We start from the raw sequence: 70,870 nt of genomic DNA, 5'->3' as shown, positions 1-70,870 counted from the left end.
GTAACATTTTAGGAAGGCTTTTAGGAAGGTAAACATCAGCATGGTCATGAAATCTTGTCCAAGGAAAAACAGTGTTAAACAGATCTAGCAGGTCGTTCAAGAAACAGTATTAAGAGCACAAGTGTAAAGTGTTCCTGTGCAAACAAAAGAAAGGAAGGATAGTAAGAAACCAGTTTAGCTAAATCACAAATTTTTCACTTCAAACAGTAGGAAGAGGAGGGAACAGTAGACTTAACATCAAAGATTTTTAAGCGTAGTGGGATACAGTTAGACAGACCAGTGCACAATATGCGATGCAGCTGGGATGTCAGTGGCCTGATGAATTTCCTTGTAGTTCCTGTGAGAAACTAGAGTAATCATAGGGCTTCTGGAAATGAAGATTGTGGCACAGGGCTATAGCATAGCAAATACCCTGTCTTTCTCCAGAGGAGAAAGACTGGACATACAGTGTTTTAGTAAGGCTTTTGAGATCATCCCACATGCTATTTGCATCCGAAATCTAGGAAATTGGTTGAAAAGCCATAGTTGCTAGCAAAAGGAAGGGGGGAGGGGTGGGGTTTAAAACTAGTGGGCTTTTGTAGGAGTCTGCTGCAGGCCCTGTACTTTTCAGTATTTTCATTAGCTGCGTGGATCATGTAGGCTGTAGTATTTCCAGCACCGGGGGTGTTTAAGAAGATGTCAGACAAGTATGTCAGGTGTGACACAGAACAGTTGATCCAGCCTTCAGGCAGAAGCATGAACTAGGTGACCTCCACGGTCCTTCCAGTCCTATCCTTCTGTGCCTCGCATCAAAATATTTTAGGCTAATATGCCAGAATTTAAACTGGAATAGCCAAGACAGAGGAAAATATTCCTTTCTGCCAATCCTATTATGTGGGCTGTAACCTCTAGCAGAAGGGTGGGGGGAGCAAGGGATGCAGTAACATCTTAAATCACCACTGTAAGGCTCAACAGAGCTCATCTGTCAGCAAGTCGTGACAGGAGAGTCCTAAAAAAACCCAAACAGGACTAGCAGGCCTGCAGGCTAGGTGGTTTTTTTCTTGTTCTTTTTTTTTTTTTCCCTTCTCCCTCCATTTACTCTCTCTTTCAGCCCTTATTTAAGGGAAGACAAACTCAGTTATGCTCGAGTTCAAATGAAACTTTCCAACTTACAGAGTTTCATTGAGTACCAAATGATGCCAAGCAAGCTTGCCTGTCCCTGGCTGACATAACATTGCATGACTCCTGTCCCTGGGACCTGCACAAATACCGGTTATCAATCTCACAGGCAAGGGAAAGTTAAATGAAAGATTAAGGGAAACGTGCGTGATGACAGACTAGCTTCGTACACCCCTGTTGGGTGTTGCGGGTTGCTCAGTCGTACTAAAAGTGTAGCTGTAACATGAGATGTAAATAGCTTTTACATTACCGGGGTCTGGGGTCAGTACCTGAGACTGTCCATAAAGAAAGACTTTTGCAGACATGGTGTGGGAACTGGGGGACTTGGTTTCCTAATCACCTTTCTGCTCTTTGGTTTCCCTAACTGGGGTGGTGAACATTCCACAGCCCTTGTGAGTACTCTGAGCTGAATAGATGGAAACAACTGTTTGAAAGCTAAGGATTTAATCATGCTACAAGTGTTAAAAAATGCTACTGGTAGTCTTATCCAAGGCTTGAAATACATGTTTATACAACATACAGTAAGGACCCAGAGTTACAAAAGAGCTAAACTATGCATCTAGTGCTATGCTGAGGGTGGCTTGTATAAATAAAAGCTCTAAATAGTTTTAATTCCTTATGTATGTTTTCAAAATACCTTTTCTTAATGCTCTTGAGTTTGGAATAACTTTTACGGGCAAGGGATCAACAGTGATGTGAAGCTGAATTTCACGCCCCTCTTAATCCATGCCATGAAGATATTCAAAAGTCAGTGAAAGATCAGTTCCAGTTCAACCCACACTGATGCCCTAATCTGTGTGCTGTCATCAGGCAATAGTGAGTTTGGAACATGCCATATGGGAGCCTGGCAGATGTTGCACAAACTGCCTTTTCCTTCCTGCTTCCCGGGCTTTCGTCAGTCATACGCTCTGTCATGGCAGCATGCAGGAGTGGCGTCATATCAACCTCTCAGTAACTGCTCTAAAATTGCTTCATTTTGCCTATTGCACACTCACGGGTCTCTGCAGTGTTTGATATTTTCCATAATCCAGCCACATATCAGAAATTATTTTGCACTATTATCCCTGTTGCTTCTGTTTGTAGGAGCAAGAGTTCGCTGGCAACAACTATTGCCAGTGGCTTTGGGGACAGGTAGTTTTCCAGAGACTACAAAATCCCAGCTAATGCCTCTTTGGGGAGTGGTTAAAACAAGATTCATCAAACCATACAGTATTTTGCCTTTTCTGTCTGCTTATTGATGGAGGAACATCTGGATGGTGTTTGCAGGAAGGCACTGGTTACACTAGCCCATGCACCAAGCCAGCCAGATGCCACCCAACATTGTGCAGAAAGCCACGGTCAGCATAAAATTGAGCCTGAGCTAATAAGGCCTGCTTAGATTATTTTGCATTAACGTGACTACACAGCATTTATATTAGATGTGGTGGCATGAGGATGAGCAGAACTAGATATACATCCACCTGGAGAGGAGCACACAGGCTTTACTAAAATCCCTCTCTTTGGCTCCTTGTTTCTATCATCATCAAGGATGTACTGTCTCCTAGAGGTGCAACACTTCTTTCCAAAGTCAGTTTCTTTTGCTCACTAAACTTACAGGTTTACTTCTGTGTTTCATCTTCTGAATGGGAATAGACATTCTATTTCACCATGCCTCTAAATTAGGATGACATCTTTGTTGTTGCTTTTTGTTTATATACAGATGTGCTCCAAATAGCCATGTTCATAAATGCAACTACTAAGCAAGGCTGCTTCCAAATGCATGCTACTGCACTGGTCTGTAACTGAGGTTCCCAAAATACAGCACATTGTGAGAACCAGCAAAGAGCTGGTAGATTATATAAAGGGACATATCACTTTCCATAATCACCACTTTCAATTTTGTAAATACATGAGATGTTAGTAGTTGCAAATCTGTACTGAAATCATAAATATCCTGGGCTGGACATCTTCTTTTTATAGTTAAAAAATAAAGAAATAAATAAAATAAATCTACGATTAAACAGAGCTTTTGATAAACCCTTTAAGTTTCTCACGCTCAAGTACTTTGAACTGGTTTGGTAGAAACCAACTGGTAGGAAACGGGTTCTGTTTTTTTGCAGAAATGCATCAATCTATCTTTGATGTGTGTGTAAGAAATGGAATAGTGTAGTACAGTGAGTTCATGTAAAATATATATCTCTCAAAATAGTGTCAATCAGATGAACAGGAGGTAATGTCACTTCTTTTTCAAGGGTGGAAGGACAGTGTGTCCTACAAGAAAACAGGCATTGCTGATTTGTGCCAAATCTCATACTGATGTAATGCACTGATTTATTTCATTTAGCTTGATCACTGAGGAGTTTACCTTTCAAATCACTAGAGCTGTAAGAAAAAGGAGAAAATACACATCATGCGTGTATAGGCAATTTGTGCCAAACTATTCAAAAGCAATATAGGTTGTCAGCAAACAGGGCTATTTGCTGTGTGCTGGTATCTGCTGTATGTCGCATATTATCTGTAACAACTCTGCAATTCGTTCTTTCACTCTTGTTCTCTCTCTTTCATCACATTAGATTATGTAGAGGCACTTCAAGGTAAATTTTTAAAACTGTGTGGGAGATGCATGTTGGAGAAAAACTAAGAAGCAAATATCTTGAATGTTTTTTAGCACAACTCCATCTGTCACCTATTTTGACAACCTACCTGTTCATGTCACCTCTGTCTCATGCTGCTGTGTTGAGTCATATTGAGTTATCTCAGAATAACATATTTTGGAGCCAGGGCTGCCTTAAAAATGCCACATGCTTAGTAATTATAAGATAGGCTTCTATGCGTAAAGAATATACGAGACAGATTATTTCTGTTCAGCCACCTCCATAGCCCTGCTGTGTGTAGTGTTATACTGTAATGAACCCACTCAGTGACACTGCACACTTAGGGAAGCTCAAGGTCAAGAGACTCATTTGCATCGTGAGTGCAGCACCTCTTGCTGAAGTACTATTCCACATTGCCCCAACTGATGTGTCTTATTGCCAAACTGCTCCTTCCAGATTATGCAAGATAACAAGTCAGCTAAGAACGCTGAGATGACAGTGATATAAAATATTAATATGGCCTTATAGAAAACAATCTATAAGCTCTTATGGCAGCTGTGATTTTCTTTTGCAGTTTACTGTATTAAAAGAGCACATTCAACTTGCAATCTAGCCAGTTTCAGAAGCGTGTTACCTGTAGGCTTCCTGATAATTTACAGTCACAAATTATTGTTTCTTTAAGCCTTTTCTGTCACTGTGTATAGGGGAGGAGCAGGAGGGAAGTGCTAGAACCAAAGTGAAGGCAAACTGAAAATACAGAATGAAGCTGCCAGCTACACAAAATAATCCAACAGGAAGAAATAAAGGGAACTCCTCCCTCCCCGCTCTCTTTTCTTTAATGGCTGCTACTTGGTGTTACCCTTTACACATGGAGGTGCATGTCTCTCATGAGAAATGGGAGGCAGAGTGTGGCCCTTTAGAAACTCAGAGGAGGAGGGATAGCCTGAGGGGCTGGCCTGATGCCTCCCGATCCCACCCACTAGGTACCTCCAGCTGGTTTGGGGTTTTTGGAGTGGGAGAGCATGGGGTGGAGTAATTCACTAGGATGAGATACACATTTAATGGCATTTTTTAGAATTGATAATTAGTCACCAGGCATACGTGGAAATGAATACTAACACAAGTGGGGGTGATCGTGGCAAAGATGGTATTAAGTCTTTTTGTGCAGCACAGGCTCCAATTCTACAACTGGTTGTAATGAACAGGAGTCTCTCTGACTCCATTCAGCTGTCGATCAGGCCATACCCATGTCCAAATGCCAGAGCTGTCTGGCCAACTTGCCTGCTCACATTCTTGAGGGAAGTGTGATACGTGAGACTCGTCATGGAATTTGGAGCCCGAATGCTTGTTAAGTACCAGAGCACTGGTCCCGCTGCACGCCTTCCTGGTGTTCAGGACGCTAAGGGCTCTGATGTTATGATGTTTTGAAGCTGTGCAGAGAGCAAGTGCAGATCCTGGTAAGTGGTAGAAAGGGAAAAGCTTTGGGATTCTGATTAGCAGTCATCCCTGTCATAAAATGCTTCAATCTCCTAAGGATTACTCCCAGAGATGATAAAACTGCTCTAACTAGGTCCGCAGTATAGATGGGCAAGGAGTAAGGAGTGCGCAAAGGCTGAGCTTTCTTTTGGGGCCTGTAACACAAGAGCTGAGGCATTCCTGGCATTTAGGGATTTCCTCTCCTCTGGAGGCCTGGCAGACCTTGGAACAGGTTGTACAATGTAAAGGAATTGCGTAACGTGTACTCCTTTTGCAGCTAGCAACCTCGGTGGGAGGTGTAGGCTGAGCCAGGATAGGGCTTAGCACCCTGGCACACATCGTGAGATTAGCCGGTGTCAGCACAGTCCTTTGGTAAAACAAAATACAAGCAACACATCACATTTATGTATCCAGCTTGTACCTGTCTTGCCAAGCTTGCATGAGCGACACCTGCTCCTAGTAGGTTTGGGGACACCAAGTGGCAATGGAAATGCATTGACTTGCTATCCATTGATAAGCTTTGCAGAGCCAAAACATGTTTGTTTTAAACCAGCTCTGTACTTCAGTAAGATCATTTTGGAAGTCAAATGTATACATATTTCTAGGGTGGTTTCTACTATGTTACTTTAGGTGTATTTTCCTGGCCTATGTCTTGCCTAAAGCTACGGGAGACAGCACATGGTATAAGAGGCAGCTCCTGAGCTGAAGGGCATCAGGCATGTGATACAGCATACAGGCCCTTGAGTAATGAGCTAAGGAGACAACTGCCTAGTGTGAACAGTACATCTGATTGCATGTAGAAGATTCCTCTGCTTCACAGTGAGAACTGAAGTCCCAATACAGGAGTCGCAAAAGCAATTGAACATGTGGCTTCCACCCAATTCCCCTAGCGTTTCCCCCTCTTTGCGTAGGACAGTAATGACAAGACACTGCGTGGTGGAACTGTAGCTGGTAATAAGAAAGTTCACCAGACTGAGGAGTTTGAACAGCACTTGTGTAGCTTAGTAGCAGATCATTGGCCTAGGAGGATGGAGAGCCAGCCTGAACTCTGCCAGAGGCTTGTCCATCTAAGATTTATTTATTATTGCAGATTTCTTGTTTGTACTTGGGCTTTGGATGGCACGGAGGGATAAAGGAGGCTGCAGGGCTACTGTCAATCTTTTTATCTCCAAATACCTGTCTAGCTCCAGTACTGCTGGGGGCAGGCACAGGGTGGTCTCCCAAGTTTTGGGTTCTCCCAGAGGCTCTCTAGTCTTTCCTACACACCTGAAGTTCTTGTTTCCATGTCTAAGCCTTGTGAACCATGTAAAATGGGGTCTTTAAGGTAGAGTCCCATGAAATATGACAGCTTCAGGCAAGAATGAAACACTATCATTTCTTTCCTGGGGTTTAGACTGCACCACATAAGATATGGCACAACTTGCAGCCAAGCCCCAGAAGAGGCAGCTCACTTGCAGCAGCCATAATAGATAGCACAGTCCCACCAGCCCCTGCTAGTGCATCCTGGCACCGGCCTGCTTAGCTGTTGAAGGCTTAGCACTGGGAGTATGGTGGGTGCAGGCTAGCCTTCCTCCTCCCTGAGTGCACCCAGACCAGCTGGCACCCCCACCTGAGAAAACCCTCCCATCTCTGCCTATCTTCTGCTGCCAGCACTTGGAGACTTGAGGGGCAGATGCTGCCAAAAGTTTATCTTGGGATCAAACACCAGGTGTTATAAAGGTCGTAAATATTTTCCATGTAACATTTTGTTTGCTTCTCAAAGCCTCTGCCGAGTTTCTCTGAGGTGTGTTCATAAAACGCTCTGGATGTCTCATGCAATAAAAAAGGTAGCAGGTTTCTAAACCAATTTGTGATACATCAGTAGCATTTCAGAAGAGTCTGTTCTTATTGCTTGGAGTTGTTCAGGTTGGCTTCCTCACCAACTGAAGTCTTACACTTTGAATTAAAAAAAAAAAATCCATATTGTTTATATTTTAGCAGTTTTGTAGATTTAGGAGTGTTATATTAACTGAAACATGCCCCAGCTGTTAATTTAGGTTTCACAGTCTATCCCCACCAAATGTTATTTTTATGATATAGTGATCTTGTGACATGTATCACTCTTGGCCGGTATTCCTCTGGTAATCAATTCAACCAATTTAGAAATTCAGAGGAAGACACAGGATTACTTCCAGAATGGATGCATCGAAAGACATTGTTCTACTAACAATTGATCATGTAACTAAAACAGGTCAGTTAGGGATGGCAAAGATACCCTCTTGTTTCATGTTAAGGTATGTACCCAGGCTTGATACATTTTCCAAATTACTCTACGTAAACAGTCTTATGTAGTGTTTGGTGACCCATATATTCACTCTTTTTCATTTCTGGTAGGCTAAGGTGAATGGGAGAAAATTGTTTACATACCCAAAGCCATGTATCTCTTTGCTTCTAATTAGAGTGTATGCACATATTGTCTTCAGCCACTGTCCTGTGCTTGCTCCCTCGCCCCCTCCCCCAAGTTCTTGTCGCCTCTAACTTTTTGTGTTCTGCCTCAACCTCTTTCAGTTGGAACCAGGCAGGTTACTTTAACAGGGCCAGTACTAGGTCCTTATTAATGTGGTTCCTTGTGGCTGAAGTGAGTTAAGGAGCAATTATATGAGCAGCCGAGCAAGCAGGTGAGAGGGGATAACAACTTGCAGCAGAGGGAAATGGTGAGCAGGAGGAGGATGGGGCGAGCACCTCTTCAGGTAGGATAGCTGTAACTGGACAGGCTTTATAAATACAGTCTTAATTGTTACCTATTTCATATCAAGCAAGAAAAGAGGAAGGTGAATTAGGTGTTCACGGCATGGCATGTTTTTTATCCACACAAAAGATCTTGGGAGTTCACTCTTCAATTTAGTTAATTTTGTTATTACTGCAATTGAATCTGCTTATGCTAAATATTTATTTATGTACATTCAGCCTGATTGCCTGCAGTATTATTTCTGAGATGCTTTAAAATTATTCCTGCCTTTCTTATGCTGAGATTTCAGAAGTGAATACTGCATCCTTTAGGAACATTGCTCCCAGTGAAGCATACAGGGAGGGTTTTGAGGTGCTTGGCCAGTAACACGGTGTTCTTCAAATAAAGCTCCAGGTTGTGTTAGGCTTCCATCATCCTAGATTTTGTTGCAAACTGTTCTAATTAATGAGTCACTATCATATTATCAGAAATATACTCTACCTACTGATTTTCAATTGCAAATTATCTCTTCCTGTGTATTTTGTAAAATAGGAGACGAGGGCCACGTTCTATAGCAGCAATCTTATGGACCTTATTTGTCCATGTCAATCAACTCTGCAAAATGTATTTTTCAATCAGAGGATCTGTCTTCAGAGAAAAAAAGCAAAACCAGTAGGACCCAAGCCTAAATAATTAAGGCCAGAGCCTTAGCTAGTGTGAAAAGGAATATTGAAATCATGGGATACATAGCAGATGTTACCAACTTTTTTTTATATTACAGCTATGATAGAAACACTGATCTTATGTTACAAGTAACAATTAGATTTCCCATATTGTAGTTGGCTTACTCTTTCTCTTTTCATTCTCTCTCTCTTTTTTTAAATTTTCTTCCCCTTTTCTCCCATTTCTTGCTCTGTTGAATTATTTTATTAGAGTTCAAGATCTGGACAAGTCAGGATTTCCTGATAAACCTGTGTTACCAGCACAGCATTTAGTCATAAAACTTCAGAACAAAGGGAATGAAAAGCGTATTTCACAATATTTATTTCCTGCAGGTCTTAGAATAGACCAATATCCTTCCTAAACTTCTTTGCAGGTGTTCAGGTATAATTTGGATGAGTTAAGTATAGAGACAAGAGGCCATATTTCAGCTACATGAAAGAGGTTTATATTGTCATTTCAGAATGGAAAATAAAGTATGCATAAAAATATGTCTTGCAAGTTAAAGAGCAACGTTAGAGACTGTGTATTGGCTAAACTGTTGCTGGACTGCTCAAAATACTGGCTGGCAGAGAGGACGAAGGAGGTGGCTTCAGCAAACGCAAAGTCTGTCCTACATGATATTTAAAAAGAAATATAATAGGTTCCTTTCAGTACATAATAAGTCTCTCAGATTAAATTCCTGCTCAGTTTCCACTTAACCTTTCAACCCAATCAAGGAAAAGTTAGGTTGAAATAGTAAAGAAGCATTGCTTTGAGTGAGAAGTTTTATCCTGAGACTGGAAGACTGAGTTTAGAGCAATACCAGAGAGATAAATTGAGAGCCAGTAGCACATTTATGGGGGTTTGGCTCCCAGGATATTGGCAAAAGGTATGCTTACTGTGTCCGCTTGCCCATAGCCACAAAAGGATGCTCATGGGAGGCTGCAGGATGACATACTGTGCTCGAGACACACCTGCTTTACAGTCAGACATGCCTGAAGAGCAAAGCCTCTGTGTCAGGATATTTTCTGTACGCAGAGAGAAACTGGAATGACAGACAAAACATGGGTCAAAGGGGGAACCAGACAGAGTAAATGAGAGATGAGATTGAAATGGAGCAGTCAAAGAAAAGAGCATCTTTTTCAGACATGGGAATGAATGGTTAGACTTTAAGATTGGAGTCCTTGCAATTGGCTTGAGCTCAGTAAGGAAAATAGATTTAGTAAGTTAGAGAGGAATAGAGCCACTGTACGCTCAAAAGAAATATATCAAGTTTTTGACACAAGGCCTATTTACCATTTAATTCTCATTGCACAGAGGTGAGCCCCACCCCGGTGCATGATGGAGCTGCTTGATCAGTTTAGCTGCTCTGCAGAGGAAAAGCTACGAGAGAAAACTGAGAATGGCCATCTAGTGCAAGGCACTGCTTTCAACTTTCTCTGGCTCTGAGAGTTACTCTAGAAATAAAGATCATGAGGTAAAGCTATGGTAGAATGCTGTGCATGCATTTTGAGCATGAAATTGGAGTTCTTTGTGCAGTCTTTCTATGACATGACTTGTGGGAATGCTATACCAGATATGAAGCGAGTAGATTCAGTGACTGTTTTGACAGTGTTGCACGATCATATTTGCAGTGACTGTGGACTGAACTGCGGTACTCTAACCTGTGTTATTCAGCTGAAAGCAATGCAGCTGCAAGACAGAGTGCCATCTGAGAGCTTGTGTTTTCTCTTATGAACCTAACAGGGTGCAGCTACAGCTGATGGTGAAACCTTTGCCCCATAGTCCCTGGCTGCTTTTGTTTGCTCTTGTGCAGACCTACCATTCTAGCATGCGCATGTGCATACGGTGTGTGTATGAGAGATTAAATTTTACTGTTAATTGTATCACACAAATTGTGTCTGTTTCCTATCTGATGCAGTTTGAGACTAGGATAAACCAGTTATGTAGGTTCTCTGAAATCCTGCACATTGCTACATGTGGGCTTGGGAAGTTAGACTATTACATTAAGGGTAATTTCCTTGATGCATTGTTAAAATCAGCCACTTTTACAGTCTGTCTTCATCTGTGTGAATCTGACTTGGCACAATTACTTGTAAGAGCCACAGAATAATTGTCTATGAGTGACAGATACTTTTTTTTCCTAACTCATCAGTTAAGAGATGCTTAGTTGTGGAGACTGTAGCAGGCCTCACGTTCCTGCTGCTCCTCGGGACTTGGTCTGCAGTTGCCAGTAAGCAGGAGTCCAAGTAGACTGCAACCAATTCATCAGCTTCATGAATGCTAGCAAATAAGTAAAAGCTGATAAAATAATAAATCTTCACTTGGCAAACAGCAAAGGAAAAGACTAATGAAATTCATTGGCTGGAATTGGAGTTTCACCTACTCTTACTGACCTAAAGGTGGCATCCATAGGGTGGAGGGAATATAAAGCTTTTGGGAAATGGAGCGTACTTGAAGCAGAACCGCTGTCTTCCAAGAGGACAGTGAAGTATTTCCATTTCAGAAAGGACTGAAGTTGGTTAAGCAACATTCCCAACCCAGACCATATGGTCTGCTCTTGGCTGTGCACTAGCATCTTCTCCAATGGGTAGACCTTTACAGAAGCTTAAAGGTGTCAGGGAAATGTCTCTGGTCCTTCAGCCACAGAACCAGCTGCTTTTCCTTCTGTGTGCACTGAGAGGTGTAGGCACCATTTGCTTCCTGCTCATGTCTCCCTGAGACATATAACTCTGCTCTGAGCTAGGGACAGCCGTGCTGTGCTGCACACCATGCCAGGGATAATGGGGCTTCCAGAGCCTCTGCTCTTCCTCCAGGCGCATAGGAGTCTCCCATTCATTCATTTGTTCATTCATTCCACCTAATAAAAATATGTTGATTTGGGAGGCTGGGATCACACCCAGCTTGGCAGAATTATCAGGTTCTGAAGGAGAAAAGAAGTTTACAAAGTGATACTGCATCATACCCACGTAACCCAGTAGTAATGATCCTGATATGTATTATTTTGCAGTAGCATCCTAGCAACCGTGTCAAATAGAAGAAGAAACATGAGAACAAAGAGCGCATGTTAGAGCTACCCTGAAGCATATCTGAATTAATTATGCCTCTTAATTTTTTGGATAAAAATCAGGTGCTTATTTCATTATTTATAGCACAAAATCAAAACATTACTCTTTTATTTATGATGATGCTGATTCTGCCCAGATTGTGTTGGTTTTCCTGCTATCAACAGCAGCTCTGAAAAACTTGACATCTTTCCATGCTTTTAGAGAACCGAGAATGAAGTGGCTTTTCCCTAAACTGAAACTGTAGTTTAGAAATCTAAAAGTTAAAAAAAGGAAATCAAAGTGTGTATTATTGGGGAAAAGAGTATTATAAACTTTTACCAAACATATGAAATAAGTCATAATAACTATGTGGAGTGTACACATCAAAGCAGTGCAAACTATTAACCAATTAATCTCAAAAACACTTCTGTGAGGCAAATAAGTTGGCTACTATGCTAACCAAGTTATGGGAAACTTAGATTTATAAAAATGAGTATTTACCCTGCAACCAAAAAAGGAGGTATATGCCATCATTTAAACTTCCTGAGATGATAAATACACATTTAAAAGACATGATTTGCCAAGCAAATATTATCTGCAGAATTAAATTTAGTATGGAAAGGTAGTATATTCTACAAGCATTTCAACAGGAGCCTGTGTTCATCGTTAACTACAAAATAGCTCATCTGTTTTCATAGTTCAGGTCCCTTTAGCCAATAAAATGCAGTTTGGCAAACTGTGTAACACAAAACATGTCTGTAATCTGCATGTAACATACAACCAACAAATTTTTAAAAATTGGAAGTCTGACCCACAGTTATGTCCCTCAGGCTTTTCTGTCAGCAGAAGTGTCCCACAATCAAAGCTGTGCTGCTTTAAAACTGAAATATTGTAGTGATGGATGATTCATGTCCCTAATTCAGTGATATGAGCCAACGAAAATTGCAAGGCATTGCTCCTTTCCAAAGTTGGTTTAGTGTTCTACAGCCTCCTCCTGTTTAATCAGAATGTTTGCATTTATTATTATTTTCACCTATCTCTCAGTCCTCCTTAATATTAATCCTTGCCTCCACACTAACATGAGCTGCAGGAACTGTAGCAGTGATGCTGCAGAGTAATTGTCTTTATAACTAGCTACAATTGATTGCCGTTTCACCGTATGAGCATGAACTTACACATATAGGATCTATTATATTGTGAAGAAATGTTTTAAGTGAATTCCAGTGTCAGCTAAATTGATAGTTAAACGTATGAAATTCAGCATTGATAAATGGAAATGCTTTTTTGCACAACACATGATTTAACCATGGGCCTGTCTGCCACAGCAAATTGTTCAGACTGAGATTTAGAAGGATTCAGATTTAGATGCCTATATGGAAATCAGAAATACCTAATGTTATAATTAATACAACAAATAGTGAAAAGGATATTGAACCTTGTGTTCTAGGATATAAATCAGTCTCTTAACTACTAGAGAGCAGGTTATGAAAGCAGGCTGTTTACATCTGCCCAATAATGTGCTTTTGCATTTCTCCTGATGTATTATTAGGTACTGATCAGCATCAGACAACAGCTACTTTGGTTCTGACACAGAACCGATCATTTCCAAAGGTGCTTTCTTACACTCTTCCTAGCAGGAAGATGTTGCTTACACTGTGATAGCACCCAAATTCTTTAGTTCAGGCTCAGAACAGCAAAGCAGAAAGGTCTGCAAACATACAGCATCATACCATTCTTCCCCCAAAGATGCCTTTTAACTCTGCTCACTGACAGGCTGGCTGTATTGAAGTTCAGTCTGATTACTTCTTTTGTAAATTTAAGATTTGAAACTGGTTTGCAAAGCATGTTTACATCCCCCTGTTCTACATAGGCATGGAGTTGCAGGGCCACATTTTTGAGGGACATGGTAAGTTGCATGAAAAAGCTTTTGTCCCAATACAGCGTCATGCCTATTGAGCACATATATATCCTGTGATAGGTATTACAGAAAGAGAGTGTAATTAGCACACAACTTTGGGTCAGAAGAGTACCACTGAAGAAAAATGCATGATTATTGCCAGTTGCTACTCTGTGGTTCATATCATAGAGTGGTCTGAGGGCACACAAGCTGTATTTATTCTTTTTGTTTAAACCACATGAGAAAATGCTCTCCAGGACTACACCTAATACACTCATTCGGTTCACAGGACCAGACTAGAGCTATTCTGAAGTAATCTCCCTGAGATAAACATAGTGTGGACATCAAGTGTCTGCAGATCTGCTACTGCCGGACTGCACTGTTCACTAATAAAGACCTGGCCTTCACAGGCTTGCTGTTGTACAAGGTGGTCGTTGCCACTCAGGTGTAATTCCCCGAGACAGCTTTCCTCTTCCTCCCATATCTTTTAGCATCTTTCTTTTTCAAACATTTTGCCTCACCCTGCAAAGCCATGAAGACATTTTATGAATCTCTGGTGTAATAACTAGCCTGATAAATATGCTTGAAATGGATTTGATAACTCACATGGACTATGAAGTCATAGCTTACAAGTGATGTTAGGTGGTAGAACCAGGAAGAAACTGGAATTTCTCTTCCTGAAAAGACACCCAATTTTGAAATAATGAGAAAGGTCATCATTGTGATGGTCTTCTATTTACCATTATCCAAATATTCTATATCATTAACTGGTGGCCCTTGATGGCCCCCAATGTGCTGGGGAGGTGTTACCTCTCTTTCTGTTTTGTGTAAGCCATGTAGCAAATAATTACAGCTGCTTTTCTTCTGCTACTAAGGAATAGCTGTAAGAGTGCCATGGGAGGAGGATCAGGGCCAGGTCTAAGTCAGTCCTAGAGGTTCTAGCAGGCTTTACGCATTTCCAGCTGAGAAGACAAGGATTTCTAAAGGGTGGCTGAGCATCCCTGTCCTACTGCAGTCCCTGTCAAAGGGGAGGGTGCTGTCTTTACCCAGCAGGCAATCGGTAGCAGTGCAGTTTAAAGCTTTACAGGCCCAGCACTGTCAAAGCCGCCATCGTTCCCACATCGTGGTGCCTTTAAGAGCACAGATGCTGAAAGTCTCAGGAGACAGGTATCCTGGGCTGCTGGTAAAGTTGGAAGAAGCTATGCAAAGCACAGATAGGACATTCCAAAACTGGAAAGGGATGAGGCAGTGATTTGCAAAGCATTAGCAGCACAGCACTATCCTGCAGTAGAGGGATAGAAGCTGAACACTCAGAAAACCCAAAGATATCCTATAATAACAAATACAGAGCTAAAGTAAAAAGAGAAAGAGCAATATGGTTAGTATCTGATAATATATCTACCCTCTAGCCACTGCTGAAAGACATTCTAGCCCACACTAGATTTAAGATGGATGAGAAGTTTGCTGTCAAACAGGCAAGGCTTAAAAGAGTAGAGGAACTGAAGGTTTGATCTTTAACACCAGATGGAAAAGAGAAAGATGAAAGAAAAGTTAATCAGAGACTTTTCTTAAGCTCTACTGATTACTGGAAAGCTTTTGACATGGTCTGTAGTATGCAGAAGTGAGTGGTGAGCCTTGATATTAACCAGCTCACCTAACAGGTTTTTTTTTTTTCCCCCCAGAGTTTAACAACTCGGTCAATAGCCTGCTGGTGAGTTATTACATTTTCCATTGCAAAACTGACAAGGTATTTTTTCTTCATGACCCTCCCAAATGGCACTAGTGAATGTTTCCTTTAAAAGTCAGTCTCATCCCCAGTGACACCACCGATGGAAGAAGGTCAAAAAAAGAAGTGATCGTCTTCTCCTGAGATGTGGAAACTACCCTGTGAGCAGGTGCTTCAGGTCAGTTATTTAAAGAATGACGACTCAAGTGGCTTTTGAGCAGATGATCACTATGAAGATTTAATGGTATTGGTTCATGCTGAAGAACTCCTACTTCCACTCCTGTTTCTTTAAGCCACATAGGACACTGTCCTGGTTTACTGGACTGGAGAGGAGGAGGCAGCTGTAGGACTTTGCTGGATCCTGAAGTACTGAGCAGCCCTCAGGTATGGGTCAGTCCTTTTCTAGATGTTCCCCCCTTACCTTGAGAAGCCATGAGTACGTCAAGCATTTCAGTAGAAGTGGCCAGCACAGAGACTCGGTTCCCTGGGTGGTGGGGTCTCTGAGGTACCTTTTGAACTAGAATTTACCCAGAAGACTGTTGGCAATGAGTGATTGCACCCACAAGATCAGTAGCATTCATTGCAGTCTCTTTGAGATTTAAACTGATAACCCAACAAATCATCTCTTTAGCCAGCCATATGACTTACAGCATCATATAGCTGCTATTCATCTTCACAGCTTCCTGCAAAGTAGAAGATGAGAACGATATTATGAGTAGTTTGCATATGGGCAACGGATGCACAGAAGACTATGGGATTTGTTTCAAGGTCACACTGTCTGTGGCTCAGAGTTGAACCCCTTAAACACAAGACCTTTCTGCCTCATTCTTATATCTAATGTCTATGAATATATTTTTCCCTTATGGTTTAAGCTGTTCTGTTGGTTCCCAACTTTGAAGCAGTTTCCTGCTCTTCCATGGCATGAATTTTTAACTCATCCATTGAAAGCATATGGGCTTTCCCTAGCAAGCAAGTGAATCTACAAGCTTGGAAAGGCATGTGAACCAGAGTTTGAATCTCAGCCAAACAATTTGTTCTGGCTTTAATCAAGATGTCTTCTTTTAACTTCAAATATCATTTTTTAAAATCCCATATCAAAACTTCTAGTGTCACACTATGAAATCAATAAACGCTACCAGTCATTCGACTCAGAAATACTTCAAAGCAGCTTGAGTGATCGCCATTATTTTATTTTTAAAAATATTCATCAAAGCAATACAGTTAATACAAAGGCAAAAAAAAATTAACAGCAACAAAGAAATGTGTCAGTTACATTTTGAACTTGCAAAATCCTATGAATACTGCTACTAGTTTTGGATTCAAAGTTTTTCTTTTCCCATTCCTATATTGACACCTTTTAATATTACCCTTTTTTTTTTGTTCTCATCATAACTAGTAACTTAGTTATGCAAATGCTAGTTTTCATGTAGTCATTTGATTGATCAAATATTTTATGTTATTTCACACCTTGAGGAAACAGTTAAATTTTTGGCCTAGATTCTCCTACGTACAGTCCTGTGTGAGGAACCTGTCCTGACTCAAAAATGCACTTTAATTGTGTGTTGAAGTCTCATCAACTTCAGTGGCTCTACGTTTACAGCTAATTATGTGATTATGGGCATTCCTGAGTAAGGGTCATGGAGTTTTATCTTCTTCCGTAAATATTTCAATGGAAAACCAGTGAAAGTGTTCATGAGTAAAGTTCCAATGTAACTAAGAGTTTTGAGATCTTGTCCATTTATTATAGAAAACACTATCCAATTTTATTGTGTACTATAATGGTACTTAATTTTATGTAGTAGAGATATATGGACTGAAAAGTTTTTTACAAGTGATTATTTGTAAATACTCATTAACACAATTTCTAGAATCAGTAAAAAGTCATACTATATTTATTTTATAGTAGATAGATCTGTTTTTTGTTAGATTCAGATCACTGAAAGTTTTTTTATAATTCTAAAGATGGGTAACTAGCAGGGAGGGGCCCATCTGTATGTAGCTTTGGGTGAAGTCATCTCACCTAGCTTTAGACGTCTACAACACAGACACCTGATTTAGTCCCCTTGGGCTCTGCTTGCACTCAGTAGAGCAAGATCAGCACTTTCAGTATGTCAATCCTCTGATTAGTTTTAGACATTGATTTTAAGAGGAAATGAATCGTGTTGTAAAGTGCCTTTTCTTGCTATTGACTATAAAAGTGTTTAGGGCTGAGATTCACTCACTCACACCTTTTTCTTTTATTTGAGGTGCCCTACAGTACCTCCCTGGCCACCAGCGGCTGCCCCAGTGCAGGTCTCTCAAAGATCCTGCATCCCATGGGCATAGCTTGGATGCTCCAGAGGGCTCTAAGATGCCATAGAGGCATCTTTTTAGGTGACTGGATCCCTGCCAGATGCCAACTCAGACACAGGTGCTACCTCCAGGTCAAGTGGAGCCTATGTTGTGGTCCCATGAGAAAATAGAGCATATTCAGAGCCTGGAAGGTTTAGGCTGAACAAAACCTGGGAGCGTGCTCTCCAGGAAACAAATTCAGAGAAAACTACGGCAGCAGCTCTTACCTTTTAAATTGAAAAGCTTGACATCAGACCTCAGCAGCTGGAGAGTTTTAAGCAAAGAATATCCAATGGCTTGATTCCCAATTCAAGGTCAGGACTTCCACTGCACAGTATACTTAAAAAGAAAATATTAAAAAAATAAAAAGGGGAGAAAACTATGTTACTAAGGCAGGTGAGGCCCTGATGTTCAGTTTTGCCCATAGAGAAGCAATGAGAAAAGGCAGCATGAGCCTAGTTTGTCTGTTTTCTCCTCCTGTCTTGCCATGCAGCGTGATGCCACAATATGAACATATCTTGCTGTTCCATTATTGTCTCTGCTCTGCTGAGTTCTCCTGGCTTCTCTACTGGCAGGGATTCAGTGGCAGAGGGCAAGGCCTCCCTCAGTGAACCATCAGAGACCGGGCTCTTTCTGTTTCTTGTGTATGCTGATGTGCCAGCAGCCAGCCAGCAGGTTGGTACAATTTGTGCAATTATCCACAGATTTATCTATTACACAATGGTGGTGTAAGCTGCTTTGTGGGTTGTGGTTCCCGCTGCAGCCCCGGGCCTGGCCAGTGCTGGGGGCCGCTAGCCTTGTGCTGGCTTTGTGCCGGTGGCAGGAGTCTCCTCATAAGTCTCCTTGGCCACTGCTTTTCATGCCCAGTTACTGGTGCCCAGAGTGCTGGGCTCTGCCCCAGCCTTGGCACCACCCTTGTGCCTTCTGCAGCCCCAGTGCCAATCTATAGCTCAATTTCAATTTGTGCTTGTCTAAGATGCACTTCTATTCCTCTCCGCCTTCTCCTCCTCCAGTAGATTTATCTTGATGGGTTGGACTCATGTAGGGGTGCTTACTGACACAGTTCTTACATCTTGGTCTGCAGATAGCAGCTTTCGCCTTCTCATGTTGATTCCTCAACAAGTCTCTCATAAGATGATGGATATCTCAGTCTCTGCACATTCTTAGAATAAGAATGGTAACACATAATTTAAATGGAGAGTTAATCCAGTTGTCTGATGTGAAAAAGGAGGTAGCCAAAGAAGAAGTAGTTTAAATGAGAAGTAATGAAAACACATCTATCTGAATGCATTGTGCTGGGAAAATTTTCAAAATGGAGTATAAACAGCTTTCTGAGCACTAAGGTACCCTGCCTGGCACTCTAACTTTTTCTTCTCACGTTTAACAATGGATTAGTACTGCCACCACCAGTTTCCTATCCTCTTGTCCTGATGCAGTCCCCAGTGATAACCACCAGCTCTAGCTCAACTCAAGTCATCCAGAAATGGGACCCAAATGCTTGTATACTAGTTTCATGGGAACCTGCTGAGAATGGATTACTGCCAAGGGAATGATACTATCAGTAAGAAAGTGGGAAGTTGAGTGTAGAATTATTTATTTACTGTTTATCCATGGCTATGTCTTTTTTTTTTTTTTTTCAGTTGTAGCAAAGAGTGACTATAGTATACTGTGTAGCATTATAACTTTGTTCCGTAAGGTTTCTCAAGAATGAGACATCTGGGGAACCTTAAGCCTCTGTGATGAACATTAAGCCCCTGGAAGAAAACTAAAAGAAATGTTCAAAATCCAGATACAAGCTGATCATGGTTTAGAGCCAGACACTTCACTCATGGTGCTCAGGCATATGACTGGGGTAGGGTTAGGGATGGGGAAGTGAGGACTTTCAGAGCTGAGTTTCCAGAGTAGTCCTGTTCATCCCAGAAAGTCTGTCTGCAACTGGTGTCCCAGCATCATCTCAGGCTAGAAAAAAGAAGTTCCTGGCTCAGCAGTGGCTGGTGAACTCCAGGAGAAGCTGTCCTTTCAGGTCTGGCAAGCAGATTCACCTTCAGTTTCTCAACAAGTGTCTGCCCTTTGTTTGACTGAACTTTTTTCTAACCATGAATTCTAACTGCTTTGTAGTTTTAATTCGTTGTTCAATACTGCTGTTTGGGGGAATTTATGAATTCTTTGATGCTCTCTTCTCCTTACAAAAAGGGTTTAAGAGTGGGACATTGTGTAACGGTATGTGTGCTTGACACAGCAACCAGTAAATAAGATGTTTTTCGCTAGCTACATGATTTGTGGTATTTTTCATCTTCCATGCTGTAATTATTTCAGCATCTCTGTCCTTCTTGTCCATTATACTACCTTCACCAGCAGCATGGAAGTGAGCACGTTGTGCACAAGAATCACTGTTCCCACTGCTTTCCTCACCTGAGGCCAGGGTGTGTGGGGCACCAGGATTGCGGCAGCTGGGGAGAAGGGGGAGGCTGTGCACAGCGTGGGAGATTGGGGATGCCTCAGGTTTGGGTAAGGTGGAAAAGAACAGGCTGATCCACACATGGACTCTTAACTTTGCACTAGTTGCTGGAGCGTTTTGGCTGTGGTGGGGGCAGTGTCACTGCCAGCGGGCAGAGTAGAGCAGACCCCCAGAGAGAGCAAGAGAGTCTGCAGGCGGGAGTTTGTTGATGCTGGAGTATTACTGCAGGAAGAGTGGCTTACTTTGTGCAGCCTCGTCCGTGAGATGTAGCAGAGAGAGTAAGGCAGCAGTTTAATGTGACCTGGTGAAGTCTGGGCAGTTTGTAGGTAGGTTCTGAACAGTTTGTAGGTACCTGTTGGATGCAGCACAGGGGCAGTTGACTTTGCCTGTGCGGTGCAGTTGGATTGCTGCGGAAAGCTAACCAGAAGTTTGCTTCTGCAAGTGACCTCAAGACTCCAGATCCACCTGGCTGCTTTCGGCCTGGGGGGAGCCAGGATGGAGCATCCCAGGCGGGAGAGGGGCCCCTGCAGCTGCTGGTGTGTGCCAGATGCTGTGGGCCGGGCTGGGCCGGGGCTGGGACGAGGCAGGAAACACAAGAGTGGCTTTGAGGGACGGGAGCCCCGGGCTGACCGTCGGGCAGGGCTCGGATGCTGGCCGTGGGGCCGAGGGTGACGCCGGGGCAGGGGAGCAAAGGAGGGGGCCGGGGGGGCGGCGGCGGCTCCGGACGGGAAGCGCTGAGGCGGCGCGGAGCGAGGGCAGCACCGCCGAGCGAGGGCAGCACCGCCGTCGGGGCGTGAGGGGCGGCGGCTGCCGGACCTCAGAGAGGGCGCAGTGCTGGGGGCTTTGGCAGGAAACGCTGAGGTACCTGGCGGGGGGACGGCACCGGTGGGGGCTTCAAAGGGAAACACTGAGGTACCTGGCGGGGGGACGGCACCCGGGGGGCTTCAAAGGGAACCGCTGAGGTACCTCAGGGAGGTGTCGGTGGGGTAGGAACCTTGAAGCACGTCAGATGGGCCAATGGCGCGTTTTGGGCAGAAAATGTGAAGTATTGCATCCTGGTAAAGCGGGGGAGAGTGGCCTCCCAGCATGATTGCAGGCTTGGGTTAACTGTGCTTGGGGACAGGGATACTGAGGTTGTTAATCCTGTCCTAAATATTTCTCTCTCTTTCCCGCAGCACCTGACTGGGCCTGGAAGGAAATGGACAGAAAAGGAAAGGGACAGGAGAACCCTGTGCTACAACACAGGTACCACTTCTTACTCTCGGTGTCAGAGACCTGAGAAATGGTTCCTTCTTGTCCTTAAACAGCTTCTGCTTGTACAGTTCCCCCAGGGAGAACACACATTCCCCAATAAAATGCCATATTAAACCATAGGTTGTGCACTTTGCAACTTCCAAGCGCATCTCTGTGTTAGCTCACACCTACAACACTGCACCACACATGGAATATTAACTTTGCACCAGTTGTTGCTGTGTTTGGCTTTGGTGAGGATAGTGTTTATTCACCAGCTGTTACTGTAGGGTGGACTTTTATGGAGAACATGAAATTTTTGATGCAGGGCCTGGTTGATGTTGGAGTATTATTGTGGAAGCTTTCATGCGGGCGTTTGTTGATGTTAAAGTATTACTGCAGGAAAGTGGCTTACTTTGTGAAGCCTTGTCTGTGAGATGCAGTGGAGAGCGCCATTCAATGTGAAAGGATGAAATCTGGAAAGTTTGTGCATACATTGTGGTTTAGTTTGAAAAGATGAAATCTGAATTGTTTGAAGGTAGATTTTGAACAGTTGTTAGCTGGACAGTTGAACAGTTGACTTTGCCTGGGTGGCGCAATTGGATTGGTGTACAAAACTAATCAAAAGAGGGCTTTTGCAAGTGACCCCAAGACTCAAGATCCAGCTGGCTATTTTAGGCCTTTTCACTCAGTCTAGCTGGGCTGAGGAGGGCTGTGCATGGCTGCACTGCTACTAGGCCCAAATGGAGCAAAGTGCTACAAGCTTAAAGCCCAGAAAATTCAAAAACAAACGGTAAGGACTGTGCAAATTTCTGGTATTGAACTATGACATCTATAACACTAAATTTGGTTGAGCACACATATACTCGGTGGAGGGCATGCCAGGAAGCACTGCTGCTGTCTGAAAACACTCTGGTGAAGTGGCTCCTAAAGGGAGAGGGGGGGTCTGTATGGGTCTTCCTTTCTGGGGTACCAGAATCCCTTAGGTGATACATATTTTCAGTGTGGTGGTTTTGCCCTGTACGTGTGGTTTGCTGGCGTCGGGGTTAATCACCATTCCCCTGGGCAGCACAGAACAGCCCCTGGAGCAGGGCACATCTCAGTGCATTGCTACCTGGTAATTTTGATCTACTTTGCTACTGTGTACATTTAGGATGGCAATTGTAGCATGGAGGAGGTGCCTCAGCCGTAACAAAGTTACCGTGCATCAGCTAACATGTTTTCATGAACACTTTGTTGTTTTTCTTTTCGTACCTGCTAATGTGATATAGCGAAGGCTATTCGGTACTGTGCATGCAGAGCAAAATTAAGTCTGGCAGGCAGCCCAGGAAGCCCTGCCACGTGTCCCAGCTGCTCACAGCACTCACAGAGTGCTCCGTTTCCCCAACTTTGCTGCTGCACATTTTGCTCCAGCCACTCACAAACAACAGAGATTTGTGGTCAAGAGTTTCCTGGTGATTTAGCACAGAGGTGTAAACACATAAAGTTCATGAAGAGGGATTCTTGTAGAGATGGACTGAATTTGCAATTCAATTTTTTTCCTTCTGTTAATTTCAAAGATGAGTGTGCCAGACTCCTCTCTCCACAGGTGAAGTCGGCAAATTGGAAGGGACATTACAGAGACTTACTTTCAGGAAAAGGGGGAAAATTTTTTTTTTTTTTCTAGTTCTGAGCACCATTACCCCTCACCTCTGAACCAAGAAAGTCTTTACGTGGTGTCATAATTTAGCAAATTACTTCCTCAAAGGAAGGTCAAACATTTTACCATTTGATCAATAGGAAGCGACTTACAAATCATGTGTATTGATCATTGTAATCATTCAGAGGAATGTAGGGCAGACACTAAAATCACATGCACTTAGTCTTAATTGCCCACATTAAAGCAATTATGCCCCAAAACTGTCATTGTCTAATGCTATGCACACTACCCAGCATGGTAACTTTTAGCCATACATATTTAATCATAAATCAGCCTCTTAGGTCTGTTGCACTAAAGACCTACAATATTGCTGTAATTATGCAAATATAACTATGTCTTTTTTCATCAACGTGTAAGATCATGTTACTTTTGGGAGCCAAGTGGAAGAAAATAAGCCCCTATATTAATGCAGCTGGTATTTAATACGTATATTTTACAGCTGTGCTATGTGTTCATGACACAAGTACTTAAAGTGACCTGAAATCGCTAATGAACAGAGAGCCTTTGTAAAAGCAGTCACAGGTCAAGGACTTGCAGATAAAACTTGTTGAGCAGTATGTTGATGGTAGGCTTGTGTCAGGAGAGTGCTATTTGTTCAAGGATGTTTATAAACATTATTTTCCAGAGGATCATTTCAGCTAAAAGTGCCTCAGACAAATACCAGTATGGTAGCATTAAAATAAATGTTTTCTGATCTTGTAAACATAAGGTGGGTGCCTTTTTCCTTTTGTCAAGGAAACCAACATGTAGTCTCAGGGAAGTTTTGTTTTGATTTGTTCCCACAGCCTCCACTGTGGGAAATGAAAGATTGGTCAGGAGTTTATTCCCTCTACCATTCCAGAAACCATTTCTAAACAGATCTGGAAAAATGAACCATTCTTGGTATGTTATATACCTTGTATTTTGCAAACAAGAATGTTTGAAATTACAATTACCTAGCATGGGACAGCCAAATTTACCCTTCACAGAGAATATGAGCTAACATCCCTTAAAGTTAATGAGAGCTTTTCTCCTGCCTTCCAGTGCTGAGATCTAGGCCACAAAATAGCTACAGTGGCCCATTGGTCTGATGGGGTCAGTGTTAGATTCTGGCCAGCCTCAGACAGTTCCCGTGCGCCTCATGGAGGTCTTCAGAAAGAAGCATCTTCTGATGCAGCCCAGAGCAGAACGGATCATGGAAAGGGAAAAATACACAAGACTGAACTGTAACACAAAGAGGCAGCAAAAGGAAGGAGTTTTGCTCTGCTTCTCGTAGAGCCTACTTTTAATTCTTGACTCCCCTCTGAAGGAGCACGGAGCAGGCCGTGCTCTGGCTTCGCATGCAGAGGCACAAAGGGAAGGCACAGAGAGGGAAGACAGGCTGCTGCTATTGCCAGGCACCTCTGCACTACCATTTCCTGCTCCTCTGAGCTTTATCGGAGCCTGAAATATCACATCGTTTCAGCGAGTGTTGATCGCTACATTGGTAGTTCTGCAAAATGTTCTTGTTGCACCTTCTTAGTCTTCAGCACAGTGGGCTGCTGACACACCGGCCTGAGGGTACTTCTGCGAAGCCCCAAAGGGTAATGAGAGAAGCTGCCTTTTTGGCAGCGGGCTCCAGCTAAGGCGTGTGCACCTTCACTGGGAGATGTGTGAGTTGCAGATCCCTCAACAAGCTTCAGAGCTGCGGGAACAGGGAACGGTTTGTGGAAGCTAAAAGCTAAATTGATTCAATCCTGGGAGGATCTCTGACTCCAAATCTCAGGGAAATTTAAGTTTTTGAGAATGTCAACAATGTTTCTGATCTACACATGCAGAGCAGTGTGTAGACCATAAGATACCTTGTCAGTCACATGTGTATGCAGGTGGGCACTGAATCACAAGTAATTTAGTATGGGCTTTTAAAAGGGGGAAAGTATGTCATTTCTCTCAGAAGCCCTTAGACCCAAAATAGTGATCCAAGCATTAAACACTGATCAGAGAAGAAAGCCCCAAGCTATTTCAGTCGAGGAAAAAGAACATAGAATTTATGGGCTCAAGATGGTTGCATCAAATCTGATCAGAGCACCAATTAGGTTACAAGCTAGCCCTGGATATGGCCAGTTTGGGGGTACATTGCCCATCTCTCCCTGCATGGCTGGGTGGTGAGGGGCTGCAGCGTGCCTGATCGCTTGGGAATCCCACCACTTCCGCACTCATTCGTTCTTTCAAGTAGCAATGAAGTTGTTTGGCTGGATCCTTTATGAAAGTTAAAATTGGTTTGTCATTTTCTTTTCGCTTCTCACACCTTATCTAGTTTCTACATTCTTCCCACTTCAGTAGTCAAAGTGATTGAAAGCTGAAAACTGAGCAGATCTGTCCCTGCAGCAACTTTCCTCGCGTTTCTCATTTACCATTTTATCAAACGGGCTCTTTGTCTCTGCAGTCCCCTGATGTTGCCTCTGTTACACGGAGATATTCTTCAGGTCATGGGGGTTAAAAGGGGGCTAAAAAGGAGATCATATTGGACTTGCTTTACACAGACATGTAGCATTAGACCCAACGCCCAATAGAGGAAAGATATACTACTCCTATTTGATGAGCAGCAGGCCAATAAATTCATTAATCATCATTTTATGCCTCATCAAACACTTCCCAAGTTCCTCCATGGGAGTTATACAAATTAGCCACTGAAAAGGCAGTAATTTTAGTTTAGCTAGGTAAGTGCTTTTTGATTGCCTTCCTGAACAATGCTTCCCTTGACAAGCTAATAAATCAGCCCTTTCTGAATCAGAAGTGCAGCAAGTGCGAACAATAACTCCACATAGTTTCTCCGCTGATTTCAGCTGGAAGGCCTAAGAGGATGATCTGGGATCAAAGTCTCTTACTTTATTGCAGAGCAAAAGCTTTCTTTATGAAGAAGAGCTACAGAGAAATGAGGGAAGGGGGGATTTTGTTAATCAATTAATGAGGGAAATAGTCTTGAAACAAAAAGGAGGCCTAAGTCTCTGATGGCGGGCAGGCTGGTGGGGTGGCAGGGCAGGAGCGGGCCCTGCCGCAGGTGAGGCTGGAGGCATAAATCGAGGGGCTGCTCCTGTGGAGAGCTGCGGATTACCGGGGCGAGTCAAAAAAGAGACCGTATTTAATCTGCGACCAATTGATTCCTTGAGTGTTTCAGGTATTTGTAGTGTAGGTTTAGATTTGTTGGGTGGCTTTACAGTGGGAAGCCTTGAGGCTGTGCTGTCTTATCTTTTTTTCAAATTGCTGCCTTTGACAGTATCATTTTTTTTAACTTGGCCGTAAATCATTTCACTAATCAGCTGTCACCAGCCAACATGCATACATTGGCATTCAGCCGGAGAATTTGTTTTGGAAGGCCTTTAGCAACAAAAACTATGTTTGTATCAATAACCGTCTGTTAATGTCTCATGCATGCGGATGTAGAACACGGGGAGGAACAAGGGGAGACAGCAGTAGCGGAGAACAATTTGGTGGAGGGAAGGGGGGCAGAGCATTAATTGCCTCGTACGGCGCAGCCTCCCCCCGCCCCGCCGCGGCTCAGGTGAGGCGGTTACCTGCGGTTACCGGCGGCTCCGCCGAGCCGGGCTGCGCGGGACAGCGCGCCGGGCCGGGACCCCGGGCCGGGCCGGGGCCGGGCCGCGGAGCCCAGCGCCGCCCGCCGCTCCGCCGCGGCGGAGTCCGAGGGTATCCCCTCCCCGAGTCTAGACCCGAGGTATTTTAAGTACAGTGTGTCTCTTCTCCTGTTCATTAACTTTCCCTCCACACATCACTGCATGCCTCTGAAAATAACTTGGCAAACTGGGAGCCGTTTATCTCTTTTATCTTGGGACCTGATCCAATTAAATAAGTGCACATTTACATTTGCATCCATCAGGCATGAGCGCGGAGAGGTCTGTGGTTTGCTTTAAGCAAATACAAGCCAATTTCGCTGGAAAAGAGGGGTCTGGACCAAGACCCCCCCCGTCACGGCCGCAGGGGCGAGCCGGGCCCGGCAGGCGGGCGCAGGGCAGTGCTGCCCGCCGGCCGCGGGCGGGATGCGGCCCCGCGCCGGGCCCCTTGCCGGGCCGGACGCGCAGCACCGCCGCGGCAGAAAGAGGTGGTTCTTGCACAAGTGCCTGCATCAGCCCGAGCCGGGCTCCCGGCACTCTGCGAGTTCGCACATGCTCTAATTATAACAGATGAGTAACGCCGTGCGGAGGACATTTATTTTCTGGTAGTTGGAGGTGAAGAGATTCCTGGCTGAGGAGGCTGGCAGCGCCCGGCGGCGGGGCCCCGGGCCGGGAGCCGCTCCGGCTGGCCCGGCGGGGCAGGACCCTGGGGACCTGCTGGGCGCCCCTGCTCGGGCCGCCCGCCGCGTTTGGCCTCGCCGGGCCGGACCGGCGAAGGCTTCCGTGCCACCAAACGTGCAAGGGGAGGCGAGAGAGGCTCGGGCAGCCCCCGGCCGCCGCCCCGCCGCGGGCGCCCCTGCGCCCGCACATCAGCCGCGAAAATAACGCCGTGTGCTCCCGTTGAGTGAGGGGTATCAAACAACCGCAGCCGCCCCCCAAAAGAGGGGGCGGGGGAACGGGATGCGAGGTGACCTCTCCGGGCCGCAGCGCCGCACCTCCTGTGCGGGTCTCCGCACCCTTGCGACGCCCGGGGCCTCCAGCCCCTTGCGGGAAGCAGCCCCGGAGCCCGGCGCAGCCCTCTTGGAGGACCCCGCGCTTCCGCGACCGCGCAGGAAAACGGTTCTGCCTTTGGGGGGAGAAGTAGAAGCACCCGTGTTGGGGACACCCGTGTCCCCTCGGGTCAGCGTCAGGCGCTCCGGTGGAGGTAGCACCGAGGGTGCCGGCTGCAGCGGGGTCCACATCGGGGCGGGGGACCGAGGGGGCATTAGGCCCGAGGGCTCCCGCCACAGCCCGGGAGCGGGGGCAGGAGCTGGAAGCGGCGCTTTGGAGCTGCCGGCGGGGAAGGAGGCGGCCTGCGGAACGCTGTCGGGCAAGAAAACGCAGCGGCCGCGCAGGAGCCCTCTCCCGCGGCCGCCCCGTCGGGCAGGGCCGACACCTAGGCCGGGCGCGGCCCGTCCCTCGCCGGCCCCGGACGAGCCCTTTCCCCGGCAGAGAAAGGTCCCTGGCCGGGCCGCGCCGCCGGGCGGCCGCTTCCGCGACCGCGGAGGCGCGGTGGAGGAATGCGGGGACAATGCGCCATCTGTCACCGCCGGGCCGCGCCGCGGCCGGGAGCGCCGCCGAGGGCGCTGATTTATGCTGAATGCGCCTTAGAAGATCTCGATGTAGACTTTGTCTTTCTCTGTCAGAGCCAAGTAAAAAGAAACAGCTGGCCTGAATTTTTAGCACCCATAATTAATTAAGAGCTTCATTCCTGGGATTTGATGATTCAATAAAGCAAGACCCTTATTCCCCTATGTGATTCCAGTGAATATCTACTCCACTCCAATCCTTTTGGGTCCCAAGATAGGGCAGATTAACACTCTTTTTCTGTGCGAGAGAGGAGAAAATGCCTCAAGATTGCATCTGAGGCGCACACAAAAGGTAAATTCAAAACTGCCACTTGTTCTCTGCAAAGGCTCCTTATTCTCCGCTATTGATGTATTTGTGCCAGGTTTTAAAGAAACCAGAGGGGGGGATGAGGAATTAACATATTGCTCATTTGGAAAAACAGCCGGTTCTGGTTTTGGTAACACTTGTTCCCTTGCCAGCCGCAGATGTCCTTACTAATAATCTAGGCAGGTCACAGAAAGAGGGGAGCGGGGGGGCGGGCTCCCCTGGCACTCCCGTGCCGCTCCGAGGCTGCCCCGATCCCCGGGCACGGCGGCGGCTGCTGCTGCTGGGGCGGGCGGTGGCCGCGGAGCCGGGCGCACCGCACCGCTGGCTGTGGAGTACCCGCGGCTGAGGACCGGCGCTGTGTGCCGGCCGGGCCGAAGGGGTCGAGTTTTCTTTTTTTTTTTTTTAATTCATCCACGGTTTGCGTTGAAGTTCCCGTACTTTTTCCCTACTGCAAAAACCCTGTGATTTTTTTTTTTTTAGTCGCCTCCTTTAAACTTGCTGACCGTGTGATTCCCCGTGTTCTCTTGGCGGAGGAGCTTTCAAGTTTCTAGGCTCGACAAGAGAAGATGCTGTTCAGATCCTCTTACCCGGGTGTGTAGGGGGGGGAGAAGCCCAATAAGCCAATTAGACGCGACCGCGCCGTCCCGGCCGCCGCGGAGGCTCCGCGCCGCGCGGGAGCCCCGTAGGTTAATCGGGACAATTGGAAAAGCAACACTCGCGGGGAAAGCAGCGGGGGGGGATGTAAACACGGTCCGGGGTGTTGAGGGTCTAAATTAGGATTTGTTTTTAAGCGTGAAAGAGGAAGCAGCAGGGCTGCGGGCTGCGCCAGGCTCTCCTCTTCTCCCGCCCTCCGTCTCCGCGATTGAGAAGCGGGGCTGGAGGTCCAGGGGGGTCCCGCCGCCCCAGCCGGAGCTCGGGGGCTGTGCCGACTGCCAACCGCACCCCCAGCTCTGTCCGTTTTCCTCCAGGACGGAGGAGAATTCGCCGTGGATGGGGCGGCCGGCGGCGGCCCCGGCCTCCCGACCCCGCCCGGGATGTCGTCCTCCCGATTGCGCCGGGGAGGCGATGGGCCCACCGGGACGGGCGCGTCCGGCCCCGGGGCACCTGGGAGAGTGGTTTCCCCGGGGAAGCCTCTTCCCTTCCCGGGGAGGGGGGCGCCGGCCCGGCTCCCCGACGGGAGCTGCGCTCTCTGCCCGATGGGCTGCAGCTTTCCGCCAGGAGCCTCCGGAACATCCCCCCGCCGGGGTCCCATCCGCAGCCGGCGCGACCTGGAGCCGGAGCTGTTCCTGCGACCCCACGCGTGGGCGCCGCCGGGCCAGCACCCTTCTCGGCCGCGGTGGGGGGTTTTGGGGGGCGATGCTGGGCTGTCACCCGCGGGAGGGGGAAGCCCGTACGCCGCACCCCGCTGCCACCTGCGCCGCTCAACCCGCGCCGTCGGGGCGGGCGGCGGAGGGGGTCGCGGCCCGCCCCGCCCCACCAAGGGCCGCGGCGGGGGCTGCCGCCCTGCGTCCGGGGCGGAAAGGGGCGAGCTGTTTCCCGCGGGCGCGGAGCGGCGCCCCGCGGAGGCTGGGCCGTTCCCACCTGCGCCCGTGGGCAAGCACCTGCTCGCAGGCGCGCTGGTGGGAGCCCAGCCCGCAGGGCCCCGCCGCCAGCCCCGCTCTTCCCTCTCGCCTGCCCCCCCCCAAACCGCTCCGCAGTGACAAGGAAGCCCTCCTGCCCCCAAACCTCCGCGGAAGCGGCGGCCCTGCCCGGCACCCCGGCAGCGGTCCGCTCCCAGCGTGAAGCGTCGCTCCCGGCCTCTCCGGAGGCTGCTCCCGAGTAACCTACGGCAGCTTTAATTGACATCAGACGTTATTTTTATTTTAAGATATCCTGAAAAATTTTTTTTGAACAACAAATTAACATGCCAGAGGCAAAAAAGGCGGACGCTGCCCCCTCCCCCCTGCTCTGTTCTAAAAAAGAAACGGGGAAAATCGTGCTTATGTTAAAGACAGGCAGTACAGTACATCTCCCGTGGCAGGGGAAAAGGGTGAAGAATAAAATTTTTGTATGAAATCGATGGGGCTACAATAACAGTTATGGTTTAAAATAGGCGACAGGCTGCAACCTAAAGGAAACGGTTAATTCCCTTAGGAATTTATACATCAAACGAAAACCGTACTGAGATCGCTGATAGACCTATTCAAAATAGCCCCGATTATAAGGAATAGGGCTTTTGAACGAGCGAAGCTCCTAAGCCGCTTTGCAAAATAGCTTTTTCAGAGATAGGAAGATCAGCTGGGGAAAGGTAGAGTGACAATTAAAAAAAAAAATAAATCCATAGCTAGATGAATAATTAAAACCTATTTATTTTGAGATAGTCTTTCCACTGCGGGACCTGTTGTCTCCGGAGCGCGGTCCGCAGGGGCTTTGTCAGCTCCCTGCAGCAAAGGGCGCTCGGGAGTTCCACCCGAGTTCAGCCAGAGGCGATGTCTGCCGGGAGTCAAGGTGCCGGGAAGAGCCCGGGCTGGAGGCGACCCGCGGCGGTTTGCCTTCAGCCCCCCACTTTGGAGCTGCTCCTGCCCGGGCCAGCTCTGCCCCTGTCCCTCACCGCGCGAACTTTCTCCCGTTTTAAACAAGGCAGGTGAGTCCGATAAAGCTCACTGCTGCGCGAAAAATACGCCGTCCTGCGGGTCTCCCCGACTGGAAATAAAAGATCCAACCGAGGAATTGGAGCGTTTTTTAAAAAATCATTTATAATTTATAAAGTGACAAAATAACATACTATTATCCCAGGAATATTTGATTCTTTACACATTCGGCTTGAAACAATTTTGATTTTAAACCAGATTATCTACAAAGATCGCATAACCAAGTGAACACGGACTGCATCTTTGAAACAAAATAGAAACTAGTATTTAAAATCCCGTAAAATGTAAATATGCATGAGTAAACCTGTTACAGCTAATAAACGGCCCTGACAAAGTTGAAGAGATTACAAAATAATTATCTGTCTCGTAAAGGAAAAAACCCACACACAAAACGGAGGGGTGTCTGGGCACCATCTCCAGCGGTCCCAGCGATATTCCCATCACATTAACAGCGGCGATGCGGTCGCGTACAACTGACACCCACAAAATCCGATCTGAACAGGGAAAAACCCGTCCCCGGAGCCGGATGCTGGAACAGTTCCTCGCCGTTATTTGTTCGGAGGGTGCCCGGGCTGCTCGGGTCACCGCACCGACGGGGACTGACTTGCGCTTTGAGGTTCCGCGCCGGGTGCCGCTGGGGAGCACCTAACTCGCTCAGGAACCCGCTCTCCCCCTGGCTCGGGCTGCGGAGCGACAGAAACGCGCCGAGAGGGCTCAGGGCGCTCTCTGTCCCCGTACGCAGGGGACGTCTGGCGGCTGCGAGCGCTCCGGTGGCCCGTCCCCAGCCCCGGCGGCCGCCGCGGTCTGCCACCCGCTGCGGCGTGGCGGGCGCTGCGCGGAGCGGGGCGCGGCGGCCCCGCGGGGCTCCCGCACAGCCGAGCGTGCGGCGGGAGCCAAACTCGGGCCGAGTGTGACACCTACCTGCCAGCGCCGGGAAGCACCGCGCCCGCGGCCGGCCCTGCGCGGGGCTGCGCGGCCGCGGCCGGGCGCCCAGACCGCGCCGTCCCGTGGGCCGAGGGCAGCGGTGCAAAACGCCGGGGGGAGGGGGGTGGGGGGAAAGGGCCGGGGCCGAGGCGTCCCCCGCCGCAGCGAGTGCCTTTGCCTGTGCAATCCCCATCCCCGGCCACCGCCGCAGCACCTCTGCAGCAGCGACGCGGGCTAAATCTGGCAGAAAATCGAACTCATTAGCAAAGTTCACCAGCTGATTGCTTTGCATAAAACGCGACACTGATTGGAAGTAATTAGGTTAAAAGATGGGACTGCGCTTCGATTTGGTGTTTCTAACAAGTGCTTTTGTGCGTGGCCTGAGTTAAGCCTTTACCTCCGGAAACAGCGTCCCTCCCGCGCCTCTCCCCGTTCCCGTCCCGGTGCCGCTGCCGCTCGCTTCTCCCCGGCCCCGCAGGCGGCTCTCACCGCCGGAGCCCGACCTTTTAGAAATCGTCAGTCACTTTGAAAAAGGCTTCGGGTACTACGGTAAGGTCCTAAAAGGAGCCCTGCGTCTCTTTTAAAACGTGTATTTTTTTTTTTTTCCGCAGCTATGCACGTATCTGCCCGTTGCAAAAAAAGAGTGGTTTTGATTCTGTTAAAAATCTCTTTTAATTAAATATTTGCATTTTACAAAGGCGGCTGCAGTTTTTTTGTATCTAATAAGTATAACCTATTTCCTTTTTTTTTTTTGCATTATAGTTTAGCTCACACCCAAGAAAAAAAAAACAATAGGCATAAAAAATTAAATTAAACTTGTATATATATATTTTAAAACTATGAAACAATTCGGAAAAAGACACAGAAATGTATATATTTATATTACGAAAACAACATTAATGCCTGTACAGGTGTCTTGATTTCATAATTTACTTCAAAGATACTGTATTATCAATTTAAATACAAAAAGCTACATTAAATATACAGAATAAGATTTAATACAAATCTTTCCTCTTTGTGTGTGTGAGAGAGAGCGTGTCACTCGTTTGCTTTTCACTTGGTTAAGACATTTCTGGGCTGTTTCCACCCAGCCATTTCCAATAGACTCTATAAACTTTTGAAGGGGGTGCTGGGAGGGAGGGAGGGGGCAGCTGGTCTTTTTCTGTTTGTTTTGTTTTTCTTTTGGTAGTGGAAAAATAACTGGCAGAGCAATTCATTATTTCTCTCAATAAATTAAAAAAAAAAAAAAAAGAAAAAAGAACAAAACCACAGTCCCGGGAGGGGGTAAGGAGGAGAAGCCGATATTAAATGTTGGACATACCTTTCTTCAGTTCGTAAGGTGAGTCTTTGCAAAGGTCTACTTGGGACTGGCTCCTGATCATTTTAGCGTCTTTAGCCAGGCTCTCGGCTCTGCTGAGGACAGTCTGGTTTAATCCATTGAAGTGGGCGCCGGGGGCGGCGGCGGCGGGGCCGCCGGCGGGGTGCCCGTGCAGGGCCCCGAAGGAGCCGTAGTTCGTATAACCGGGGTAGAAGGGCGCCGTGTAGTAGAGCGGCCGCGGCAGGACCGCCCCGTTGGGGAAAGGGCACTGCGCCGCCGGCGAGCGCGGCCGCGGCGGCGAGCGCGACGGGCCGCCGCCGCCCAGCACGGCGGGGCCGGGGGGCGCCGCCTCGCCGCCGGCCTCCTTCGCCTTGTCCGCCGAGGTGGCGATCTCGGCCAGCGACCAGAGCTTGGGCTTGGCGAGGGCCGCCTGCTGCGGCGAGTGGATGACGGAGGCGCCGGTGGCGGTGGGCAGCAGCGGGTGCAGGTCGGAGGCGTGCGGCGGCCCGGCGGCGGCGGAGGGCGGGCGGTACGGCGGGGGCTCCTCGCCGCCCGCCGGCGGCAGCCCGCGGCCCGCCGGGCACGGCCCCAGCGGCGAAGAGCCGGGCGCCTTGGGGGGGGCGGGCGGCCCGTCGAGCCGCTCCTCAGCCGGCTCTTTGCAATCCGAGTCGCTGAGGCCGCCCTCGGCCTCCCGGGGGCCGGGGGACTCCTGGAGGCGCTCGCAGCCCGGCGCTGCCTTGGGATCCGCCGCTCCTGGGGAGGGGGGGGGGAAAGGAGAGGGGTGGGGGGCAGCTCTCTGGCTCGCCCTGCGCCCCCAAACCCGCCCACCCGCTTGGCCACCCACCCCCCCTCTTCCCGGCCCCGCCGTCTCCAGGCCCGCAGCGCTGCCCTCCGGCTCCCCCCCCCACACCCCCACACCCCCCCCCGGCTGCCCGCTCGGGGGGACAGGCCGCCCCCGCCGCGCCGGGCCGTGGGCAGCCCCGAGGGCGCGGCCGCGGCGTCCCGGCCGAGCCCGCTGCCCTACCTGTGTCCGGCGTCCCGGGGTCCCCCTTCTCCTCCAGCTTCTGGGGCTCATCCTCGTCGTTTTTCTCCAAGTCGATGTTCTCCTCTTCCTCCTCGTCCTCGCTGCGGTTCCGCGGGGTCCAGGTCATTTTGTTCTCCTTTTTGAGCCGCCGCCGCGCGTTGGCGAACCAGGTGGAGACCTGGGTGAGGGTCATTTTGGTGATGATGGCCAGCATGATCTTCTCGCCCTTGGTGGGGTAGGGGTTTTTCCGGTGCTCGTTGAGCCAGGCCTTGAGGGTGGCCGTGGCGTCCCGCGTCGCGTTCTTGCGGTACGCGGGGTCCCCGTAGGGGTAGGAGCCGAGCGGCGCCGCGTACGGGTGGTACCCCAGGGAGCCGGCCATGCCCGGCGTGTGGTCGTAGGGCGAGCCCTGGGGAGAGAGGGGAGAGCGGCCCGGCGGGGCGAGGTCAGGCGGCCGCGGGGCGGCAATGACACGGCAAGGGCAGCGCCAGGGCCTGCCCGCGGCCCCTGCCCGCGCCCCGCTGCCTCTCCCCCGGCGCCGGGCCCTGCCCGGCTTCTCCCCGGCTCTTTGCCGGGAGAACGGGCGGAAGGGCCTGGGGGCTCGCCGGGGCCGGCAGGCTCCGGCCCCAGGAGGCCACCGGCCGCCTGCAGCAGTTCAGCGCCTCTCCCCCAAATGCAGGCGCGGAAAAGCAAGTGGGCAGCGCGGCGTGGGGGCGGACAACGGCGGGAGGACCCTTCCCTTCCCCCCCGCGCCGCGATCGCGGCGGGTAACCTGCCGGGCCCAGGCGGCCGGGCCGCTCCTCTGCCAGGCCAAGTGGTGGGAGGAGGAAAAAAATAAAGGGAAGAAGAGAAAAGAGAAGAGAAGAAAAGAAGAAAAGAGACAAGAAAAGAGGAAAGAGAAAAGCAGGAAAGGCAGAAAAAGGAAAGAAGAAGCTGCGAAACTCTACCTAAACCCTAAACAGAGGGGAGAAGCTGAGCAAAACTCCCGGGGTTATGGGGGGAACTGCGGGGCACTGGCGGCGGCCGCAGCTCTGCTGCGGGGATGCCCCGGGCCGGCCCCGCGGTGCCCCCGCAGGCGCGCACGGCGGCGCAGTGCCCTGCTTTCCCCTTCCCTTCCCCGCGCAGCGCCCGCGGAGCAGCTCGCGGCCATGGGATTAGAGCTCTGCAAGATTTAAGCAGCCTAATTATCGCCGTGCAGGGGGAAAGTTGCCTGGGTTTATCGCCCGGATTTTTCCCATCGCCGGCCGCTGCTGGGTTCCTTCCCTTTTCAATCGCAACCAGCTAATTGTTGCGAAATTACTACCGCCGTTTTATTAAAAAAAAAAATTTTTTTTCTTTTTTTTTGAGAGAATGAAATCGGTCCCCGCCTGCCCCAGCCCCGTCTCGCCTGGGCCATGCCGGCGGCTCCCCCCGCGCCCGGCCCTGCCCGCCGCTGCCGCCAGCAACAGTGTGCGGCAGCAGCACGGGGCGGCGATGCGGGAAAGTTGGGCGGCGAGGCGGGGAGCCGCGCTCCCTTTTGTCCCCGATATCTCAAAAATAAAATCGGAACAAAAAGCAGGCCCGGGAGGAGGGGCAGGCGCCCGCGGGTTGCCGCCGTGCCCGGCGCGGTGCCGGCTGCCCGGGGCTGCTCTTACCACGTAGGAAGTGAAGGCGGCGGCGGCGGCGGCGGCCGGGTCGGTGCCGTACTGGAGGTGGGAGTTGTAACCCGGGGAAGGGGCGGTAAAGGCGGTAGATCCGGCATAAGGGGAAAAAGCGGAGCCCGAAGAAGATCTCCCAAGTTCATCGGTCCTGGGTCCGGAGATCACGCTGGTGCTGTACGCCGGGCAGGAGTAGAGAGCCAAGGACGCTGACGGCTGGTACAAGTAACCCTGAGGATACGACATGGCCAGGCGCACACATATACCCGGGAGCCCAAGGCGCCGGGAGGGAGCCGCCGCGCTGCTGGGCTGGGGCTGCTGCGGCCGGGGCTTCGCGGGCGCCTCTCCGCCCTCGCCAGCTGGGCAGCGGCGGCACCTTGCTCTGTGCCGGGGCTGCTGCTCCGCGCTCGCCTGCAGCCTGGCACCGCTTCCTCCTTTTTCTCCCCCCCTCTCTTCCCCGTCTCTTCCCCCCCCCTCCTCTCTCTCTCTCTCTCTCCCCCCTTGCACTGGGGGGCTTTTTTTCCCCCCCCTTCCTCCTCGCTCTCGCTTTCCGAAGGGTCCTGCCAAGATGCTAAGTTGGAAATTGCAGCTCCTGACGCCTTCTGCGCGGCCCGGCGAGGCTCCTCCTTCGCGGGGTGTTGTCAGTGGAAGGACTGGCAGGACCCCGCTGGGCTGCCGCGGCCGGGCCCAACCAGCGGGAGGGCTCCGCGCTTCCCTCGGCCCTCCCCAGCGCTCAGAGGCTCAAGTGCGCCGGCTCCTGGATTGCAGTCACCTCCGAGCCATTTAAGATCAGCTCCAACTTTCTGCATGTGCTAAATACCGTGCGGAGCCGCGCTGCGCCGGAATGCAAGCCAATCAGTATATGAAAAAAAATAATAGATATTTAATAAGATTTATTAGCCGCCCGGCTCCCCCCTCTGCGCAGCCACCCCTTCTCTTGCTCTCTGCCCCCTGCCCCTTCCTCCACTAAATCACTGGAGGTGGAATATACGCGGGGGGTGTACGGTGGTGTCAGTTTCTCTTTTCTAAACAAAAAAGGCGATTTTCGGCGGGGAGCGTCGCGCCGCAGCCCCGGCCGGTCCGGCAGCGCTGGGATGCGCGGCCGGTCGCGCCGTCGGGGCGGGGGCCGCGCCGGGGCCGCCCCGCCGCCGGACCTGTTGCGGCGGCTGTGCGAGCGGAGCTGCGGCGGGGGGGTCCCGGAGCGCGGCGCCGGGCCCCGGCGAGGAGCGGGGTTTGGCTTCGCGGAGGGCTCGGGGGGCCGTGAGCGGGGCGGGAGGGATTTAGTCTTTCCCAGCGCCGGTGCCGGGAGAAGGGGAATCCGGAGAGGGAGCGGTGGGGGCGGAGGTGGGTCCGCAGAAGCGGTTCAGCGTGCGGGTTTGCTCGCGGATCTACAGAATACAGCAGGTATCCTTCCCCTCCCTGACTCATAAAAGGGTCGAGGCGAAAGCAGATTAAAACCATACGGAGCGGGATAAATCCCCGCCGATCAGGAGATGTAATCTCCTTTGATTCCGCCAGATACATTTCCCAACAGGAACATACCCGATTTTCCCTTCTCGCTTTTTTTTCCCTCGCGGCTGAGGCAAGGCGCAGCTCCCGCCGCCGCGGACCTTGCCCTCCGCCGCGGCCCCGGCCACCCGGGACACGCGGGGCCGGACCCGCCTCGCACCCGCCGCGCCTTTCCCGGGGTGGGGGCGGCGATATAATTAGTTTGTTGTTTTTTTGTTTTAAATCTTGTAACTTTTGCATCTCCCGGCCCTAATTCCTCTCGCCGCTGGCCCCCGCGGGACGGACGCGGAGACGCGAGCAGGGGAGGTGTGTTTTGAAACGGGCAGGCCGGGCCAGGAGCTCCCTGGGTCGCCGAGCAGGCGACACCGACGCCGCCCCGCTCCCTCCCTCCGGGGCTCTGTCCCGGCGGCAGCGGCCACAGGCCCCCAGCCAAACGGCGGGGCACAGCCTGAGCCTTCCCGAGCAGCCCCGCTGCGGGGCCGGGGGCGGCGGCGCCTCGGCGGGAAGGGGCGGGGCGGGCAGAGAGCGCTCTCCCCGGTGTCCTCGGGGGGGGGATCCCGGCAGGACCGGGTGCCGGGGGCGGCGGGGCGGGCGCGGCCCGCACTACACTACCCAGCAGGCCGTGGCCCCGCCGGTCTCGCCCCCGCCCTTCCCGGCACATGATTGGTCGTCCTGCCGCCGGCAGTGGGTCCTCCCCTTCTTCCATTGGCCTGGGGAACTGTCCTTCAGCGCGGGGGGGAGGGGGTGTGGAGGGGCGGTGGCGGCACGCGGCGCGGTTGCTGGGGAGTCCGGAGGCGGCGCTGACAGGACGGCGCGCGGAGGCGCTGCGGGGCGAGGCGAGGCGAGGCGAGGCGGCGGCCTCCCGACCCGACCCGGCCGGGCTCGGCTCGGCTCGGCTCAGCCCGTCCCGTGGCGGCTGCGGGTCGGGCCGGCCCCGGCCGGCGAGGCGAGGCGAGGCGAGGTGAGGAAGCGGGGCGGCAGCGGCGCGGCGGGACCTCGGGGCCGCGGGGCCCGGTGGCAGCGCTTGCCCCGCCGTGCTGGTGCGCCCCCTGCCGGGCGGGCCTCGGCGCTGCTCCGCGCGCGGCCGGCGGCCGTGCCGGCTGCCCGGGCCCCGCGGCCGGCGGGCGGGCGGGCGCTCCGGGGGAGGCGCCGGCGCCGGAGCCGCTGTCGGCCGCGGTCGCGGGGCCGGGGCCGGGGCTGGGGCCGGCGTCTGTCCGCGCCGGGCCCCGCAGTAAGGCGGCGACCGCGGGAGCGGCGTACGGAAGCCCGGCGAGCCGTGGTGAGTCTCGGCACCTTCCTCGGTGCTGCTGTCGAACAGCGCTTTGTCTGGCGTTTCCCTCCTTTCTCCCCCCCCCCCCCCCTTTTTTTTTTAAATTTATCTCTTATTTTTTTTTCTTAATTTGCTTTGAAATCCATGTGGGTTCTGCCCCCGGTAACGGGGAAGGGTCTAACACCGGATTGCACGCTCTCTTACATGCTCAATCCACACAGGTGTGCACTTTCATCAGTTTTCAGCTGCACGGTGTCACTGATATTTGTCCCTCGGTTAATTTTAGCTATTGCTTTAAAGCACGGCATTTCTGTTTCCAGTCAAAAGTGCTTCTGTCATAATCCTCTGACAACACCCCTTGTTCGAGGAGTGAGGGATCATCTGGTAAAGTTTTATATATTTAACATTCATTTTATAAGTGAGCAGAATAAGTAACCGCTTTTCCTTCCCCGTTTCTTTGTAGGGGAGAGGCTGAAGTTCTAACCATCTTCCCATGGCATCTAACGTTTTTGAGGAGGAGGTAAGGTTCATGTCATGTAAAATTACCCTCTTTATTTCTGATGTTCTACTAATCTGGCTTCTGTAGGCGTACATTTTGGAAACTGGTGAGTTCATGCATACTTTCATGCATTGCAACATAATACCAGAGCTGATTAATAAATGGTAGTGATAGGACTCTTATGCCATCAGGATTGTAAGTGTCTATCAAACCAACATTCTCACTACATTATGCCACTATTATATTCTTTGCAGTTTTAAAAGAACTGTAGATAATTCTTCAAGATATTGAAACATTTACTTTATAGTTCTATTGCTGTGGTTGTCACCTTCACTTTATATCAAATTTGAGACTCATTTCTTAAGGATGTCTCTATTTTCTGCTTTATTTGCACATTGATAGCTCTACTGAATGACTAGTCACAGCAACTTTTTCCTCTGATAGAAGCATATTAAAATGTGAAAGCCTAAGACTAATCTGCTTTATAGGACTTTTCAGCCTTTGATTAAAGGGAAATGAGAAGTTCGTTTCAAGGCTCTTGTTTATGTAGTTCTATCAGTTCTGTTAACAAATATGAGGTTTGAGGATACATTTTCTGCTTTTCTTCATTTTTTCTGAAGGTACGTACATTTGAAGGTATGGATAAGTTCTTGGTATCAAGTGTTTGTCTGCTTTGCAGCTGCCGGAGAAATGATAGTAAAATTCTGTACTTTATATATTTTTGTCATAACTTCCTGGAATCAAAACCATTAATGCAATAGAAGAAACATTTACCATTCAATTCCTACTTAATGATGGGTAGGATTTATAGGCTGGCTGTGCGCTCTTCATTTTATTTAAATTGAGGCTTGTGAATTTAAATTCAGCCTGTATAAATAAGTAATTAAAGTCACTATTTTTATAGCCTTCGGTCTGATGGGCTGGTCCTGCAAAGCTGTTTAGAATGGTCTTTGCTTACTTTAGTAGTGGGACTCTAGTAGTGTTTTTGACATGAGGGGAACTTGGATTTGAGATGACTGTACAAAATGTGGTGACCCAAAATGTAGCAATATTTGAACCTGCATATTTGTTTTTCTACACTGCTTTCATTTGCATAATTTCATTTAGGGTGTGCAAACATACATCGTATAGCATAAAATAGCTTAATAAATCAGTGCATGAACATGTAATAGGGATCAGCTGTGAATATTTTCTTTCTGGGAGGGGAAAAAGAGGCAGAGTGATCTTGAAAATAACAGCAAACTATATTTTAAAAGTACAGCCACTGGTAGGCTCTAACTGTAAGTTGTTCAGTTGCAGGTGGCTTGTAATGGATGGAGTTAAACTTGGGTATCTTGGATATGATACACCTTAATTTAATTACTTTAATAGCTACTTTCTGTTGAAACTTTAAAATCTAACGATCCTGCTTTTATTGCAGTCTTTAAAGATCTAATCGTTCTCGTGTGTGTCTGAGATGTACAACTTAGTGCAAGGAGAGGCAACAGATTGGTTCCGTCATACGATTTGGTTGGGGTTTTTTTGAGAGTACTTAAAAGATTATGATGGATAATGCTGTCTTGCCAAAGAATGCCGACACAGGTGTTCATCATTATCTTAATTAAGATCCTGAGAAAATGTCATCTTTCGGCATGAATTATGAAGGGAGATGCATTAGAGATCATTTCAACTTTTTTTTTTTCTTTTTACAGGGGTAGATGAGAAGGAGGCTGTTTTCTCAAAACCTTTTTGATATTTCTTTATCAGAATACCTGACCTTAGACACTTACTGAATAATTTGTTTCTCCACTTCAATTTGTGAATATATTATCAAGAGATCTATATGTGATGTTAAAAGGGATCCTCTTTAAAAAAAAAAAAATATCTCCCCCTCAGATACTCTCTGTTCTGTTTAAAGCTGTCCCTATAAACCAAATACTAAGAGTCAGATGGTGGTGGAAATTGCTGCTGGAAACATCTGCTAAGAGATGTTTTATACAGTGTATTTTAAAGTATTAACAACTCGGAACAAAATAAATATATATGAATATTTATCTTTTTAATTAAGCATGAAGAGAAAAAAATTTCCTTTTCTCACCTTCGCACCACCATGGAAGTAAAACTAATTGGTGTGCGAGAGGAGGGAGGGGCTTGTGGTTTTCCGTGTTGAATCAATACATTATTAGCTGAGCGAGAGCTAAAGCAGTGCATCTGAAATATTGGCTGAAGCATCGGCCATAAAACTTAGGGACGATTTCCTGCAGGCACTTACTCATGTGCATGTTGCTGTTGGCTTCTCTAAAATGAAGTGCCTGGAGTTACAGGGTCAGTGCTTGCAGTGGAAGTGCCCACGTTCGATGGCTCTAGGTGAATGGTCTTGGGAAGAGCTCTGCAAGACACCCCTAACTTCTCTGTTGATCTTCTGCCTGCACTTACTTTGCCCAACACTCTACTTGTTAGCACTCACTGTGTTTGCAGTCTGAGACTGAGGTGTAAACTTGCGAACACCTAGAATAACTCTTCTATGTCTAGCAATTGGGTATTAGGTAGCTTAGACTTTTGTTTTTCTCAGCAAGCCTTTCTATGTAAAATCACTTTCTGTCTGCTAAAAGAAACCTGATTATCAGTCTCAGTCCTTTTTTTAAGTTGCATCAGCAAACCTGTTTAGTATGTGGAATAAAACCATACACAGAAGTGCAGCTGGCAAGCCTTTCAAGCACATAGTTATTGTATTGAACATGTAACTCCAAAGATCTTGACAGTATCATGGGAGAACCTGAAACTGTGTTTCAGTTTCCTTGAAGTTTCCTGTAATTAACTTAAATAGTGCTATTTGCTTGAATTTGTTGGCATAATATAGACTAAGTTAAGAATGTCTTTAGGGTTTATATTGCTTACAGTTCCACGGGCATATGCAGAAAATAGACTCTCCTAATGGTTGACTTTAGTGGAAAAAATGAAAAACTGCTCTCTTTCATGTCTAAACAAGTTTTTCACTTAAAGCAAGCCACATCTACTGTTAGCCGGCCCCTTACTGTGAAAGAGAAGCACCTCAGTGGGAAGGATGGCTGTGGCTCCCCGTGCCATTTTATGGGATACGCATGTGCCTGTAGCTTTCCATATGGTGGCAAATTCCCTTTTGACTGCAGGTGCAGTGTGGTGGGAGCTCCCGTAGAGGTGGGTGACTTTTAGCAGTGTTGTGTTCAAAAGGGTTTGTGTTTTATCTACTTATATTTGCAGTCCTTATGATTGTATTTGTGAGAGCTTAGCATTACCTCTCTGAGGAGAAAAATAAAGCCAGGTCGCCTTTCTAGCCTTACACCCAAAGAATTCTTTTTAGCAGTTCATAATTTCTGATTTTTATTAATATTAAAGCTTTTTAGTTTCTGTTCCTTAATGTGGATAATGCAGATGCAAATGATTCTTGAAGCTGTTTTCTGCAGATTAAAGTGAATGTATTTGTAGAGTCAGAATACTTTTTTTTTCCTTTTCTCTCCATATAAATGATTGTTTGAGGGGGAAAAAGCAAGCCAGTCAGACCTTTCAAGGTGTATGCAGATCATCATTACAGAGGCTTTACTATACTAATAAACTTGTGACTGATCACTCTCCTATTCTTCCCAAAGGAGATGCATCTTCCTGAGCTCTTCCCCTGCCCCCCCCCCTCCACCAACAGAGCAAGAACTGGCTTTTTCCTTTCATAAGCACATCTTTTTCACAGTATTTCTCAGCATTTCTATTGCAGATCAAGAACCTAGCATTTACCTCTGAAATATTCTTTGCTGACATCTACAGAACTTTTCATGCCCTTCAGATTTAATTTTGTATAGAATAATGCATGGTCTAATATGTAGGTCCTTTGTTTTCAATTAAGCTGTATTAGGTAACTATGACTCTTCTTTCATATCTCGTAGCAAAGTATCAATATCCAGATGGCAGTGTGCTGGGCTAAAATAGCTACAGGCTTGGCTGCTACTGTAAAGCCAAGAACTAACATTTTAGCCTGCGTGATAAATAAAACTGAGGTTGTGACTCTTGGCGTATTGGAGTTGTACTAAATAATGCTACAGTGCTCTTTATTACTGGTTTCATTGGATAATATGCAGCTATAAAACCTGCTTGAAGCTTTTATTAAGAATACTCTGTCATTATGAAAAGGTGCCTACAACGTCTTTATAATATTGATGGTGCAAGAATTACTTTGTTTGTGCTGACTTCCTGGCTGCTGTCTAGGGAGGACCTTACCCTGTCCCAGCTTCTGTAGGCATTAGGTTCCATGAATGTCTCTTGGGAAGAGGACAGCTCTATAGACCCTAGGTTTCAAAACTTATTTTTAAGGTATTTTTTGCTCTTTGGTTTTTTGGGTTTTTTTTGTTCAGTTTATTTCAGTATTTAATTTCTTGCTTCAGTTAAAATTCAGTTGATATTCTCTGTGGTATAAACTGTGCTACTGTGTCCTGAAGTAAAACTTAAACCGAGGTTATCCACATAGTTGTGTGAGAGGAGGTTGCAGAATGGCTGAGAGACTTTATACTGGCTGAGAAGGGGATGGGAAGACTTAGTAGTAGGGAAGGGACTAGGAGTCTTGAATCCTGGGCTTGTTTTTTTCATTCAGTTTCTGACACATCCTATGACCTAGATTTGTTCATGTAACCTCTGTGCCTCTGTTTACCCCATTGGAACCCTCTGCTTTTCTCAGAAATATTCAGATTCAAATTGGTATCCATACTCATATCATTTATTAGGCTGCTGTACTTTTGAGCAAAAGCAAGTTATTAATGCTATTACTGATGCATTAGCTAAATGTCATTAAATTTCCATGTTCCACAGATCTTTGATTTCCATAGGCACCTGTTTGTGGTGTGCCTCTCAGAAAACGCAGAATTGAACACCATCCAGTGGGATGTGGTACTAACATAGTGTCTGTGGGATTTAGCAAACATGCTAGATCAATGGGTGAAGAAACATTTGCATTAGTCTGTAATCCTTGTTTGTAAGAGAAACCTGCTGTCTAAATTAGTGATAAATACTATCTTTTATCCATTTTCCCATTCTTCATATGTCCATTTTTTGCCTTTATAGCATGCACCCAAGAGAAGCAGCAGCAAGGTCCACGGTGAGGAAAATGAATCCAGCAGTCCATCCTATCCTGTACCCACCTGAGTACAGGAAGAGATCTCATACAAAGCCAAAACGCATCTGGGCTTGCAGCTCTTTTTAACCATATTAAGTCCTATTTAGAGTTAATGGTAAGTAATTTGTTTTGTGTATGTTTTGATTCATTAAGCAAGGCATTACAGTAGTGGTGCTTTCCTTTGTGGTACTGGGTTCTGTCTCTAACAAAATGTGGAATTAATGTTTCCAGGTACATTAGCTTTAGTCCTGTTTCTGTTGAGAAAATCATGTGGTGCAGATGACAAGCATTGTAATAAGGTGTGGGGTTTTTTTTGTTTGTTTGTGTTTTGGTTTGTTTTTTTTTTTTTTGTCCTCTCCAGATGAGCTCAGTGAGACTGGTCTAAGCAATGCTGAAGAAGGGAAGAACAGAGTTGGAAGGCAGGAGCTATTTCAAAGCAGGATTCTTCTTTCCGTAACACCCAAACATGAAGACTTTATAAACTTAATTAGGTAGAGTATCGATAATAGTGTAATATCAGTAATATTGCATGATGTAATATTGCACTGCTTTATTGTTCAGTGATCACGTGGAGCTGCGTCACATGGAGCTGCGTTAAATAAATGAATATATACTAGTGGCTTAAATGAACTTTATGAGTGAGAGAAGTAAATTGAGAAGGTGGGTACTACAGGAAATGCTACTAGCTTTTTTTAAGCCAGTGTCTTCTTTTTTCAGCTCTTTCCATAACCTGTAGTTCTTTTGTTTCTTGAGAAAGATGGAATGAAGAATAATACCTTTTCATTCAAAAAAATTGAAGCTAGTTCAACTTCTTAACCAGAAAGACTTCACAGTCCTCTTAGCTGTTACGGCATCTTAATGCTTTGTCCAGCAGAAAATAGCACTTGCTGTGCTGAACCATGAACTCTCCATAAACATCTGTAGTGCTGCAGCATGTGCTGCCCTTTCTTCTTAGGGCTTCCCTTGTCGGGGAGCGGTTGTGAAATGTCTGCTGTGGTGTAGCCCTCTGTGACCTCTTGTGTCCAAGGATGGAATTTGCGAGTCTTTTTCTGTCTGGAATTTGTGGGAGCTCCCTCCTGAGCCCAATAGTTCTCAAATATTGCAAGAAAAGATCTGACAGTGTTGTCTGGGAGATGTGACTGACTTTATTATTATTAACATTTATTAAGTGCCTTACAATGGAGAGGAAGAGTCATTGCCTTCATTTTTACAAGTAGGATAACTGGCATGTAGGAAGAATGGATCTCTTCTATCTTCTGTGATTCTTGACCCACCTAATTAGGTGATTGTCACAAGAAATAACAACCTGGCTCAGGGGAATGGCACTAGGGAAAGATGCTGACACATTCAGTATGGCACACTGCTTCTCCTTCCCAGAATGGCTTAATGTAGTAAGCAGGGTCTTCCCTCTGTGAGTGTTGGTTGGCCACTGAGGAGATTTAAAAGGGCTGATGATCCTGAGGCTGTCTCTCTATTGGATGGCTTCATTATAGATCTCATCCAGGGAAAAAGTGAGGTACTGCAAGTCATTTCTAGGAGCTACTTTTGGTTTTAGTGATTACTCACCCTCTGCCTCCTCCTGCTTCCTTTCACAATAGTGGCCTTTCCCCAGGATAAGCTGATTCACTTCACAGCTGGTATTTGCAGTTTTCCTGCACTTAGTTAGCCTCTAAGGCAGTAACTGTTTCTTCTGGGCTAAGACTTTAGTTTCTTTTTTTTTTAGTAGTTTATTTTGCTAAGAAAGAGAATCTGTCCAGCTGCTACAAACAATAGTGATTTTGATGTGTATCAGTAAAGAGTTAGAGATGTGTGTTTTCCATGTAGAAGATAAAGAGACATAAAGCCTGCTTTAAAGGAAGGCAAACCTTGGAGAGGTTTATTTAGATGTACAATATGCCCTGTTCTTTCATTTTTAAAAAACAGTATTAAGGGATTTCTTATTTCAAGAAAAGAGAAAATAATTTCTTCTTTTTGATTGCTTTTTTTCCTTAGTCTCACAGTTGTGAGACAAATATCCAGAAATATGAGTTGGTAAGGTTAATGTGATTAAAATGAATATGTGATAACGGGCTCTGCACATTAAAGATTAAGAGCTCAAATTATAGACTCCAGAGTGGAACACCCCATGACCATTTGTGAATTTTGTTTGTGCAAGGAATGCAGGCTTAGGCCCACAGTTGCAGTTGCACAACAATTTCATCCTGTCTGCTGCTTTTTTGTCTTGACTGATCTGCACAGAAGTCTCTCAAACACTGTAGTGTCAGGGTGAAAATGTAGTTTGGGGTGAAGTGGGGGAACAAATGAGGAAATAATTTTAGTCCAAGCATTAGTGTTACTCTATAAAAATAGATTAGTTTTACACAAATGATTCACATTTACAAAGATCAGTTTATAGCATTTTGACTGTGCAGTAGTTAATTCTTTATGTATAAATTGATCCTTTATACAAATGTAATTCCATATAAAACAGTTAATCTCTCTGAGTGCAAGTTGAAAATATATTATCAATTAGTTTATGTAGGTTATGGCTTACTTTCCCCTGTACTCTGCAGTGGTTACCTACACTAAAGTTGAGTCGGTGTGTGCTTAATGAAAATTAGATGCGAAATGTAATATGTCGAGGACAAAGAAGCACTGAAATCCTTATTGCTCTTAAAAAGACAAAGGTACCTCAGACAATTCTTTCTTAATCTCTTGAGAATTTAATGTGTAATTCTGTTATAAGCAATTTGGAGTGAATGAAATTGAAATGTTTTTAGAAATAGTATTAGTACCAGATACTTTTGCTCACCTTTTGTGAAGCCTAGTTTTGTTTTAAAATGCTTTGTGTTTTGAGAGGCTGATTTATAGACAATCTTCCATTGAGAAAGAAAAGTATCTTGGACTTTCATGGAGGGACAAGCCTAGCTGTTATATCTGTGAAATTTGCTAATGTTGCAACCATTTAAATAAAGTGTTTGTTTACATAACAGCAATGGCATTTCTCCTCCTCTTCCTTGTGGTTTTGTCCAACAAGATGTTATGAGTGGCAGTTGCAGTGACTGTTAAGTGTTTAAATGATGACACCATTATGTGAAGTGATTTTGAAATGAGAGATTCCAGCCAAGAATTACATCTGCTCTCATCTCCTTCAAATCATACTCTCTGGCTGTGCAGATTATGATTGATTTGTTTGTGACAGATTGCAGGAAACAGTCATTGATTTTTCAATATTTTACCTTAAAATTATTTACAGTTGTAACCAAGGGGAGGTATTTCCATGGGCTGTCAGCCCCTGAAAGACTGGGATAATATTCCCTGCTCCCTGACAAGACAAATTACCCGTAATGAGTGCAGTAGCTGAAGGGTATACTTTTATTTTAAAATATGTCAATAACCCCAGTGACTAAACGAATATTGATTCAGCATAATGAAGCCTGAGTAATGTGAAAATGAGCTCTTCAAGGAGCATGGTAAAGACTTTCTTTTTAGCTTGTAGCAAGAAGCTTTTCATTCTTTACTGTTAGGTAGTTGAAATGTGAAGCCTTAAACAAGTCATCCTTAAACAGTAGTAATACGCAGAATAATGTAACAAAAGAACTTGTGGTTTTTTTCTGTTTGTTTTTTTTTTTTTTCCCCAAGTTCTTTTTCTTCAATGTGTTTCAGTAGATCAGACGTTTAAAGGGAAAAATGCAAGTTTTTCAGGGCAAAGATGGAATTACTATTGGTGTTAACATCTTTTGCAATAATATTGTTCAGCCAGCCTAATGGCCTTTTTTAAAGTGGATTCTGCATATATGGGGATGGAAATGTATCTAAATAAACTGTAGATGTAATTTCATATTATTGACTTCTTGGGCATATTGATGTGTGTTCTATGTGATCGGTCTAATATTCTTGTCCTTTAACAATTTAGAATAGCTGGTTTATGAGAACTAGATATACTGTGTTATAAAACTTAGTTACCGTAGTGCACATTTTTCCTTCTGGTGCCTTGTAACACTGCATGTTTCGTACCAAATGAGAATTTTCAAGCAGTAATTCATTTAAATTACAGTAATTTATGCAGTGCCATAGGTGTGGTGTGGAAAAGCATCTGATAGATTAATACGGATGTACTTCAGTTGTTCAGGGTAAGGATTAGATTAAAGACCATGTTGAGGTACAGTTTTTTTAACATAAAAAATATGGAATGCTAAAAAAAATTATCATTTGAAAGGATCAGTTTGTCATATTCGAGAGTACTGTGCAACGTTGGGAGGGCTCTACAAAAGCACTGGATATAAATAACTGTGTAATCCAGACATACAGAAAAAGATATTTTCTTGAGGTGTTTGTGTATAATATGTCAATTATGAAATAATGTCATAGCCAGAAGCATTTAGTGAGCACGTTTGGGCACGAAGACGACTTTCCTTATTTTCTGAGGACTGACTTCAATTGCATCCAACTAGCTTGTGAAAATCTTCAGAAGGATGTTTTCCTATCCACACAGGTGATTTTTTTCAAATGTCATTCCTTTAGCACAGTTAGAAAGTATTTCAGGAGGCACTTGAGAACCTGTGGCATTGAGAGTTAAATGGCAAGCCTGGAATGTGAGATGAGTTGCTGTGTTTAGTTTGTTAATTTTCAGAAAAATGTGATGTGATGTACGTTTGAGCGGGTTACAACTGTAAATAATTGTAGGGGGTTTGTGCATAACACATGGGGTTCGCAAAATATTGGAGAATCATTAATGGTGAGGGAGTAATAACCTCAAATATATAGCAGTGACAACAGGAGAATTTGGGGCTGTTGGAAATTAAGGTTCAACTCAGTGATATTTGACACATCCCAAGTTCTCTGCCTGTTCTCTTTGTTTCTGTACCTTTTGTTTCTTTGGCCAACAGTAGGAGATGGGAAGGGAAGGTCCTCTTTCGGTAGCTTTCCCACAGTAGCGAGGAAGAGGGAGACTGTTCAGGGCTGGGTGCCAGTTCTGATGCAGACTGAAGGGCAAATAAATGTTTGGTTTAACTAATCTCCTTTTCCTGAATAACACTTGCATGAGCTCAGTGGTACCAAACTGAACAAAAGCTGATGCTGCTGGAGGTAGTGCTGACAGCTAAACCAAAGTGGGCTCTGCTTGCAAGACATTGCCTTGTTTCACTTGCAAGACAGGTAGCATCTCTTGCTTTGCTGCCTTTCCCAAAGATGAGTTTGCTTATTAAATACCTGCCTGCCTGGCATTCTGGTTCAGGCCTGAACTGTGTGCTTGGCACTAATGGCAAATAGTGCATTCTAGGCTGCAGGAAGCTGACAAACGGCTTGGAAGCTTTGTGGGTGATACCGGAGATTTCTGGTGATGGTAACTTAGAAGCTCTTAAGTTTCATCACACATCCCCTTTTAGTGTTAGAACCGCTACAATTGCTAGTCCACTCTCAGGTGACTATGGAGGAGGAAAAAAAACCCAAAACAAAACAAACAACAATCCCAAATCATTAATCAGTTAAAAGTTCTTGTGGCATTTGGGATCTGCTAGGAGCAGAACATAAACCCAGTTGCTGTTCAATTAGGTAAAAGTAAAAGCAGAAAACACTGTGAAATGAAGGTTACTGGTAAGAACAGAGTAATATCCTTTGTGGCAGAGAAGAGGCTGTTGATAAATCATGAAGGGCTAATATTTAGAGGTCGTATGTCCCTTGACACTTGGGGACTTGCAAATTTTGACCCATTTCAGTTCATTTCAGGCCTGACATGAAGGCAGTGTCTAAGTACCTTCTTGTAGTGGGAAGGTGGTGCAATGTTAATGGTGTGGGTGTTTTTGTGTAACAGTTCAGATCTCTATACCTATTTAATTGTCAAATTCCACTATGAATAAGGTGGCAACCAAACCCAGTGGTTAATTTTTTTTTTTCCTTTTTTTTCCCTATTTATTTCACCTCTCTGTTCTCTGCTCTACAGATAAACTATGAACTTGTTTTAGTTGATGGAAGGGGTGTGGAAGTCGGGAGGGCATGTAAAAGTAGGTGATGGAAATCATGCTAACTGGCCAAGCCTTCCCCTACTCCCCACCCCTCAATTTCTTTGTTTAAAATCTAAGAACTAATATGTGATGGAACCTGAATCAGAGCAGTCCATAAGTGGGCAGACAGTGCTATGTAGAATTTGCTAATCTAAATGTCCTGGTTAGGTGAAACCAATTCTTTGTGCCCTAAACTATGCATGTTGAAGTTGTTGTTTCTTTTTAGCTTTTATCAAAAGCAATTCCATATATGCAGACTATTCACATTTTCTTGGCATGACCATATTATGTACTAAAAGCTTTCACTAACTTGAGTGCCGATAGTATCACAGAGTCTTCGGTATGGTGGCATATGGTTTATGGTGAACTGTTAGAGGGAGATAACCCTCAAAAAATGAGGTGGATCCAAGATGCTTTGAGTCTTGACTAAGTGCAATGGTTAAAAAGGCGTGGCTGATTTAATGCATGAGTGTTGAAAACTGTGTCTGGAATTATGGAAACAAGTTGAGAAAGATGAACTAAATTGATTGTTGATTATTTTCCTTTCTAAATTCTGGGAAAAGATGTATTATGCTTTGCTGTGGCCTTTAAGGAGGGTCCACAGTGTCCCCTTTTTGTTTTATTAACTTCTCTGTTAATTTGAAGTGTCATTCCCCAAATGAAGTAATGTCCTTGGGCTAGTGGCAACAGCTGGAGTTGCAGAATTGATAAATAATTCAGAGAGGGATAAAGGGTAGGGGATTTTTTTGTCATTTGAATCTTTATTATGTGCACACATTTCATTTTAGATATGGCATCATTTGAATTCATTTGGTATGATGATTGCACTGACCTGTCATATTTATTTTGATGTCCCTTCGAAGGACCATATGCTCTGTCCTCGGCTTGAGGAAGGATGCAAGTTGCTAACCAAAAAAGCATCTACATTCCTGTAGGGATGTAGACACTCGCTTCCCGTTGTCACATCAGTAGATGTACAGCTGCAGTGCAGTAGAAGAAAGTGTAGTTGTTGCATCAGCGTAGTGACTAAATGGCAGTATAGTCTAGCAAAAGGTGGAAGAAAGGGCAAAACCCATCTGCATCAAGGTGTTTCGTGGCATTAAAAACTCAGCTGTCACTGCAGGCCAGTTGGTGTGAGGAACCTGGCATGTGGAAGATGGAAAAGATTAAAGCCAGCTAGAAATCTGCCAAGGTGGAGGTGTGCCATGGTAGCTTTAATGTGGGAATACAATTAATTACTTTGTATGTTGGAAGTGGGGTTGCCATGCACACAGTCTTCTGGGGATGCATGGGAGTTAGTCTGGTTATGCAAGGCTCAGGTCTTTTTCTTTGACCAATCCATGCCCCTCCTTTTGTCTTAAAGAAGCTGCTTGCTTAGCCAAACAAAATCTTGGATAATGTTTTTTGGAAAAAGATGCAGTTGTAGTTTTCCTCTTTGCTAATTCTATTGTAGCCATTGCATCTGGTCCTTCACTTATTTTGGTGGTATGTTTCTGTGGACAAGTGGTATATTTTCCAGAAGTTACAGAGAAATCTACCAGTTTCAAGCTCAACCATGTCCCGTAAGTAATGAGCTGCATGATAATGAGTAATGTCTGGTTCCTACTGGCTAATGCACTGGCTGGTATTAGCAGTTCATAGTTGGTAGGTAACAGGACCTTGTTAATGTTACCTTTGTATGTGCTATTAACGTGATAGGATGCAACCACTACAATATTTTCATGGTATGAGGTGTAATTGCAGCGGTGAGTGGTGATTTGTATGAAGTAGATGGTCCATTGTGCTCATGCCAGTGGCAGAAGGAAGCCAATTAAGTGCAGGTTAGTGAATAACTAGAAGCTGTGAATGCGAATGATAACTGTATGCAAAATTGTTTCTTTTCTAGATCCTGCCATCAATGACTGAGCCTCCCTGAAATCTTCTTATCAGTTACTGCCGAGATGAGAAGGATAACAGGAAGGAGGAGTGCTTAAGTGGTTTTAATGACAGTTAATTTCATCTATTTATCAAATGACAGGTTGTTTTTTCCTCAAAACTCGATTGTCATGACGAGATGCTTTTGGAAGTCATCTTTGTAAAATAAAACTGACAATTTTTAGGCTACAAAGAGCTATTGTATCTTTCTACACAATGTTGTCATTATGGTAAACCTCTGGAAAGTCTTTATTTTTGAACTAATTTAGCTTGCATACTTCATTCATTTATTTGAGTGTCTGTTGAATGCCATGTGAAAAGTTTCTTGCCAGACTTCTTTTATTCAATGGAATAGTTATTCTTACAATGCTCAATTTATTATGGTCTAAATTACTGTTGCCTTAGCCTCCTGCAAAAATGTTTCGTTTTAGTAATTCTTAAACAAATAAGGAATGAATGAGGTTTTGTCCCCTTCATGTTTTGATCAGCGTATTTTTCCTTTCAGTGAAAGCATCTTCAGTTTTCAGAATGACACTATTACAAAGAAAGGTGCTTTGCTTTTTTTTTTCCTTTCTCCAAGAGACACTGTCTTTTGTGCAATGATTTTTTTAATAGGTACACTGCCAAGATGTAATTACTGGAAGGAGAAACAGAAGCTGTTGGGAATGTCATGTTATGCCAAATTAAGAATTATTAGCTCTTACTTTCTCTGCGATCTCTTCGACTAGAACTCGACCTATTGCGTCTGGCTTATACTTTGACTCTAGTGGAACTAATGTGTCCTTGGAGTAGCATTTTAGAGTAACTTCAGATTCATGTTTTTTTCACAAGTCTGCTTTAAACTGCTGGGATTAACTTCAGAGAAGGTAAGAGATACAGCCTCCTTTGTCAGCAGCTGTGTTAGTTAAAGAAGGAGGCTTCATGCATGCTTGCTTGCTCACTCTCTCCTGGAGGTTATTGCCCCTTCTAGGGAAGCAAACTGAACTGCTTCCCTGAGCACACCCAGACTTATTTCAGCCAAAGTTCATCGTATTATCAAATAGTTAACTAGCACCTTGGGTCATTTTGATGAAAGGGCAGGCAATGCACAGACCAGCTGCACAGACAGCGTATCTGGGAAGGGTAGTGTGTTGACAAGTGGGTTGTTGAGGAGTTGTTGTTGGTGTAGTCTTTTCAGCAGGTGCAGTTATATCTCTAAGATGTGGTAAAAATTGGACGTGTTAGAAGGCTGTGCAGTTCTGTCATGTATAATATTCACATTTCAGGGACATACTGGATAATATAAAATAAACCTATGCGCTTTGACTTACTCCTTGTGCGTGACAGTGTGAGTGGAGAGAGATGGTGTGAGTGTGTGTACATGACAGGACATCTATTTCGGGAAAATGTGTCTGGTAAAGGTGTGTGAATGGTACAAATGTTTCCATTATCTGGAGAACACACTGTTGTGCTTTACTCATCAAAGAAGCTGCCTAAAGCAACACATGCTTCAGGAGAACTGTTTTTGACACATGGTGCCCTGAACTGCCTTTAGTGAAGAGGGGAGAACACCTCCAGCAGGAGAGGCCACCCCATCCACTGCTGCTTCTCTGTCTGATATTGCATCAGTAGATGCTGGAGTCTGGTGAGGCATTCAAGCTCTTGATGTTCCCCATGCCAAAATTAGAACGGTACCAGTGATCTCTAGTACTGAAAGGCGTACTGAGTAAAAACAGTGCACTAAATGGCTCCTTCAACACTGACCCTTCTCGCAAGAAGGCGGTGGAGTGTAGGTCCTGTCTCACAGATGGCTTGGGCATACAAAGAACAAGAGGCTTGCTGATCTGTCAGAAACCTGAGAGCAGCAACACTGCTTATGTCTCCTCTTGGGGCACTGCTAGATGAAAAGAACTCGGGTCAGTCACAGAAAGGACTGAACCTCCAGCTCTGCTGGTGTTGCAACCAATATCTTTTAACTGGCCATATGCTAAAGAATGAGGAAGTATGCACTGGCTTCTCTTATGTGCCATATGTAAGGGAGGAAAATAATGTGCTATGTCTGGAAAGGAACTGGTGTGTAAGGAGAAGGTGCTGCTTTGCAGGCAAAGAACCGCCTCACCTCCCCTGGCTGGTTTAGCCTTAGCAGCACTACCATATCACAGTGCCTTCAGGACGGAACCTGCATCTGCTGTTCCCTAAACTGTGGGTCTGAAAAACAGTGATGTGTAGGGATGAAGCCTGGCAGGTCTTAGGACTTAGGCTTACAAAGAGATTTGGGAACGTGCACAAACTTAGAAGTCGCTAATATTTTAACATTATATGTAAAAAAGAAAAAAAGTAGATATGATATGACAGAGTGTGAAATCTATTGCTTTTCTGCCAAGTTTTGAGTTAACTTGGCTGTGTACTGCTGTATGTTGAGAAAATGTTGGACTCTTCAGTCAAACTCTTTCTTACCCTTGTTAGCCTATACTTGCAGTGTAGTGCTCAGTGCGTGCATAGTTCAAGGGGGCAAAGCGCCAACCACATAGTTTCTAAAATCCTCAACTTGCCCCCGATCCAATCTCTGCACCTCTGCGGTGAAGGTGGGTGCAGCTCCAGGTGTGAGAGCTGTGCCCTGTGCCGGCAGCCTGGGGTCAAGCTATGGCTGAGCTCTCGGCATCTGTGCCGAGTTCAGAAGTGATGTACCTCCTCCAAAGGACTGTCCAATGTCTCCCTGGACCATGAACTAAGGGGAAACGAGCCTCCACAGCTCTTTGACACAGCCCATAATTCATAAAATTTTTTTATCTTAATATGGGCTATTGTAGTACCAAGTTTAAAATATTTAATGAAATGCTTGTGATTGCCTAATAATCTTTTTGCCTGCTTGAGTGGTAATACGTAGTTAAACCAGTATTGCAAAATGACATATGTCTTATGTAGATATACCTGTCATGAATATGTTATGTTGATGAGTAAAATTTTACATCCAAGCACTTAAAATGATCAAATACTATAGTTAAGACTGTCATACTGTTTATGTAGCGCTAAAAAGAAAACAAAATACAATTTCAGAGCAGACAGATTTATTTCTTATAAATACTCCAAATAATAGGTTGGTTTCAACTAGACTTCCTGACTCTTCAGTGATTGCTGCATTCAGTATGAATCTATCAGGCTCCCACACATAATGTATGTTCTTCACAAATATGTTGGACAAAACATAGTTTACCTTTTTAACTGGTACTATATAGGTTACTTTCTAACTCCTTTAACTTCAGTTCAAACTTGGTTGAATAAAATATGCATTCCTGAAAATAATCTTTACATCTGTAATGTGACAGATGATTTTATACGACTGTTTTCATACTCCAGACAAAGCAGAACATTTTTAAGGCATTATGTGTTGACAATATACAGAGATAAAAATCTGCTAATGAGAAACTCTAAGGTGCAAACTTTTAGTAAAAGCAATGAATCATTAGAAATTATTAGAAAGGGAATAGTTGATTTTCTATCTTTTGAATTAAGATGAAATGTCTTTATAGAGGCATATGCTTGAACAAATGGCTGGGTGGGGTAGAGGAATTCCTCACAGGCTTCTGTGGCTTTTGCTACACCTGGGGTCAGACTGGGCCATCTTAGATGTGATGTCCTTTTGGCTTGGAAGGGAGGAAGGCATCTCGGTGTAACAAGTATCTTCACAGCATAGCAGCTTCCGCTGAAAAGTTACTCAAAGTTACTTACACTTCTCTTTAAAAAAAGATCTGGGAGGGACATGGCTTAACAACTAATTTGGCAAGGTTCCTGTCTCCTAACACCGTGCTTTTTTCAAAGATCCTCTTTCACCTGACTGCTTAGCTCTGTAGAGTGTTATGTTTCATCGGCTTTAGGTGGGTTTCTTTCGTTCATCCATCTTCTCCCCCCACCAAATTAATCAAACAGCGCGTGAACATTTTTTTTTTCAGAGCAAATGTCTTCTACAAAGGGTATACTTCTACAAAGTGTAATGTTGCCTTGCTGCTAGAAATAATTATTAGGTTTAAAATAATCTGACAGCATCCTGCTGTGTATAAATTAGGTTTGTTCTCTATTAAGATTAGTTAGCTGGCACCCATTCACTAGTACATTACAAAAAAATGATTGCAAGTTGATCGCATCCGGTTTGTCTGCCTTTTTTCTTTTTAATGGGCTTTTTGTTGCTGTGCTGTCAGCAAGGTTGAAATAAATGTGTGCAAGTTGTACATTTCCAAGTTCTCTACAGCCTGGGGAGATGATGCTGGTTCTCCTGTACCATGAAAAGACTTAGGGGCATAAGCATTGGGGGAAGGGAAGAGGTTGTCTGCACTCAGATTTCTGAATCTTGTGTACCTTTGGTTTTGGCCAACAGGGATGTTTTCTGCTTTATGGCAAGCAATATGTTACCACTGTGTTTAAATAGGTGTTGTTATTTTTTAACTTGTATGTACTAGCCTGTTTTCATGCAGAAGTACATATTTTACCTGGGAAGAATGGCGTGTGAATCTGAAAAAGAAGAAAAATTATTTAAAGTTATGTGCTAGTGTTTGAGATTTAAAAAATAACCATGAGGTCTTTATTTCTTTGTTTATGATTGATTAGGGTTAGAGTTTTAAAAGCTTAATGCCGACTATAAGTGCTTTACAGTCAGTCACTGAGAATTATGGGCTTGGCATGACTCATGTTTTTGTCCTTCAGTATATCCATTATTGTTAGATCCCGAGTAGTCATTGCACGTAGATGACTGATTTTTGGGGGCATTTTACATTTTTACATGTTCAGAACAATACTTAGTTAAAGCAGCTGCTGGGTGAATGGGGTAATTAAAGAACTGTACTGCTTTTATTGAAGTTGACACATGCTGCACATTCCTTAAAACTCAGTATGTGAGCAGAATGTTTCCAGGATTTATTGAAGTCAGACACCTAGAGATACTGGTGAGCTTTTAATAGTAGTAAAGATAACTTCAAGTTTTACACTGCTATATAAATCTCTTAATAAAGAGAGCTATTATTGTAATACATTGCTCGTGTTCTTCATAATTTGTCCGTGGGTATGTTTTATATATGCACACATACCTCTACACGCAAATGCTTAAGACCTGAGCACTTTTATTTGACAGTGATTGTATATTCTATTTAGTATTTATTTGGAAAAAAATAGTGTTTTAATGCTGACTGAGAATCTTAATTTGCTTGATACCAAAAGAAATCTGCAGTTTATTGATTATTTTTTAGTTGTTTTTTTTTTTTTTTTTTTTTAACTAAAATGCATTCCTGCTTAGTTTGAATTGCAGCTTAGTGTGTGAGTATCTTGGTGTAAGGTGCAAGTAAGGAATCTTACTTAATGTAAGCCGAGGATTTGTTTCATTTTAACTAGTATGATAATGCTTTGCAAGTTGTGAAAAAATAGACTTGTAATTACAACACACAGTGACCAAACAAGTTATAAATGAATGTCCTCAGAAAGTCTATTGAACAGATATAATTACCAATATTGTAATTTTTAGTGATAGGATCTTTTTCTTTTCTTTTCCTTTCTTTTTCCAGTGTATTGGAACAATTTTATGTCTGTTTGAGCATGTTCAGTTAGTCTGCCTTTCCTGTTAACAGTTCATGTCTTTTAAAGCATCTTTGATATTCCTTTTTTAAAGTTATAATTTTGCATTTCAGGCAGAGCTAACAAACATGCACGTTTCAAGATCAGAACATTTTTTAACCTCACTTTATGTGTATTTTGTTTACATGGCCCGTGGTGTGGAGAACTCTGCCGAGTACGCTGCGCTCCTGTGGGTTTCCATGAGAGTTGAGTGCTCTGAGCTGCACACAGCTTAGCGCACCACGTTATCAGTGTCCAGGTATAGATACAGGCACAAAGTACTTTCCTGAAAGAGAGGGCAGTCTTGGAAAATGCCAGAGGGACAGATGACTCTTTGAGTGACCCCAGAGCCTGGCCAACACTATGAGAAACAGCCCCACCTCTTTCAAACCCAAACAGTGCCAAGTGCATGGAGGTTGAGCAGGTTCATGGCCCTGCGGTGAGCAGCGGTGGCAGCAGTGTACAGAGGCAGCCAGAGCATGAGTGGGGTGCAGGAACCTGGCAAGGTACTGGAAATGAGCTGTTTCTTCTTTTGTGAATGCTTCCAGTTTACAGTGCTGCCATTTCCATTACCCTGCGAAGAGAGAAAGGCCCAGTACGGTAGCACAGGGGCTGGAGATGCCTTTTCCAAAATCTTCTTTTTAAATAGCAATAATTCAGTCACAGGCAACTTTCACCTGGAAAGCCTGTGGCACCAGTGTACATTAGTAAGGCATTTTTGCTTCCTGAAATGATTTGTCAGCGTTAAAGTCTTAGTAGTGCAGTCTGGACTGGCTGTTTATCTGTCATCCATATTTTGTATGATTTCAGAGTAGAACGTTGCCCTTACTGTTGAATTATTTGGCTAAACCCTTCCAACTTTCACCTGTATATTTTGGGATGTTTAAACCTTAAGCACTTTTCAAGCAATATGTTTGACTTACTATTATTGCACACTATAAAATAAAATACGCTATTAAAAAACATGCTGAAAGAACGTTATTTATCAGCTACAATTAAAAATGTGGAAAAATATATTCAAAATTTTAGGGTTTTTGCTAATTCTTCCTGGTTGATTTTGTGTTATTTTTAATGTTGAGACGTGGAAAAGAAGAGGTTAGTTTCCCTTACCAGGATACAAAAGGTGCTGTCATGTATCAGTGTTCTAAGCTTCTAGGGCTGTATAAACAGAAAATATACTTTTTAATTTTAGCATTGTGTTAGGTATGCAGTAGGTATTAGTTTTATGCCTGGATGTCTGCATGAGCAGGCTAAGTATTTTTAACTGTCCATGTATTCCAACAAACTCATCTTACAGGCAAATCTTTTCATATTGGGTTGTACAAGCTGAAGATAAAAAATTGGTTTCTAAACTACTCGCGTGTTTTAATATTCTGAGTCAAATCCCATGTGTTAAAGTGTAAACTACTAACTAATACCATAGGAGTTGATGCAGGAGAAAGTCATTTAATTAACACTTTAAATTTCAGCTGTGAAAGAATGTGAAAATGAGGTCTGAAGAATGGAGAGAGGCTTTGTTTTTCATTGCTGAAGACTCACTGCATTGTAAGTCTGCTGATGCTCGTGTACATAGACCATCTCTTACCTGCTAATTAGACCTCTCCAGTGTGCTCTCTAGAAATGCACTGGAGAAGTTTTTTCAAAAAACCACCATGCCGTCATAAATAAGGAAACAGTATGGTATGTAACTATTATACACCACTTGTTTGGCAGACTATAATTTAATAGAACAACAATGATCAGACTAGTATATCAGTTAATTTTCAAAACATTTTATTCCACACAAATTAGCTCAGGTCCTGGAGGGCAAAATGACAAGAGGTTACTCGTACACTATGTATTTAATTAATTGAAAAATGCTCAAATTGCTTTTACAGTTGTTATTAAAAAGTAGAATCAGTGTTGCCAGTGCTCAACCATAATTAGAACCCTGGGGAATTAAATATTTAGCATTAGTAATGTAACAGCACTTAGGACACAAATTTCTATTTTTGTAATGAAAGCAATACAGTGTAAGTGCAAATGGCTGAAACGACAGCTGTGACAAGCAAACCAGCCTGGGATATTTCAATAAGACACCTCGTCGGACAGCAAGTCTTACCGCATTACTCGTTTGTAAGAGATCTGTGAGTTTAAATCCCAATAGCCAGGCATTACACCCAGTATTTAGATTTCTAATTGCTCACAGGATGAACGGTCAGGCAAATGTCATGCCGTCAGTGGGGGAAGTGTGCAGTGTTTTCCCAAATAACGAAGTGGAGGTGCATGCCTTTGTCAGTGTGGGGAAGGGGCTGTGGGGGCAGGTCCCGGGGCTGGGGGGGGGGGAGAAGAGATCTTGTTTGTTTTAAGTTTAATTACATTTTAAGTGTAAGTGCTTTCAGTGATACAACATGAAAAGTCGGATATTGGGCTCTAATGAGCTGTAGTGGTAGATGGCTGGAGACCCTGAGGGATTCATTCGCTAAATTAACTGGATAAAAGTACTTGGTTTGGGCATGGTAGGATGGCTGAGCTGTGCTAAAAAATTCCCTTTCAGAGCTGTCTCTCATTCCTGTTTTTGTTCTAAGCAGGCCATGTAGCGACTTCCACAGCCGCCTGCTACAACTGTTCAGCTTGTCAGAAGGTATAACATTACTAGCTAATAAGTAATAAAGCATATTTGACTTCATTTCTCTTCTGTTTTGTTTTTTTTTTTTTCCTCTGGGATGGCAGGGGAAGGCAGAGAGCTTGAAGCCAGCTGTGTATCTTTTGAATGAAAAAAGCTGTATTTGGGCAAGGCCTGCCTTTGCCTTTTTTAAGGACTGATTTGTTTTCTAGAAATAGGACAATCAGGCAGGAGAGATGGAATACTTGTTTTTGAAGATGCTTTTTTTCCAGTTGCTAACTGCTCGCAGGTTAGGTTTTATGTTCAAGCTGAACACGTCTGGACAGTATGTCCTTGCTACAGCACTGGACCAGGACAGCCTGTTTCTTGAGAGAAGCAGGTAAGGACCAGCATCGTGCCTGTGCAATGCCACATCCAGTGTAAGCAGAGATGCCCCAGCTGCTGCTCTCTTGCTTTGCAACCATTTGTTTCTGCTGCAGGTCACTCTGCAGACAAAGTTTATTTTAACTCTGCCAAAAAAAAAAGAAAAAGAAAGACTTCGCTTTGCACCAAAACTTGGCAAACAGTGTCAAAGCCTTTAAGAGTATCTCTGGTTCTGAAATTTAAAAGGGTCTTTGTCCTGAGATGTTTCAAATGATAATTGCAGAACAAATGGCCCCTGGGCTGAGCTGGGGCAGGAGTGAAGCTGCCCCAGCCCAGGTGTTGGAGATTCTGCCATCAGCCCTGCCCAGCCCCCGAGCCTCCCAGCTGCACACACTTAGCTCCAATTGCACCTGCCCCACACTTTGGGGGTATAAAATGGCACCTGCCAGCACAGCTTAGGCTCTTACTCCTTTGCCTGCTGTGGGAGAAGCTTGTAAGGAAAGGGCTTCCCTTGGTTGTTTTAAAAATGCAACGCTATTTCTTCAGCCTGACTTTCAGAAACAGTTTTGACTTGCTAGCTGAATGTTCCCCTCGATGTCTGGTTTTAGTGGAAGTTGCTGAACTTCACTGAAGTGATGAGCAACCATGGGTAGATCTGTGTAACAGGGAGTGGTGATGACCTGGTGGGTACCCTGCTGTGGTCGCCAAAATCTGTGGGACTTGTTCAGGTAAGTGCAAAATAGTTATGAACAAGGACAGGGTTACAAATAAATCTCTCTCTTGCTGATGACCTGCTGAGGCACAGCAATGGTCCCAAGGGATCAGGAGCTTCAGTTTTGTATGTTTCCTGAGCAGGTAGTGCTTCTGGGAAAATTAGCTTTTCTCTAACAGGTTTATGAATTTGGGTTCAAAGCGTAGGAAGGAGCACCCGTTCTGCACACTGAAGCCTTGTGGGGCAACTCTGAGGTTCCCTGGGTGCTTGCATCCCAGTGCCCAGCTTGCTTCAGCTCTCTGAGCTCTTTCCTGCTTACCAGAGACTCAGAAACCCCTTGTGCTTTGTAATGTGCGTGCAATGCACAGAACTGGGGTACCCAAAGGTAACTGAATTACTGCTGCGTGTAAATAATTCTCATGAGCTCTTACTTTCATAAATAAAATTGTGGCATTTCCTCCCTGTCCCCTTTCCTTTGACACAACTAGATGGCATGGGAATGCTGCTGGGGTCTTGCTGGTGGCCCTGACTTGCAGCAGGACGAGCTGCACCTGGACTGGGCTTTTTGTCCTAGCATCTAAAAGCTGGGCTGAGCCTCTTGTGTGGATGAGCAAACAGCTGCACTGACATGATCATAGCACCGTTGCTGACTATTGTGTCGGTGATCTGGGATCTAAGAAGTCTCTATTCTGGCCTGGGACAAGTTGTTGTTGTTGGGGTTTTTTTAAGTCTGTTTCTACAAAGCTGTTCTCTCCTAAGGATCCTGAGGCTTGGATCTTGTCTGTCATTGCCAGGATCAATTCCTGCAAGTCCTGCAGCAGTTGGTCTCTCCCCGAGGACGGGGGAAGAAGGGGGGCTGTGGGCTTTAGTTGCCTGGAGATTGGCAGCTGTAAAGGCGTTCTTCCCTTCTGCTTTATTTTTATTCTTTGGCATCTCTTCTTCCAATCTCTGTACCCACTGTGCCCAGTGCTGTAAAACACACAAAGGCAGCCTCTGACCCTTGCTGGTTTCTCATCCTTTAAGTCGAGGATAAAATGTCCTTTTCTGCTCCAAAATCGACCAGCATCGTCTCTTCGGAAGCACGTCACAAGCTACTCCATCACCAGCCTTCTACCTTAAAACATAAAATATATAAATGTTAGAGAAGGTTAGTCCTAGCCAAAGGACATTCAAAGTTACTTCTAAGGCTTTCCATAACCTTGGCTGCTGCCTGGTGAGTACGGCAGCATGCTATGAGCTCTCTGGCTGGTAGTAAGAAGGTAGGCAGGCAGAGCTGAAACAAAAGTTTTTCCTGGGACCTGCTGCCAGTCAAGCCTTGCCAGGTCTAACAGCCTCTGATGCCTAAGGCAGGATTTAGTTTTAGCAAATTTCATTATATTTTACCAATTAAGATCAATTTTTTCAGAAAATAAAAGATAAAAATATTCAAGTATGTTTTTCAATAGGAACTCAAACTAACGCTGCTTCCCCTTTTTAAGGTAGATGTGCATCCCAGAGGTGAATGTGTGGTATCACTTACCGCTAAGGTTTTCAGAGGTTCCTGACTGACCAAACCAAACGTCACAGCATTGTACCGATGACTGTTTTTGTTGTTTAAACAAGTATGAACCTAGTGTGAAAAATTAGACTTAAAACTGCAAAAATACCTGGGTGCTGCTGGAAATTTTCCTGCAGCCCTGATTGAATGACTCTCCAATTGCATGTTGGCTTTACCACGGCATTGCACTGAATGGTGTTCCAGTGATGCAGTTCCCTTCAGCTCCCTAGGTAACGGAGTAGTTCTTTTTTGATGCCATGCTAGAAGAAAGCAAATGAGCTGAAAGCAAAGTACGGCTGTGTACGGGAGTTTTTTCCTTATTGTTTCTCCTTGAATTGTGGTTTCTGCTGGAACTGACTCTGTTCTTTCAGTTATTGTCCACCATGAAAGGGGAAGCAGCTTGACAAGAGAGGTTTTCTATTTTTCTGTTTTCAACTGCTTGTTGAGGTAGGGTTAATTTCTTTTCTCTGTCCCTTTTAGATACTGCCTCTTATTTTCTTAATGGCTTAAACTCCTAAAACTTTGCCATAGAAAAATCAGCTTCACTCTTTGTGACTTGCTGCCCGTATCCCCTGTTGTATTTATATTATTGAAATTCTATTTCATACACACAGACACACACCTCCAGTATTTTAGACCTCCTCTGAATATCTCCTAGGGCTGCTGTTATGTGCTTTACCTTTTTTTTTTTTTTTTTTTTTAATAACCCCCTCCTCAGGTAGTTGCTAGTGTTATTAGAGCCACCCTGCCACTGAAGAGTAATGTGGAGTTTCAAGTCATTCTCAAGCTAGCTGCAGTCTTTAGGGCCCGATTCTGTGACTGCTTCTGGGTATCCTGCTTACAGCACTGAGCCTGCCAGTGCAATAGGGATGGCAGCACACCTGACTGTGCTTGTGGGATTGGACCCATGGAGATAGGGCTTTCCTACTGCTACTGCTTTATAATAAATAGGGAAGCTGGACCACAAAAATACATTCAAAAACTTGCATCCAACTGCTCAGAAAACTCTGAAATTGGGTTCCTGCTGTGTTGTGTTGCTGATCTACATGTTTCCAGTCAGTTGGAAAAGTTAAACTTGCATTACCAGCCTGGGCCATATTGAACAAGTGAGGGGCAGGTTTTTGGTCTCAGCTCTCGGTTGTGGGGGTGGAAGCAGGGTTGTGAGGCTCTTAATGTTACACTCCCATCACGTGTGTGACGATGAAATGAATTGGTTAATGAGTGCCTAAGCATCTGTTCAGCCCCTCGTAGATGCTTTGCCAAGGTTCAAGTTCCCTGAGGAGGATTAGCCACCTGGTCCAGTTTTCATGATATACTGACAAAGGGGACACCCACCTTTCATTTTATTGCAGAAGATGGACGAATGCTAGATTATTGTTTAGCCTAATGCACAGGATCCCCAGGAGGTCTGCGAGTTTGCCGCATTTTTGTAATTTAACGATTACTTTTGTAATTCTTACGATTTAGATTACAGCAGAGCCTGCAACCACTGTGTATTTTCGTAGGAAGAGTGACATCTACTCGCTCTGCTTTTCTCGTGGTTTTGCCAAGTACACTTATTTACTTTCCTTTTCCTTAAAGGACACGCAGCTCTTTGCACACAATTATCTCTCTTGCTGTATAATATATAAAATCAATATACACCACAGGGCAACAAGAAATGGTGATAAAAAGAGTTTTTAAGAGACAAATGAGCATTTCATAGCCTGAACTTACAATTAGATTTTCCAAATTGTCTAGATTTTGCTGCATGGACAGCATAATGAGTTGATGAAAGGCCTGCGCTAAAAGGCTTAAATTTATGTGACGGTAGTATCGCTTTACGATGAGCATGATTTAGTAGGGGTTTGACCCATCAGACACATTATAGCAAAGGAACTTAGTATGCTTGAAAGACAGAAACATTACACATTTGTTGCTGAACTTTGAAATAGCTGAAATCGTGCAACCAACCTGCATTAAGAAAATGAAACGGGTGAAGTCTCAGCGAACCGAAAGAAGGGCTTGGCTGGGCTTTTGCCTCTGGGTTGCCTGCTGAAGCCACGCGGAATTGCTTTCTGATGTTGGTTTGGGGTTGGGGGGAAAGGAAGGGGGTGTGTGTTTTAACCCACGGCGGGTCGGGTAGGTGTTTGTGGTACGAACCCTCTGGCGAGCTCTGTGGCGGAGTCAGCCTGGCTGCTCCTGCACCTGGGTACAGGTGTGCGGAGCCCTCCGGAAGAGAAGGGGCTGCAGTAGGAGCCTGGGATGAGACACCCCCAGCTGGGCCGCGTTTGCGGCCCTGCTGCTGCAGGACCCCGTCCCTCAGTTGTGGCCTGCGGGCAGGCGGACCTGCCCGGTGCTGGGAACGCTGCGGGTGCCCCGGTGGAGCAGGGCGACGGCCGAGGCAGGGCAGCGCTCCAGGAGGAGCTGCGCCTCCTCACCCCGCCGTGGTGCAGCCGCCGCGGGTACGGCCTGCCAGCGACGAGCAAGCACGTGGAGGACCCTCGGAGGCCTGTCTGCTGGATTTGGCAGGGGTTTAGGTGCCCGTGGCGGGGGGGGAGACAATAAGATCATTTGTTGGGCTGATCATCCAGCTGAGTGTTCAGCTCCGAGCAGTTCACAGCTCTTCCAGCTCAGCACCCTGACTTCGGTACGGCTGCAGTCCGAGGCCCTTTTGCAGCCTTTTGAGAGGTAGGGGGATGTGGTTGGGGTCTGTTCATCCGAGGCATTGAAAAACACCTGCGTGCGCAGTGCCCTCAGTCCGCGTTTCAGCACGGCACTGGAAATGCACAGAAAGAAGCTGCCCTTCCCCCTTCATAGCTCAATAGCTTGTGAATAAAGGATGTAAAAAGATTTTGGGTTTGTCTCCCGGTTCGGCTTTTGCCAAATTCCGTTTACAACCTCAATTTTGCACCTGAAGTCAGGTCACCTCCCTCAACAGCACTGCCTGCTCTGTTTTCATTTATTTGCTGCACTTGGGTGTCTCTAATGCCCCTAAGCATGCTGGTTTGACCTGCCATTTTAGACAGACCACATGCAAAGGACCTATTTACAACCCATGTTGCCAAAGCAGAGGGTTGCCTTTCCCTGGCTGTCTAATGTTATTTGTAATTGTGGGGTTTGGTCCCATGTTTTATTTGGCTTTACAGACCCAGTGTTGTTTAGACAGAAGAAAAGGTGATGTTTTCTGGCAGCACACCGGGGGACATTCCATTTGGGTTGGACACCAACAGGGCAGGGTGCTCTGCAGTTCCTAGATTTTGTTTCTCAATTTTTTTGCCTACTAACAGTGATTTTTATTTTTTTTTTTTTAATAAAGTAAAATAATGATTGAACAGATAATCTCTGGAATGTGACCAGCAGAATGTGCAAGAATAACGTGGTAGAAAATTCCCATTATTGCAAGTCTCACAGTTGGTCTTATTGCACTGTTTCCTCTCCTTACAGTCCCCAGACAAGAATTACCTTTGCAGAAGCATGTGTGTGGGAGTGCAGGCAATAATGCGTGTTTCCCCAGAAAAGATTGGCTTTGGTGCAAGTGTCCTTGTGACTTGAGAACAAACAGTTGGTGTAACAAAACTTTGTGAATAAAAGGTCATGGTAAATAATGCACAGTGACTGTTTTTAAGTTTAAAAAGCCACAAACCCCAACCAACCAAACAAGTAGCATCTTGTAAATTGCTTTCCTGTCTTTTCCTTCCCAGCTAAAACATTTGTTGGAAAAAAGCATCTGAGAAATTCTTTCAGGTTTCTAAAATCTTGTGCAAGACCAAACGTCTGAAGCTGCAACCTTTTAGCTGGGTGTAACAGGACCCACACCGCTCGGTGGGGTTTAGTGCTGCAGCTGGGTCCCTGAGATTCTCCGGATCAGTTTACTATGGCTGGTTTTGTCTGGCAGATCGTAGCAGTCTCCCAGTATGTCTTTTACATACTGCAAAACCGTTCATAGTTCATTTGATATTCACCAGCATCAGCTCAAGTCCACTTTTTAAGTAGTTCTGAATTTCTGCATGTGTTTTAAATATATTGGGCTTGCCAGGAGTGAGAATAAGCAGTGTTGGTTTGTTTGGGTTTTTTTGTTGTTGTTTTTTTTTTGTTGTTGTTTGGGGTTTTTTTGGGGGGGGTGGTGGTGGTGTTGTTTTGTTTTGGGTTTTTTTGGTTTTTTCCCCTTCTGATTTTTGTCACTTTTTCTTCTGGTTTGCTTGCTGTAGCATATCACAAGTAGATTTCTTCTGTGCTTTCAAACTGGCCTATCCTAGGTAATGGATGGTTTAATGAAACTGAATGAATGAAAATGTTTTCAATTAAATATGGCAAGATAGTAAATAAAAATTGTTTAAAAGAATCTCGCTTGATTGCTTGCACACAATCACAGAGGCACTTAATGGATGAGCTTTTCCACTTAAGGTTATGTGGATTTCCTTGGCTTCTCTAATCAGTTTTGTTATCAACAAGTGTGTCCCACCTCCCAGTGTGTGAACCTACTTGCTCATGGTAAGCGCTGGAGCGGGTCCGCTGGGGAAGCAAACAGGATCCTTGTTGGCAGTCCAAACTCCCTTCCACTGGCTGTGCCTGCCTCGGCATGTTTGTAAGTGCACAAAGGGGGAAAAAAATCCTATCTTGTTAAAGGCTGAGCTTGTCTGCTGGAAAAATGCCCATTTGCAGGTGAGAAATTGTCTGTCTTAGTTAGGACAAGGGAACTAATTGTTTGGTCCTGTCTGGTTTTAAGCGCTCTGAGCAATCTGGGCTCTACCCGCTTCCTCTGGGAGATTAAGTTGCTTAATACATCGAAGTACCAGGAAGTTGGTTTCTTGCCCCGGGTATTCAATTTAAATTTTTCTTTAATTTCATCTTATTACTGGAGCTGGCGAGAAAAAACAAAATATTTTTTGGAATCGGGGTTTGCTGCTTTCTCAGGATCCGCTAAGTGGTCCGCAAACAGGCGCGTCTCCAAGGGAAATGTCTGCAGATGACAACTCGTGTTGTAATGGTTCTGATGGAGCTTTCTCCAGTTTCCTCCGGAGTCCTCATCAGTTTGGCTTTTGAAAGTCCTGACTGGTTTCTGTAGGGTGTTATAACATGTATGACACATTTACACATAATTACTTTGACCTTTCTGCAAATTCTAAGGCTAGTAAAACTTTGTCATGGAAGAAAGTATGTAAAAACGTGAATATTCCTAAAATCTGAGTAATTAGGAGAAGATGGGGATTGTGTGCATGAGAGGTTCTGTGTCTCAAACACCTGGTGATTCTAGCACCAGCCCTCACTTGCCCAAGGTGGAGATGAGGAATGGTCTTGCACCAAAGCTCCTGACTTGGAGACAGAATACATGAGTTTTGCTTTGCCTTACGCAGATTTATTTTGTGCCCCTGTACATATCACTTAACCTCTTTCTGCCCACAGTCCGTAAAAGAAGGATGGTGTTTCACTATCTCACAGAAGTGCTGGACACTTAATTCATTAGTGCTTATAAAGTATTCTCAGGTCTTTTAGAGGAAAATGCTGCACGTCTGTGAAGTCTTAATGTTGATTCATGTGTAACTTTGAGGCCTGGGCCTTGACTCCCTAGAGCTGAGATAAAGACTGGGGCTGACAAGTTCATTTTTATCATGGACCTAAATCTACTCTATGCTATTCCAGGACTTGCAGAAAAGAAATTCCCAAGGAATATTGAAAATAAATATTGAAATGTTTCTATTTTATGATGAATTGTGTATGTATGTTTACTTTTAGAAGTTATGTAAAAACTTCCCAATGCCTTTTGAAAATGTCTTGACCCCACCTGCTGAGCCCCATGCTGATTTTGAAGGGACCTGGGGGAAGATGCTGAGAAAAGAGGCATTTTTTTCAATCCACGTTTTATCTTCCTATGTATTCTGGCTAAATTTAGAATTGGTAGGAGATAATAGTTATTGAGGTAAATGTTATCGTATTCAGCATGGTGGGGCATGTCATCTTCCATTGGCATCATGTCATAGGCCAGTGTAACATGTCAGAAGTATTTTATTGCAATGGCCTCATCATGTAAATGAGACGAGACGGGTTGCAAATCAAATTTACTATACCTACCTTTAACATATACTAAACAAGCTAACAGCATAGATCAGGCACTGGCTAAGGCAGAGCGTTACTGCAGTGACAGAGATCTGGGCTCAATGTTGAGAGAGGTTATGAGGGACAAGCAGTTTGAGAGTTGCCTCTTCCCATGTACATCGTAATATCCTTTATTAACTTCTGTTCGAATTCAGTTTCAGCTTAAGAAAGGTAAATACTGGAACAGGCAGCCTGCTGCAGATTTGGACAAGACGGCGCAGAGGTAGAAGCGTATTTTGGTAACTGTCTCTCGTTGCCTTTTGCTTTGTTAGGGCTGTAACTTCTCATCTTTAGCAGCACAAAGTGTGACAGAAGTGCGCTCTTCCAGCCTCTCTGCTTCAATCCACGCTTCTAGGACGATGTCCTCATGTCTACCAGTAATGTGTTGGAAGAGAATAGGTTTCAACCATTACCATACTAATTTTAAACTTTTGAAAGTAAAAATGAAGAACCTTTAGCTTCCCATGGAAATCAATAGCTACTCACTAGAAGTCAAGGTACACAGGGAAAATGTGCCCTCTGCTTGAAATGCTAAATGGTTTTTGTTTGTTGCATGATGAGCTTGGCTAACTCTATGTAAAGACATTGTTCAGTCATGCTTATTTGGAAGTTTTGCTGTTGAGGAATAGCAGTGAAGCCAAGATAATTCATCCCACAATTAAATATATTAGCATTTATTTCAGCAACCCAGTTTAATCTTAATTTACAGTAAAGCTTTATATATAATTATGATAATTAAGTTATTTGGTAATTGTAGGTTGAAATAAGTTTGTAATAGAAATGCTACGAAATTCTTTGGGTGCCTGAGATTGGTATTAAATCTTTTTTTGGGGTGTAAAAGAAGAGGCACATCATTCATGCAAGAATGATAAATGCATGGATTAGCAGGTTATTCTATATAAAAATTCTGAGTTCAAGCCAAGGAGAACTGAAATGCTATCTCTAAATTGAAAATACTAATTTCTAAACATTGAGGTATGTTTCTCTAAAATAAAATAAAAAAAATATTAAGTCTATGTCCTGAAAAATATGATAATCTGTGGCTGTTATGTTTGCAGCATTCAGAGGAGGAAAAAATTACACAGAATAATATTGGGAAAGCTTAGATTAGGGGAGAAAGGGAGAAGGTGGAAGGAGAAAGGGAGGAGGGCAAAAGTGGGATGATTACATGGCCACTAGGAAAATATGTTCTCAGGGTGCAAAATTCTCTGTACTGGCAGAACTGCTGAAGCTGGGAAGGATGTTTTTACAGGAGATCCCTGCACAGCCTTCCTTAAACTTGGCTTTGGGCTTCCTTTGTAGTGGGATCCCATGGATGTGGAAATCTCACGGTAGTGTTGCTGTCTTGACGTAAAATCTAAGGTAATGATGCTACGAAGAACCAGATAAAAGGAACACACTGTATTTGCTTCTCACTTCAAGAGAAAAGAGTATTTCAGCCACCAGGTACTAGCACAAGGACTGCTGGTTGTTGGTTGCAGTGTGCTTCCCCTCTGTTTCCTACAGAGTGAATAGCAGTGGCTGGTGACCTTAGCAGTTTTTCACCGCAGGAAGGCTTTCAAACATCCATTTTTTCTTAATATTACCGATGTTAACAGACTGCTGTTGTACATGGTATGCTACATTTGTTAGATCTTCACAAGTGCGTGTATATGGTAT

The 70,870-nt window shown here is 45.4% G+C and overlaps 1 protein-coding gene and 1 long non-coding RNA gene across 4 annotated transcripts; one reads left to right on the top strand and one right to left on the bottom strand.

Moving 5' to 3' along the window:
- Positions 1 to 32,169: 32,169 nt before the first annotated feature.
- IRX5 (iroquois homeobox 5) lies at positions 32,170 to 36,514 on the bottom strand. Its single transcript, XM_075040271.1, has 3 exons — positions 36,054 to 36,514; positions 34,423 to 34,828; positions 32,170 to 34,151 (listed from the first exon to the last, which is right to left on the bottom strand). The coding sequence occupies exons 1-3, from the start codon at positions 36,300 to 36,302 to the stop codon at positions 33,385 to 33,387; spliced, it is 1,422 nt and encodes a 473-aa protein (XP_074896372.1). The 5' UTR covers positions 36,303 to 36,514; the 3' UTR covers positions 32,170 to 33,384.
- Positions 36,515 to 38,333: 1,819 nt separating this feature from the next.
- On the top strand, positions 38,334 to 57,813 carry LOC142036743 (uncharacterized). Of its 3 annotated transcripts, XR_012652223.1 has the most exons (6): positions 38,334 to 38,526; positions 39,299 to 39,355; positions 39,823 to 39,954; positions 44,396 to 44,562; positions 44,809 to 44,938; positions 52,314 to 57,813. It is a non-coding gene; the product is annotated as an uncharacterized LOC142036743 (long non-coding RNA). The 3 variants fall into 3 exon arrangements; XR_012652221.1 differs by lacking the exon at positions 39,823 to 39,954 and having other exon boundaries at positions 38,336 to 38,526; positions 52,314 to 57,810; XR_012652222.1 differs by lacking the exons at positions 38,334 to 38,526; positions 39,823 to 39,954 and adding an exon at positions 38,825 to 38,844 and having other exon boundaries at positions 52,314 to 57,810.
- The last annotated feature ends 13,057 nt before the right edge of the window (positions 57,814 to 70,870 follow it).

This window comes from Buteo buteo, chromosome 11 (genome assembly GCF_964188355.1).
Source record: "Buteo buteo chromosome 11, bButBut1.hap1.1, whole genome shotgun sequence".
NCBI classification, from domain to species: domain Eukaryota; kingdom Metazoa; phylum Chordata; class Aves; order Accipitriformes; family Accipitridae; genus Buteo; species Buteo buteo.
Note: the sequence above shows the minus strand (reverse complement) of the source record. Positions and strands in the feature narration are given on the sequence as shown.

Excerpts from the sequence above, each read along its gene's own strand:
- IRX5 (XM_075040271.1), bottom strand. The coding sequence starts at position 36,302 with ATGTCGTATCCTCAGGGTTACTTGTACCAGCCGTCAGCGTCCTTGGCT. Across the intron at positions 34,829-36,053 it reads CCGCCTTCACTTCCTACGTG|GGCTCGCCCTACGACCACAC; the intron begins GTAAGAGCAGCC and ends CTCTCTCCCCAG. Across the intron at positions 34,152-34,422 it reads CCCCGGGACGCCGGACACAG|GAGCGGCGGATCCCAAGGCA; the intron begins GTAGGGCAGCGG and ends CCCCCTCCCCAG.